The sequence below is a fragment of the Sminthopsis crassicaudata genome, chromosome 1 (assembly GCF_048593235.1).
Source record: "Sminthopsis crassicaudata isolate SCR6 chromosome 1, ASM4859323v1, whole genome shotgun sequence".
Lineage (NCBI taxonomy): Eukaryota > Metazoa > Chordata > Mammalia > Dasyuromorphia > Dasyuridae > Sminthopsis > Sminthopsis crassicaudata.
In genome coordinates, this window is record NC_133617.1 from 270,036,898 (window position 1) to 270,108,986 (window position 72,089).

Below are 72,089 nucleotides of genomic sequence, written 5' to 3' on the forward strand. Positions count from 1 at the left end.
AAGGATATGAACAGACAATTCTCAGATGATGAAATTGAAAGAGTGTTCCAAATCACTATTGATTAGAGAAATGCAAATTAAGACAACTCTGAGATACCACTACACACCTGTCAGATTGTCTAAGATGACAGGAACAAATAATGATGAATGTTGGAGGGGCTGTGGGAAAACTGGGACACTGATGCATTGTTGGTGGAATTGTGAAAGAATCTAACCATTCTGGAGAGCAATCTGGAACTATGCCCAAAAAGTTATCAAACTGTGCATTCCTTTGATCCAGCAGTGCTGCTATTGGGCTTATATCCCAAAGAAATACTAAAGAAGGGAAAGGGACTTGTATGTGCCAAAATGTTTCTGGCAGCCCTTTTTGTAGTGGCTAGAAACTGGAAGATGAATGGATGTCCATCAATTGGAGAATGGTTGGGTAAATTATGGTATATGAATGTTATGGAATATTATTGCTCTGCAAGAAATGACCAGCAGGATAAATTCAGAAAGATTTGGAGAGACTTGCATGAACTGATACTGAGTGAAATGAGCAGAACCAGAAGATCACTATACACTTCAACAACAATACTGTATGAAGATGTATTCTGATGGAAGTGGATATCTTCAACATAAAGAAGATCCAACTCACTTCCAGTTGATCAATGATGGACAGAAACAACTACACCCAGAGAATTGAATGTAAATTGTTAGCACTACTGTCTATCTACCCAGGTTACTTATACCTTTGGAATCTAATACTTAATGTGCAACAAGAAAATTGGATTTACACACATATATTGTATCTAGGTTATACTGTAACACATGTAAAATGTATGGGATTGCCTGTCATCTAAGGAAGGGAGTGGAATGAGGGAGGGGAAAATTTGGAAAAATGAATACAAGGGATAATGTTATAAAAAAATTATGCATATATACTGTCAAAAATTTATAATTATAAAATTAAAAAAATTTTAAATTAAATTAAATTAAAAAAAAAATAATAATAATTGGCTCAGGTTGAAAACAAAGCAGGCCAGAACTTCTGTACTGATCAGTGGTGGAGTAGGCTGGTTAATGACTGCTGTACTTCCAGCCTGGGTAAGATAGGAAGGGAAGGAAGAGAGAAAGGCAGGAAGGAAGAAAGGGGATGGGAGTGGGGGAAGGAAAATGTAGGTTAGAAAAAATTATGTCAAATCACGAAATGAGGAGAGGCTGAAGGAGGATAACACTTGAGCATTACTCTTCTCTAAACTGCTCAAAATATGCATAATATACACACAGACACACTTAAAACACAGGCAGAATTGGGTATAGAAATACATTGTATTCAACGGAGAAATAGGAAGGAAAGAGAGAGGAAGAAAGAATTAAAGGAAGGGCAGATTAAGCAAAATAAACTCTAGCAATGTACATACATATTTATGGTTGTTTTAAAGAAGCAAAGAATGAGAACCTGAGAAAGTGCCCCTAAATCAGGGAACAGATGAACAAGTTATAGTATTTAAATGTGATGGAATGCTATTGTATCACATTATTGTCACAGTAAATGACCATCAATCAGGCCAGAGAACTAATGATAAAACATGCCATCCATCTCCTGATAGAAGGTAAAGAACTCAAAATGTAGAATGAAACATTTTTTGGACACAGCCAAAGTAGAAATTTGTTTTTGATTGACAACATGTTTATAATGGATCTTGTTTTTCCTGTGTTATCAAATTTGGGGACAGAGGGAGAGGAGCTTGGGATAGAAGGGTGATGAGGCAAATCTTAGCTGATTAAAACATTTTTTTTCCAAGGAGATGAATGAACAAAGAATGATGTAACAGAAAGGATAATTTTCTACTTTTGTATTTTACATAAGCATTAGTAGCACTTTTATATGGGAGTATATAAATCCATGTCACAGCTCTATCAGCACCCTTGATGTTAGCTAACATCAAATATTTCACTTATGGGGTATGCTGCCTGAGGTGGTTGCAAGATTTAAGGAAGTTATATTAAATGTCAGCAGAGGAGTGTCTTTGTATATATGAAGGTTGAAGCTATGTGGTTGATGGGAACGGAGAGAAGATAGAATGATGATAATCAGGACAAGGTCAGACTTCTAGCTACTTAATTTTCCCAAATGTTATTTCTGTTGTCTTCATCCTTGAAACTGGAACAGCCAGTGCCTAGTTTCCCTCTTGAGGAGAAAGACAATCCCAGAACAATAAATCCAAGACAAACCATGAGGGCAGACAAGTTTTGGTGAAGTTTGTTAACCCTTAGGTCTTAGCTATGTGATGCCTGACTAAGCGATGTACAAGAATGGCAAAACTAGCTATGTAAGTGAAGCTGAAGGCCATTCAAATAAATAACTTTAACACCCAACTTTAATTAGGCAAAGTACACAATACATGCTATTGCAACAGCTTTCTAAATGGACTGACTTCCTGAAAATCCATCCTCCACATAATTGCCAAATTAAATTCTTCTAAAGTACACTTTGATCCTATTCTTTTTATTTATTTCAAACTAAATACAAAATGAGGGGGAAAAATAGAAAAAGATAGAAAAGAAAAATTAAAAAAAACAAAAACAAAAAAACAAGAACAAAACACTGTTATGTGCCCAGCAGAATATCATGGAGGATTCAAAATATATAAATAACAAGTTTCCATTTCAAGAAAGCATATATAATAATAGAAGAGATTTTATATATATATAAGAATAGAAAAGACTATCATTTTCTTTGATCCTTTATAGGTTTTTTTTTGTTCTCTGCTGTGCACTTTTTATTTTATTCTTTTTTTCCCCTTTCATCTCCCCTACCTCCCCCAACTAGGCTAAAATTAAGCATGAATTGCATGCACACACACACACACACACACACACACACACATATTATATATATATATATATATATTCACACTCAGACAGTACATATATCTATATATATAATATATAGGTATGTTTATACATATGTAAACATGCATCTGAAACTTTTAATATGATTAACATATAATATAGATTTATCTTTTGATTGAATCTTTAAGTCTCATTTTGTCTGAAATTAGTGATTACTAGCCCTAGCTTTTTTTTTTCCTCTAATAAATTCTACTAGTGATTTTTGTTATAGTTATTTACTATCTCAACTGACCTTACTTTAATTCTGCTCCTTACCTTGCCTAGCTATTGCTTAACCTCTCCCCACCCATGGATCCCTCCCTTCTCTAATCCTCCCACCTTTACCCTTCCTCTTTAACCCATTCCTATTAATCTAGGAATTATCTAGATTTAAATTACTAAATCTACAGATCTAATCCGTGCCCCACCTCATTCCATGCTACATAAGATAATTAGAATCAAGTGATTTGCTCTTATTCACACAGCTAGTGAGTGTTAAGTGGTCTGAGGTCACACTTGAACTCAGATCCTCCTGACTCCAGAGCTGGTGCTCTATCCAATTGCACCATCTAGACACCTCTTTTTAGCAATCTCTAGTTTCCTCAGGAGAAAATGCAATCTTCATTGAGGCATTTAAATCTCTTTACAACCTGATTTCCAGCTTACCTTTGAAGATTGTTCCACATATTAAATTTCTTCTTATGTAGTTCTATATTCCAATCAAACAGAACTACTTACTCTTAGTCACTTGTTTCATGATGCATGAATATAAATAGGATAATTATTGCCTTATCAGATATAAAATGCTTTGTGAAATCATCAGGAAAATATAATTCTGCATTTTATTATCCATGGAATAGGTTGCCTTAGGTGTTAGTGACCTGTCATTAGAAGTGTTTAAGCAGATGTAGTATGAACAGTAATGTTGAAATCAAGTTTCATGATTAAGCTAAGAAGTGTTAAGTGTTTGAGGCCAGATTTGAACTCAGGGCCTCCTGACTTCAGGGGTGGTGCTCTATCCACTGCACCACTTGCCTGCCCCCCCCCCCACAATTCTTTTAATACCTTTCCTGACCTCTATCTTTTAGAATTACCAATATCTATCACTGCTTAGCTCAGCTGCATCTTACATTTGGAGATTCCCTCTAAGTGTTAGTGCTGTCTCCCTTCTCAAGTCATGCAACAAGTTTTAGAATTATATTGATTACATTTAGTTTTGTACCAGTCATTTCCTGATCATAATATTGTGTCATGTATTACATCCTTAACCATTGTTCTCCGACTATTTGATAAAACCATTTATTCTCTGGGTCTAGGAAGTGAATCAGAATTTGTTTGCCCTTTATTATTGTTTTCCTTGAGTGTCATTACATTTTTTGTAGTTGTGTATATTGTTTTACTGATTCTATTAACTTCAATCTATGCCAATTTATAAAAGTTCTTCTGAGTCCCTCATTATTTTTATTATTATTGTAATTATTATTTTGATATTGCTAAAAAATACAATAGTCTTCTTTTAATTCACAATCCACAATGCTCAGCCATTCCACAATTAAGAGATAACCACTTGGTTCCTGAATTTTTTTCTTACCACAAATAGTGGTGCTACAAATATTCTGGCATATATTTGCTTTTTTTTATATATTTGACCTTCTTAGATTAAATGATAGTATGATCATGTCAAAGGAACAGAATATAAATCTTAAAAAAATAAAAACCTTAAAATATTAGGATTTTAGTATAATAAAAGGTCTAAAACAAGGTCAGGTCAAACTAAAAGGACAAAAAATAGATGTGTTTTGATATTTCTCTGGCTTTTTTTTTTTTTTTTTTTTGACACAGTGCTAATTTTGGCTTAATAATAAACACCAAGAAAACACAGGTTCTTCTACATCCAGTCCCATATTATCCATACATGGAAACACTGTTTATAGCAAATGGAGAAGTTTTGAATACTGTAGATAGGTTCACTTACCTTGGCATACTTTGCAGGGATGTGTACACTGATAAGGAGGTTGATGCATGCATTATCAGAGTTAGCTCTGTTTTTGGGTGCTCGAAGGAAAGTGTGGAAATGAGGGGGTATTAGAATGCTTACTAAACTGAAGGTCTACAAAGCTGTAGGCATATACTAAATGAGATCCACACAAGAGCTCTATATTTTCTGACAAGCGAATTGTACAAATTAATAAAAACAATTTAGTACTAGAATTTATTTAAAATAGGATCCTCAAACTTTTTAAATAGGGGGCCAGTTCACTGTCCCTCAGACTGTTGGAGAGCCAGACTACAGTAAAAACAAAAACTCATACTCTGTCTCTGCTACTCAGCCCAGTTGCCATAACCTGGTGGGCCGCATAACCGTCCTCATCTGGCCCATGGGCCATAATTTGAGAACCTCTGATTTAGAAGATTAGGAAAAGGTTGGTTTGAGGAGGAAAGAGACTAAGTTCTACTTTGTACATGTCAAATTTGAAATTCTAGGAATCTTAAGAAAAGATTGAAACTGGCACTGATTTGGGGAAGAGGGGACTTGAAGGAATTAATTAAGGAAATGAAAAGGATTATTTTACTTCCAAGAGAGCCCAATTGAGATTCTATAACATAAATTTTCTGTGGATCCATTAAATACAATTCGATATCATGTGATAGTAGGAAGATGGTGAAAGAAATCCAGGTTTGGGTTTAGCAAAGCATTAGCAGTAACAGAAAAAGATGAAAAGAAATTTGAGAGTAGAGAATTGACTTTGGAATGCATTAATTGAGGAGTATGATGGTAAAGAGAATTTCTTCCTTTCTTTATCAACAAGAATCATAGGTCTAGAACCACCCACTCCTCACCCACTCTAAAAAAATTCTGCTTAGTCTTATATGAAAAATATTTTATAATCTCTAAATATATACAAACTGAGGATGAGGAAAAGTGGAATTTTGCCTAGCAGTAAGAGAAAATTGATTACCTTGTGTAATGCTGGAGAAACTGAGGCAAGATAGACATTAGAGAGTTTTTAATATTTTATTTGAAAGGGAGAGATTTTCTGGGACCAAATGGATCCATGGTTTAGTCCCAGGACTGAATGAGACTATCTTCTCCAAGAATGATAACATAATAAGGGGAGGCACCTGGGATGGGGATGACATAATGAGGGGGGAGGCACCAGAGAGGGAGAGGCACCTGATATTCTAATTAATTGGTATATTGGGATGGGGAGAGGCACCTGATATTCTAATGATGTATAAGATATAAGATCTTTATCCTATCAAACATTCTGATGATTAAGAGGGAAGGGTGGTGTTGCAGGATTGAGCATTACAATTAGAAACTGAGGCAGAACAATTCAGGGAAACTGAGTCAGAACAATTAGGGAAACTGGATCTGGACAATAAAAGGGAACTGTGGCACAACACTTGGACCTAAAATTCTGCTAGGAATAATATATTTTTGCTTAGTCATGCTTCTTGATTTTGTAGATAGAAAAACTATTTCTTGCAAAAAAAAAAAAATGCCTTATACATACATTTAAAGAAAAAAATCCAGTATACCATACCTTACATGAAATATATTTATTTCGTCATGAACAATATCATTAAAACAAATAAAAAATTAACTTTTGTAAAGTTCAGTAACAGATTCAATATTTAACATGATTATCTTTTAAAGGCACTCTTTGCACAATCATAGAAAAATAACAGATAAGTAGACAATGTTTTTATTGCAGCCTGTCTACTCAACTTAAAAATTCTCTGTTCATTTCAAAGTGCTCTTTTATTCTTCAGGGTACTCTCATATTTTAGAACCAATTTCCCATCATAAAGAAAGCCCTTCACATAGATGTATTTTAATCTGAAGAAATACCCATTGAAGAATTATTATTTAACAACACTACCAAAGAACTAGATTAAAATGTTTCAGTCATACAGAAACAAACATCATTCACTTATTCTAAACATTCCAGCAAAGGACTATAAGAAAATAACTTGTACATTCCAGCAAATGACTATAAGAAAATAGCTTATATGTTCCTTGTATACTAAAAAGAAAATAGAAGAAATGGGATAGAGGGCAACTTCCTAATAATAAACAAAGTTAAATATATTTTTGAAAGCAATTAATTACATTCCTACTAAATAATAGGCTCTCCTACCACTCCCTGGGTTTGCTTAGTTCAATGAAATTATGAGCAATGTGCATAAACTATGTACAGGGTTACTCAAGACAAACAAGTCATAGTGGTGGTTGTTTATCCTTCAGCCTCAAATGGGATCATGACATCAGAAAGTTGATACTATGACATTCAAAGGAACTAGATTTAAGGAAAAAACAGCTGTGTGAGTCATGGCCTTACTTCCTCCTCTGGGTCCAGTGACAAAATCTAGAGCAGGAAGACTGCAGATAGCCCTGGATGTAATGAGAAACCTTGACCTTCTTAAGTTTTTTAACAGGTGTGTGATCAGTTTGAATCGGAAAGACCCTCGGTGTTTCTGGCCAAAAGAGTTCAGAGAAAAGATGACTGATTGGAGAAGAAAATGGCAAACCTCTCTAGTACCTTTGCCAAGAAAATTGTCTAGGCAGTTTTTAAAATGATAAAAGATAATGAAATTGGAAGATGAGACTCTCAGGGCAGAAGTATCCAACATGAGATTGAGGAAGAATTGAGGACAAGGACAAATACTCTATAAAGAATGAAGCAACTGGGCCAAAGTTTAAAGGAAGTTCAGCTTTGCATGTGTTTGGTGATGAAAGAAAAGTTTGATGCTACAAAGATTAATATTGCATTGGAACCTGCAATGTAAAGTCTATGAACCAAGGTAAGCTAGATATGGTCAGATAGGAGATGGAAAGATTAAACATCAATATCTTGGGGACATATGAATTTAAATGAACGGGAATGGGCAAATTTAATTCAAGTGATCATTACTTCTACATAATGTAAGCAAGAATCCCTTAGAAGAAATGGAGTGGTCTTCATAGTCAATAAAAGGATGAAAAAAGAAATACTGGGGTGAGGTATAATCTCAAAAATGATAGAAAGATATCTCTTCAAACCCAAGAAAACCACTGTACATCACAAGAATACAAATCTATGTTCCAACCACTGATCCTAAAGAGACCAAAGTTGTTCAGTTCTATGAAAACCCATAACATCTTCTAGAAATAACGCTAAAAAAAAACATTTCATTATAGGGGATTGGAATTGTAAAGTAGGAAATCAAAAGATAATTGAAATAATGGATTAGCTTAGCCCTGAAGCACAAAATGAAGCAGGGCAAAGATTAACACATTTTTGTCAAGATAACTCAATGGAGATAGCAAATAAATTTTTTTCAACAACGCAATAGGTTATTGTACACATGAACATTATCAGATAGTCAATAATGAAATTAGATTCACTATACTTTTCAACCAAAGGTGGAACAGGTCCATGTAGTCAGTTAAAACAAGACCTGGTGCTGACTGTGGTTCAGAACATAAGCTTCTTGTTGAAAAATTTAGACATACATTGAAAAAAAAAAGGGGGGAGGACCATCAGACTGTAAAGGTCTGATCGAAGTAATTTTTTTATAAATATGAACTGTAGGTGATAAATATATTTAAGGGATTTGATTTTGCTACTAAAGTGCCTAAAGAACTATGGATAGAGCTTCACAATATTGTATAAAAGGCAACAACAACAACAACAAAAATCCCTCCAAAAGAAAAGCAAAATCGATGTTTGATGAAGCTTTAGAAAAAGCTGAGCAAAGAAGGAAAACAAAAGAGAAAGAAGAAAGAAAAATATATACCCAACTGAGTGCAGAATTCCAGAGAATAGCAAAGAGTGATTTTCTTAAATGAGCAATGAAAGAAACAGAAGAAAGCAAAACAATGGGAAAAACAAGCAAGAGACCTCTTCAGCAAAATTAGAGATAACAATAGAACACTTCATTCAAAAATGATCATGGTAAAAGACAAAAATAGTAGGGATTTAACATAAGTAGAAGAAATTTTGAAGAGGTGGCAAGAATGAAGCAACTGGGCCATTCTAGTACCTTTGCCAAGAAAATCTCATAGGCAGTTTTAAAATTATAAAAGATAATGAAATCAGAAGACAATTTCTTCCAATTTTTGAAGTGCTGTAGAATTGAAGCTTTTCAATTCTGATGCTAGAAAAGACTTTTGAGAGTCCCTTGGACAGCAAGAAGATCAAATTTGTGAATACTAAAAGAAATTAACTCATATTATTCATTAAAATAGTTTTGAAGGTGAAACTTAAATACTTTGGCCACATAGTGAGAGGGCTGGACTCATTGGGAAAAATTCTGATGCTGGGAAAGATTGAAGACAAAAGGAGGAAGGGGACAGCAGAGAAGGAGATGGATTGATAGTGTCAAGGAAACACGAATATAAGCTTGTATGGACTTCAGTACTCTGATTCTATGAAAAGACATCTTCAAAACCCAAAGAAAGCTCCAAAATTTTCAAATTAAAGATACAAATAAGTAACAAAATACCAAATATAGAACTTTATATTATGGATTGAAAGTTATATTAAATAAGAAGGCTGAGTTGTTCTCTTCTTGTGAGGTATTCTTGCACAGCAGGAATGGTGGAAATAGTACATCTTAATTACCCAAAATTATTTTTCAGAAGTCTGATTAAAAAAATACTGAAATTTTTAAGTGGCATTTCTAAGATCACAAGATTTATAGCAAAACTGGAAAAAAAAAAAAGGCTTTGGAATTGTGTACTAACCTCTTAACTTTTACAAATAAAATTGCCAAAGTCACACAGCTGGTAAGAGTTCAGATCTGAACTTAGACCTTCTGATTCCAAATGCATTATGCTTATGCCCCCTGCTATGCCAAACTGCTCCCCAATTATAATAAAACAATGTGAGCATTTCCTCTATTCTTTAATATTACTTTTCTAATAATATCGTGCTTTTGTTAAGACTACTTTATAAAAGAGAAATGGACACTATTTCCAAATTCTTGTGCCTATGTATTAACTAAAAATATTAACTCATCCAAAAGTCAAAATTAAAAGCCTGCTGCAGGTAGGTACACACACACACCACACACACACACACACACACACACACATGCATACATACACACATACATACACACACGATGAACACATACATACAATTAGCTATACATGAAACATTTCCACATTTTTTTTCTTTGTCATTAGTGATATGAGCAGCTCCACACAAGTTCATAAATGATGTGAATGAGTATATAACATTCTGTCATGCTTCAGCTGAAGTGTTTCAATGTGCAACATATCTGAAATACCATTTCCCTGAGATGAATTCCTCTTTTCATTTCCTTATCTTTCTGGTCTGAGGAAATAACTTCACACATCAAAAGTCAGATTCCAAACTTAGTTGGATTTCTATAACCAAACTATTTGGACTATACTATATAGATATATATTTCATTACTTTCTTCTACTGTTGAACTACTTTATAAATTCTGTGGAATTGGGATTTGATTTTATGTTGTTTCAATAACTACAGGAATATTTCTTTGGAGTATATTCCAAAGACATATAATTTGCCTACAACAGAGATGAGCCTTGTCACATCTAACTTTGACATAACTTACTCAAGAATAATGTGCAATAATTTCTCTTAATACTTCCTGAGGTCTAATAACAATGTAATTTTCTAAAAATTAGTAGAAAATTCAGTTTAAAAAACTTTAAATGGACATTAATATCTGTCTTCACTAAAAAACTTTCACGTTCTAAATTTCACATTTTCAAAAATTGCATTTGGTAGAAATTATTATTCCATATAATTACCATGGAGAGTAAAGCCTCTCCTATAATTTCTCGTAAGATTCGGTATTACTGAACATCTTGAGAAATGCTATGAAGATAACCTTCAGAGTTCATTATAAAATCTCTCCACTCTTGGCAAAGGTCCTCCATGGAACATGTTTCACCACCATACTCTAGGGGTAGAATATCTGGAAAATGCTGGGATAAGCTTTGTTTATAATTGCTTCCATGCATATGAATCTGAAAGAAACAGTAGTTTTAGAAAATGTCTTTCTCCTTCTTTTTCAACATATAAGAAATACATAAAAGCCTATTTCCAACTTCAAGTCTACAATGTAGGACAAGAATGGTCTAACATTGAAATACATGAAATTCAGTCTGGATATCATATTATATTAAAGAATACATCTTTACTTGTTTTGGGTTACACATATATATATATATATATATATATATATATATATATATATATATATATATCTCAGTATCAATATAGAATATTACAACACTCAATTTTGAACCTACTTTGACTTTGAGATCAATCTTTACTGAAGCTAAGTTTGAAACACATGAATATTCATTACTAATACCACCTCTTGACCAGGAGATCATTATATACCTCAACAACGATATTGTATGAGGATATATATTCTGATGGACATGGCCATCTTCAACAATGAGATGAACCAAATCAGTTCCAATAGAGCAGTAATGAACTGAACCAGCTACACCCGGCAAAAGAACTCTGGGAGATGACTATGAACCACTACATACAATTCCCAATCTCTCTATTTTTGTCTGGTTGTATTTTTGATTTCCTTCACAAGCTAATTATACACTATTTCAAAGTCCGATTCTTTTTGTACAACAAAATAATTGTTTGGACATGTATACATATATTGTATTTAATTTATACTTTAACATATTTAGCACGTATTGGTCAACCTGCTAGCAGGGGGAGGGGGTGGAGAGAAGGAGGGGAAAAATTGGAATAAAAGGTTTGGCAATTGTCAATGCTGTAAAATTACCCATACATATATCTGGCAAATAAAAAGCTATATATATATAAAAAAAAACAGTTAATGATAACACACAAATTCAAAAGAATGAAGATGAAACTAATCTCTTGACAGAGGTGGTAAACTTAAAATAAAGAGGTACATATTTTCATATTAAAAAAAAAAAAAAGTAATACCAACTCTCTGGAATTCCTACAACCATTTTCAAGGTTATAATTTGGGGGAAAGGGAATAGGTAGGTTAAGGAGGAACCTTTTCCTCTCTAAAAGAAAAAAAAAAAACACGATATTCTAAAATTCAACATTTTCTGAATTTCACTTTCTGATATACAACTGATTCTTAGCAAAGTAACTATTGAAGGATGATCATAAATAATTGTAATCATGCAAGTTCATGCAAATAGTATGCACACATCTTAGGTATATTGTGCTGAGAATAATGTTTTTGTACCTCTAATCCTTAGGGTCAATTAGAAATGAAGAGAAAAATATCATCAGTGGTTAAAAATCTGAAATCCCTCAATTTTATAAATCTTTAAAATTCATCTTGAGTATTAAAAATATTATTATGAAAGAACTGAAAATATAATTCCAGGTTCATTTAATTGTAAGAATAATTTTCTCCTCAAATCTCAAACATATTGACCAAGTGTTTTTAAATATTAAATATTAAAAATCAGATTGATTGGTAGAAGTTGGCTCAGGAATGCCTAAGAAAACTAATAGGGATATTGTTGAATGACTCAGAGACAGAAAACTAGTTGTTATTTTTCCTTCCTAAGTTTTTACCCACTGGGATATTTTCTTTGATTAACCATCTTTTGGGGGCTTTCATTCTGCTCAGTTTTAGATCAATAAGAAAATAAGACTAGATAATGATCTTCAGGTATATAAAAAATTACAAATATAATGGTAAATAATTATTTCCCAGTCCCAAGAAATATTTTAAAAAAATAGTTCTATCTTCAGAAAGAAGGATTTTAGGAAGTTACAATGAATATTTTTAAACATTGAAATGCTGAGTAACCTATAACACTGCCAATGTTATGGCAGTTAAATTCCAGTTTAACATCTGAACATAGGACATCATAATATTAAGTATATTACTATACATCTTTCTGGTGCAATGGAAAGAACGGAACTGAATTCTTTCAGAAAGAAAGAATAGGACCTGGCTTGGAATTCAGCTTTGCTATTACTTGCCAGTAACTAATAACAAATTACTTAATTATGCTGCACCTCATTTTCCTCATCAGTAAAAAGAGGAAGTAGTACTAAATAATTTCTGGTTTTAGTTCCAAAACATTGTAATTATGATTGCAAAGGAAGATTGTAAAAAACTCCATATTTTAGAGGTTTTTAAAAAGCAGAGTTATGACCACTAGGAATTTTTTGGATATTGAACTGCCTAATCATGTAGGAATTCAGGTTTTCCTATCACTAACCACTTTGACTATATTTTGGCCTTCTTTGACCTCCTCACCTTTGAACTCTGCCCTTGAGACAATGGACTTTGATAAGGTGAAATTTCACCTTACCTTCCCTGGAATCAGATCTCTTCATCACTTCTAAAAGTTTTTAAACCAGATCACTGACTTTTTTTAGTGACCAGATAACTATTTTTCTAAGTTTATGACGAAGATTTTTCTCAATTTTTTTCTTTCAATTTTCTACAATCAGTATATTTAATTCTATTTTGTCACCTGTGACTTCTGTTTGTTGAACTGCTAAGATTTTTCACCTTTTCTGCAAATGAGATAGATATAACTCATCACTGCTTTCTAATGTTTATGAAAAATCAACATTAGTTGACTTCAATATATTTATTAATGATAAAAATGATAGCTATATAAAATTTCAATGTTTACAATGTTTACAAAGCACTTTCTATATATCATCTCATTCTGCAATTTACAGCAAATCTGATGTTTACAGCAAAGGTGCTATTAGTACCCTCATTTTATGGACCAAATCACCAAACACCAAATCTGAGAATTGTTAAGTGACTTGAGTCACGACTTGATAATCTAAGACAGGATTCATGTTCACTTCAGTTTTAACACAGTATAATCTAGGTGCCTAAAATCCTTACAGAAACTATGAAAAACCTTAACTTGCATATCACCAAAAAAAAGATTTTAAAATATTACTCACCCGTTGCTTAATTTTTTCAGTCAGAAAAGGTTTAATCAGAGAAAAGACAGTATGGAAAATTATAGGCTCATTTATCAAATGGATACCACGAACTTTTAAGGGAAAAGAGTCCTTTAAAAAAAAAAATTTAAATGTGTCAGCAAAAAAGCAAAAAATAAATATTAACACAATTTTATTACAAATAAGTTGCAAATGAAGTATGGTTTTAGTAAATACATTATATCCAAGGCCAAATCAGAGCTACAATTTAAAAAAAAAAGTTCATTGATTATAAAAGGTTGTCTGATTTACAGATTAAAATTAAGCAAATACACAGGCAAGGAATTTAGAGTATACAGTTCAACTTGGAGGGGGGGGGATCACAAAATCTACATGGATAAGTAATAAAATTTCCCCTCACGTCAATTATATACACAGCTTATAATTAGTTTGGACAAAGTTTGTCATTACTCATTTTGGACACTGGCATGAGCAGGGGCAGGCAGGTGATGCTGTAGAAAGAGCCCAGGGCCTAGAGTCAGGAAAAACTGAGTTCAAATTTGGTCTCAGACACTTACTAGCTATGTGATCCTGAACTAGTCATTTATTCTTTTTTTTTTGTCTTCATTATTTTGTCTTAATCCACAAGAGAAGGAAATGGTAAACCACTCTAATTACCAAGAAATCCCCAGAGACAGAAGTTTATGTAGTTATATAGAATTAGACCAATTGAAAGACTGAATAACAATAATAAAATAAATTATTAGCACCAGATTTTCAAATTTGACATATATATGCACACACTTTACAATATGTATCCCTCAAATCAGCTTTTGACTTTTTTTCTTTCTTTTTTTTTTTTTTTTGGAGAGGCAATTGGGTTAAGTGATTTGTCTAGGGTCACACATATAGTAAGTGTTAAGTGGCTGAGGCTGGATTTGAACTCAAGTCCTCTTGATTTCAGGCATGGTACTTCATCCACTGCATCATCTAATTGCCCCAATATACTAATTCCACAAATATTCAGTGCCTCTTGTGTAACAAAGCAATGTGCTAAGTTCCAAATATGAAAGAAATGATCCTGTCCATAGCCTACTAAACAGTTTTTCTTAAAGTTATGATGTTTGAGTTATTATGTACATCTTTGCATATGTTGATTTCTTCTGATTTTACAGAGATGTCTATTCATTTATATGGCACAAAATTTACAAACCTTAATGAAGTAAGTATAAAAATATTTTAAAGATCCAATGTGATCTTTTTTTTCACCAGAAGGTGAAAGCTCATAGTTTGGGTTTTGTGCTACACATAAGCTTCAGTTAAGGTTAAAACCAAATGACTTGATTCAATATATTACACCAATGGTCAAAGCTTCCCAATTCACTTTATTTTACTTCATTATATATGAAATAATCACTAGATAGAGTAAGCAGATTGGGAAAAAAAGGCCATTTAAAAATTTAAGTTTGGACTAATATAGCATAGTAACTAGAGTAAACCTAATCTCTTTAAGTCTTGGTTTTCCTATCTATAAAATAGAGATAACAGTAACTGTAGTATTCATTTACTTTTCTTGGAAAGAGGCCATTTTTAAACTTGCCTTCTACTAAATTCAATGTCACTAAATGTGAGTGCTACTTGTCAATATTAAATCCTATACCTAAAATTAAAAATTTGGATTAAACTTACTGTTAGCACAGCAGCAATCTTCTTGGAAACAGATGGACTGATTTGAAAGGCATGAGAAAATTGCCATCCTTCCAGATCAAAGATAGCTTTGATTCCATTCCGTTGTGTATCTACTTCCTTAACAATGAGCTCTGATGTGATAAGACTTACACGAAATACATCATAAGCTGTGAAAACTTTTGGGTCCCAATGTGCTGAAAATAAAACATATATGATAGAACTAAAGAGGTCTTAAGTCACATGCCAAAAAAATGTTGAACAAGTTTTTTAAAGACAACTATCAAGAAAAGATACAGGCAGAAAGATAAGCTAAAATAAGCCCAAAGATGAGAAGCCTATGCAAGGTATTTTTGTTCCTCCTTTTGTTCCTCACACAAAACATTCCATCTCCTAGCTCCTGGCATTTGCCCTGGCTATTCCAAATCCTTGGAATGTTTTCCTCTCCTTTTTTGCCTCCATGCTTCTTTCAAATCCTGGAAAAAAATCTCACCTTCTGAGATAAGCATTTCCCAGTCTTCCTTATTGCTAGTGCCTTTTTTCCGCTGATGATTCTCACCAATTTATTCTGGCCAGATCTTGTTATATAGCTGTTTTCCTGTTGTCCTCCCTCTTTAAACTTTAAGCTCCTTGAGAATAGAGACTTTTTAAATTTCTTTGTCTCTTCAGTATTTAGCACAATGCTGCACATAGCAGGCACTTAAATATTTGCTGACAGACTAATTTGTGAATAGCTTAGCAGGATTCATGGTTAAAGTTCCATAGAGTAGTGGAGCATATTGCATCAACAGTGAATCATAGGGATACTACCTTTATTTCAATCCTGAAGACATTTCATAAATGTCAGCTTGAGCCCACAGGCCCTTGCACTTAAAAGAAAGCTGTTATTAGCAAGTAAAATTTTCAATAATAATAGAAAAACCAATTTACCTTCTAATACTAATTATTCTTCAGATTGTAAGGAACATATTTGCTGCAATAATGGCAAGGGTGAAAAGGACTGGATTAATAAAAGCTAGCATATTGTGCCTGGGTAATGTTTTAGATGAGATCCATGATTTGAATCTCCAGATTCCCTGGTGACCTCAGGAAAACATTACACACACACACACACACACACACATACACACACACACACACACACACACACACACACCCCTAGTACATACAGAGCTGGTAATGAAGTTAAGAATAACAAGGTAAAATCAAAATACTCAACCTTGAGGGCTGTAGGCATAGAGTCAGTAGTCTGTAGGAGAATTTTGGTACATCATTTAAAAAAATTATCCTTTCACATTTGGCCCATTAAAATGTTCTGAAACAGATTTTAGTGCTTTCACCTAGGGATTATCTCTTATCTACTCTGTATCATATATATATATATATATATATATATATATATATATATATATATATATATATATGTACCCATTGCCTCTCCTATTAGAATGTGAGCTCCCTGAAGAGAGTGTTTATTTTCCTTTTTCTTTGCATTCCCAGCACTTAGCACAGTGCTTGGCTCATAATGAACACTTAATTTGTATGTTTTAATTACTTTTCTTCTGATTCTTCCTTCAATCAAAAAAAAATTTTTTTTGGTGGAAGCTACCGTTCCCCATTTGTTTTCTATGTCTCTGATAGAATAAGACAAAGAAAATTTTTCTTTCACTCACTCTTCTGTTAGAATTTGCTTCAACATTTCGAAGATCAGTAATTTTGTGAGAAAAGTTATAAAACTTAGTAGATGGTCTTCAGAGGCTACAGTGGCCATCTTTCTGTGATAAACATCTCTAAACATAAATATTCAGGTCTGTCCCTGAAGCATTTCTAGCTGGCTAGACCCTGTTCAACTGTCTTCCATGGACAGATCCTTCAAGAACCTAGGTTCCTTCCACACTATGTTGAAGTATAATTTTCTAGATATATATTCCATCTACAGAATTTCAGATTTGGAAAAGTCCTTAAAAGCCACAAATGCTCACTCTGCCATGAACAAAAGCCCCTTTACAGGAAAAGTATTCACATACATGCATGGTCAGGGGACACATGTGAAGTACAAACTCATGCCTCATAATACAGCTCATGCTGAAAAAAAATTAAAAAAAACCCACTACAACATACCCACCTGTGCTTGAAGACCTTCAATGAGGGGGGACACATTCTTTCCTGAGGTAGCATCTGCCACTTCTGGATAGTTCTAATTTTAGGAATTTTTCTTTTTATAATAAACTTTAGTTTGTTTCTTTACAATTTCCACTCATTGATCCTATTTCTGCCCTGTAGTGCCAAACAAAACAAACATAATCCTTCCACAGGATAGCCTTTCAAATGTATTTCATAAATAGCTATCATGTTTTCCTCCCTCCCCCATTCCCAAATTTTCTTTTCCCAGGCTAATGCTCAGCTCCTCTGACCAATCTTCATATGACATAACTTGGAACTCTTTAATATTCTGAATTTTAGCTAGTTTGTCAATGTTCTTCCTAAAATTTGATACCCAGAATTAAATCCCAAACTCTAGATGTGCTTCTAAGTCAGAATACAGTGGGTCTATCTTCTCCTTATTCTTGGAATCTAAACCTCTCTAAATGGCACAGTAGATAGAGTGCTAGGCACTCAGAACCTTCCTGTGTTCAAATTTGGCCTTAAGTACTTACTAGCTGTGTGACCCTGGGCAAATCACCTAACCTCAGTTTTCTTATATGTAAAATGAGCTGGAAAAGAAAATGGTAAACCTCTCTAGTATCTCTGCCAAGAAAATGAAGAATCAGACACAACTGAACAATATATCTCTCAATGGATCCCAAGATCACACATAGCCCATTTTTAATTCCTACAGAATTAAGTCTCCTAGATCTCCAGGTGAATCAGTGTCTAGCCATATTTTCCTCATACTGAAAATGTAAATCTAATTTGTCAAACCCAGATATAAAATTTTACATTTATGGCAATTAATTTCCATTTTAATCAGAGTAGAGTAATATAGATTGAGATCTGGAAGGGTTCTGAGAAGCCATCTGGGTAAACTTCATTTTACAGATGAGGAAACTGAGGGGCAGGTAGATGGCACAGTAGACAGAACACTGACCTTGAAGTCAGGACCTGAGTTCAAATCCAGCCTCAGACACTTAACCCTAGGCAAGTCATTTAACCCCAAATGCTTTGCCCCCCCAAAAAAGAAAGAAAGAAAAGACATCATAAGTGAGGCAACTAAGATCAGGGAGATTAAGCAACTTGCTTATGACAGATTCAGTCACATAATGATTGAACCCAGAACTTGATTCCAGTCAGTACCTTTTCCATTATTCCATTCTGCCTCAAGATTCAGTCTAACATTCAAGGTTGTTCAAATTTTATCAGACCTTAATTCTGTCATCAAATATTAGATATCCCTTTCAGATTTCTGTTATCACATTTGATAAACATAATATCTTTATTGCATATGTTTGTATTATGTAATAATTTATTTAAGACATTGAAAAAAAGTTTAAAAGCACAAATCCCTTGGGCATTCCATTGGAGATCTCTTGCAAGTCAAAGTAAAAGCAGTGATGATTATTTTTTGAGTTCAGGCAATATGGTGACTGTGAGGCAGTTAGATGGGCCTGGAGTCAAGAAGACCTAAGTTCAAATTTGGCCTCAGACATTATTAGCTATGTGACCCTGAGCAAGTAACCAAATCTCTATTTTCCTTATTTCCCTGGAGAAGGAAATGGCAAACCACTCTAGTTATCTTTGTCAAGAAAATCCCACATAAACCTATTAGTGTGCTATGGTCCATGGGATCATAAAGAGCCAGACATGACTAAACAACAAATTTGCTGATTGAACTATCATTTAGTTCACTTCCTAAAATTCTTTCATAAAAAGATTATGAGAAAACTTCATAAAATATTTTAGTAAAATCAATATATGGAAAATAAAAATCCATACACGATATTCCTCTAATGTCAGTTCTGTCAAAAAAAAGAAATAAGGTGAATATTGCATGATCTGTTCTTTTTTTTTTTTTTATTATATATATATATATATATATATTTTATAATATTATCCCTTGTATTCATTTTTCCAATTTACCCCCCCTCCCTCTATTCCCTCCCCCCGACGACAGGCAATACCATACATTTTACATGTGTTACAATATAGTCTAGGTACAATACATGTGTGCGAATATCACTTTCTTGTTGCACAATAAACATTAGAATCCGAAGGTACATGCAACCTGGGCAGACAGATATTAGTGCTAACAATTTTCATTCCCCTCCCAGTGTTTCTTCTCTGGGTGCAGCTACCTCTGTCCATCATTGATCAACTGGAAGTGAGTTGGATCTTCTTTATGTTGAAGATTTCCACTTCCAGCATGATCTGTTCTTGATGAGGACATGCTACCTCTTTATTTTTACTATTTAACTTTGTAGACATTAATTAACCATCTCCACATGAACACATTTTCTAGAATTTTATGAAGAATCAAAGTAAAACACCTTGGCTAATAGTTTTTGGCTTCTGGTCTTTTGGAGAGAGACAGACAGACACACAGACAGAGACAAAGAGAAAGAGAAGAGAGAGAGAGAGAGAGAGAGAGAGAGAGAGAGAGAGAGAGAGAGAGAGAGAGAGAGAGAGAGAGAGAGAGAGAAGAAAAGAAAGAAAGAAAGAAAGAAAGAAAGAAAGAAAGAAAGAAAGAAAGAAAGAAAGAAAGAAAGAAAAGAGAGAGAGAAAAGAAAGGAAGAAAGAAAAGAGAGAGAGAGATAAGAAAGAAAAGAGAGAGAAAAGAAAGAAAGAAAGAAAGAAAAGAGAGGGAAAAAAAAGAAAGAGAGAGAGAAAAGAAAAAAAGTCATTAAAATAGTATTTGAACTTTTCTAGTCCTTCAAGTGCCTCTCTATTTTTCAGTAACTTTAGTACCTGAAGATGTAGTTCATCTGGGCCAGCTGATATGAACTCATCAAGGTCAAGTAGGTGCTCTCTTATGATCTCCTTATTCATCTTGGACATCACCTCCCTATCAGCCCCCACAATGCTTTTTTTCCCTTCCTTTCTAGTCCCAAGGTCCTTTTCCTTGTCAGAGAAAACAGAAGTAATTATAAGAACCGGGCAGGCCTGCTTTTTCTCTATTGTTAAGTCAATGACATATCATCTGCCCCAGGAAGAAGCCCAGTCCTTTCTCTGAACTTCTTTTCTCCAATATATCTTTAACACCTGAGAAGAATTCCCCCTTCCAAACTCAGGGGGCGCCACCAGGCAATGGCTATCAATTTCAAGATATTCCTCACATCTGCATCCTTCAAAAATTGCTTGGGAGCCCACATTAATGTGTTTACACATAATAGCCATAAGACAAACTTAGTTCAAGAAGATATTGAACAAAATGTCCTGGTTTAAAAAAAAAAAAAAAAAAAAAAAAAAAAAAAAAAAAAAGGAGCAATACTTTTATAAACCTGGGGTGCATTTTCCCGTAAATAAAAGCAATTTCAGAGGGAAGAGAATACCCAAGTGTAACTAACATGCCTTGTCAGGGTATGCATATGGAGGAACAATCTCCATTTTTCTAGTGACTTCCTCGTGCTTTGAGATGCTGGCAAGGAGCTGCCTGCTTGGATGCCGCTGTGCTGGATGTTAGACCGAGTCTCATCTCTCCCGGCCCTACCCCCAACTCTTCCATTTCTTTCAGCCTCTCCATTTAAGGAAAGAATATGCCCCGATGTAACATCTTAGCTTAAAGTCTATAGGATCCCCCTCCCCCTGTTCTTCTAGAAAGGGCAGAAACCCTTGTCTGGAAACCTGTGCAACATTTCTCTAGCCTTCTCCCCCCAGAGCTTTGGTGACTGAAACTTCTCATTGGCCCAGTAAAAGACTGCCAGCCCCAAGCTCCAAGTTCTTAGGACCAAGAACGAGGTTCTAGAAGGTAGTTAATGTTATTCTTTTATTTAGACTTGGCGAAGGCTTGGAGTCTTTTTTCAGACATCTCCCTTGTTAACAGTGAGCAATCTATTGTGTCTCCTGATTTGAATTTCTAAAAGCTGAACTATATGTAAAGTATGGGCAGCTAGGGGGCGCAATACTGCAGCGTGCAGAACGAAACCAGGAAGACTGGACTTTCAGAATTCACGTGCGACCCTCGGACACTTCCTCCCCATGTAACGCTTTCCTCAGTTTCCTCATCTGAAATAAGAGCTGGGGAAGAAAAGGACAAATACCTGCAGTAGCTTTGCCAAACATGGCTGAACAACCACAAAAACTACCACCAAAAACAACCACTAGGAAGGGTTTCCTCCATCCCACCAGCCGGCTCCGGGATTAGGGGCTCCCTAGTTGTTATCTCTGAGTCTCTTTTTTCCTTCCACGGAGTTGAGGGGTCAGAAAAAAAAAGGGGGGGGCCAATAGTAGCTAAGCCATAGGGCACGGTCCCTATGAACACATGGCGGGCTCCTTTAGCTTTGCACATCCCTCACAGGCTTCTGAGCCAATTCCCTTCTGCTTTGCTCATAAAGTACTGATCTCATCTGAGAGGGCGCAAGATGGTGTCCTATGTCTCCATGCCATAGTCAGTTCTAAAGCTGAGACCGGAGAGTGTCCTTGTGCTGCTTTTCCTGACTACCTTGTGAGCGCCTCCCTGGGAGTTCTCCACAAATAATCTTTTGGGCAAGCGTACCTTTGGCCAGCATAACGGAGCTGTGCACTCTTTGGCAGAGCGGGAATGCTTTTTGATTGAGTTCAGGATGGTTTCTTATCCTGCCAGGGGAGTTTCAGCATCTTTCTAAGACAATTCCAATGTAAGTGATTCTGTTTCCTGACATGACGCCAAGTGGGGCATGATGGCAGCCGAGGTTACATCCAGAGAATTGTAAGACATGATCAATCAGCCAAAAGGCAATCAGATGGAAGAAAGGGATTAAAATTAGGAAAAATAGAGTTGTGTGCAGTAGAGACTACCGAGATACTCCCTGGAGAAGTGAAATCTCTTCCTGTTGAGCCTATGGATCCTTTGCCTCCAGGCACAGTAGGCTTGACCATTTTGCCTTCTGAGAGTGCCTACAAAACAGTGTCCATCCATACACTGATGTGGGAAACTGGAGAACGTGTATCTAATATCCCAGTCACTAACACAGGTAGACAATGTGTGATTTATCAACCAGGAGAAGTAGTAGCATCAGGCTTATTGTTACTTACCCCTAATAAGCAACCTGGTGATAGTCGTCCAGATTCTGACTCCAATGAAAATAATCCAGGAATATATTGGACAGCAGCTGTGACAGCTGACCGACCTATGCTTACTATTTATATAAACGGAATACCATTTGAAGGATTGGTAGACACGGGTGCAGATCATACAGTTATTAGAGGTGCCGATTAGCCCGGTCACTGGCCAAAGATTAAGGCAGACACCTACATGTCTGGGGTGGGAGGATCAATAGCAGCAGAAGTTAGTGCTAGGCCTTTGAGATGGATATTTGAAGGAGAAACAGGAGTTTTTACTCCTTTTGTGGTTGAAAAAAATCCCCATCAATCTGTGGGGAAGAGACATTTTACAGCAGATAGGATTACAAATAAGCCTTTTGGCTTTTTAGGCAGGGCTGCTGTTGAAGGCCTACCTGCACTTTCACTGGATTCAGTGGAAGACTGATTCACCAGTGTGGGTAGAACAGTGGCCCTTAAGAAGTGAAAAAATTCAGGCCTTATTAGACATAGTGAACGAACAACTTGACCAAGGACACTTGCGGCCTTCTCTAAGTCCTTGGAATTCCCCAGTATTTGTGGTGAAAAAGAAATCTGGGAAATGGAGGATGTTAACTGATCTAAGAAGAATAAATGAACAGATGGAAACTATGGGAACTCTTCAGCCTGGACTTCCATCTCCTACTCAGTTGCCAAGAGAATGGCCTCTATGGGTTATAGACATTAAGGATTGTTTCTATTCTATCCCTCTAGATAAGGAGGATATGAAAAGATTTGCTTTTTCAGTGCCTAGTGTTAATTTGGCTGAGCCTTATAAAATATATGAATGGACAGTTTTGCCACAGGGAATGAAAAACAGCCCTATTATGTGCCAAATGTATGTTGCTGCTGCTCTTGCTCCAGTAAGAAAAGCATTTCCAAAAGTAATATTGTTACATTTTATGGATGATATTTTGGGATGTGCACCTGAGGAACAAATGTTAGAGGCATGTCTACAAAGGACCATGGAAACACTAAAGTACTACAAATTGCATATACCTACAGAAAAAATTCAGAGACATGCTCCTTTTCAATATTTAGTATATGAAGTATATCCTAAAATACTTACATATCTTTTATGTAACAAGATTTATATAACTTTCTTTAAGTTATTTCTTAAGTTCTTTAAGAACAGAGAAGTTGAACACCTTAAATGACTTTCAGAAAACGATATGAGATATCCAACGGGTACATCCAGTGTTAGGCTTAACTACCAATCAACTGCCACCTCTATATGACATTTTAAGGGGAGACAGTGCTTTAAATTCACCACGCCAGCTTACAAAAGAAGCTCAAGAGGCTTTGAGAGAAGTTGAACTGGCTTTATCCAATGTGGTTGAAAGAGTCACTCAAAAACCCTTGGAAATATCAGTTTTTGCTACAAAAGAAGCACCCACAGCAAGGAGACAGTGTGATTGAGTGGGTGAACCTCCCAGCACAACCAGAACAAAGCCTTACTCCTTACCCAGTGCTTGTGGCTAGAATTTTATTAAAAGTTATGTAATACAATTATCTGGGATAAGTCCTGAAAAAATATACACATTCTATACTAATGCACAAATTAATGTATGCTGTGAAACCATCCCAGAATGGCAAATTTTATTGGCCACCGCTCCAAATTTTGCACATGGATCTCCATTAAAGATAACCCAGCTACTACATTATTGGCAATGGATTTTTGAAGAAAAGGTTTCTAAGGTTACTCTTAAAGGACCAACAATCTTTACAGAAGCCTCCAAAGAAAATATTTGCACTGTATACTCTCATGATTTAACCATACAGAGAGTAGTCAGGACTCCTTTTCAGTCCACTCAACAGAATGAATTATTTGCTATCATGCTAGCTCTTACTTATTACCCAGGAGACGTAAATATAATTACTGATTCAGCCTATTCAGTAGGTGTAGTACAAAGAATTGCCACAGCCCAAATAAAAATTGCAACCTCTAATATTTATCAGCTCTTTAAGGAACTTCAAGAGCAATTGAGAAAGCATCCAGGTAAGATTTATATCTTGCATGTCCACTCACATAGTGGACTTCCAGGTCCTATGTTTGATGGAAATTCAAAGGCAGATAGCCTTTTAACTATATTAGCCAGTACTCCTTTATTTCAGGAAGCACAAGAATCTCATTCCAAATATCATCAGGCTGCTCGAGCTTTATGTTTACAATTTGGAATAACAAGAGAGGAAGCTAGAAGCATAACAAAAAGCTATACAGCTTGTCTTCCTTTCCATGCTCCTACACTCCCTCCAGGGAAGAATCCTTGTGGTTTGAGACCCAATGAAATCTGGCAAATGGATGTGACCTATTATAAATCTTTTGCCATGTGATAGTAGATACTTTTTCAGGATTCACTTTTGGAGTGCCAACAGCAAAAGAGACAGTCCGAGTGGTCACTGAATTCCTTATCCAAGCATTTGCAATTATGGGTGTGCCACAAGAAATAAAAACAGATAATGGACCTACATACAGTTCTAAACATTATGTGCACTTTTGTGCACAGTAAAAGATTTTATACACCACTGGAATACCTTTTAATCCGCAGGTCAGGCAATAGTAGAGAGAAGAAACAGAGACATTAAGACACTCCTCCAAAAACAAAAGAAAGGGGGAGCCACAGGTAACCCTAGAAAATAACCCTAGAGAACTTCTAAATTTAGTTCTCTATACCATTAATTTTCTAATTTTTGACAAAGATGCACTGGCTCCGGCAGACAGGTTTTATAACCCACAAGAAGGGCAGTGCCCAGTGCGAGCAGCTCTACTGTCCTTAGATAATCGCCAAGTGATGTGGAGAGACTGAAGGGACCAGATAGGTTAACTGCCTGGGGGAGAGGATTTGCTTGTATTTCTTCAGATGGAGAAGGAATCAGATGGGTGCCAACGAGTCGTATTTGCCTTGTCCATCAGAGAGAGACAGAAAAAGAGAAAGACCTCAAAACAAAGGAGAAAAATCTAAGAAACATCTGACACTGAAAGAGCATGGCTAATAAGAAGACTGTTAAAGAACTTTAAAACCAGCAGGAATCATTGGATTTCCTAACACAAGATGAGACTAATGGACAATGGACTTATGGACATTAATAAATTCTCAATTTATGATTATTTGATCATGTTATTTGTTACGTAGTTCTAGTATGTACTATGTTACTGTGTTACTATATGTTTATGCAATCTATGTAATTATGTGTAATGCCTCCCATATTGATGGATTTATGTTTCAAGGTCATGACCACCCTATGTTCTAAATCAAAAGAAAGGGGGAGATGTTAGGTTCTTACTAAATGCTAAGTCGGTATTTAACAATTCTCTAGTTTAGTCCTTTAGGGGAATTTTACCCCTGTGAACTCCGGGGGAGGAGCTTGCATGATAAGGAGAAAAAGTTCATTAGTTGATGTATTTTTTTCCCAGAAACCCTTGGGTTATCCCATGCCCATTATCTGGGAGGATAAAAGAGGGCGGCACTCAAGAGATTGGGAAAGAGTCTCTACAAGAGGTCAGAGTTGGTGGCAGTTGAGACAGCAGATCTTCTCCCAGATAGTGATTGGCAGTCTCTGGAGACAACAGGACTTTACACTATTTACTTTAAGTAAGATATACTCATCCAGAACCAAATTGTAATCATGGGTTTCATCCCACCAAATCTCATGATGTTTATGAAGTCAAATACAATTGCTTGTGTTCAGACCTCAAGGTCACTCTTATTTGCATGCATATCTTTAAGGCCATGAATTTTGCTACTCACTATTTCTTGGTCTTTTATTTGCTCTTGTGAAATTCTGGGTGCTTCAATATCTTTTTTCCCTTCCTTGTATCTACTCTTTATAGAATCTAGCTTGGCAGAGATGAAACAAAGGCAGTTTAGTCCTTCCCCTTATCCATTTTAGCTTAAAGCTCCTTTGATGAAATTTACAAAATACCAGACAAATATGTTCCTTTATTTTTCACAATAATACTTAAAGCCTTTATTCTTAATAACAAACATTAGAGAATAGATGTCAGTAACATAAACTTGATAATGCTCTGTTCAATGTAGTATTATAATTCATTGGAATAGGAATTTTTCTGAAGGGTATTATATACATTTAACATGTTATAAATAATGAATAGTTGAGCCAGTAATGACAGAGCTATAGGGAAATAGATCAACATTCTTTAGCATGGGTCTTTGTGTACATATGTTACTGTGTTCAGAAAATAAAAACTGTGCAAATAGTTCAAAAGTCAGAGAACTATGATTCCAAAGTTGATTCATGTTAAGAATAGAATGGGTAAAAGAAAGTGTTTTGCTTTAAAAAAAAAATTAGTAACAGACATTGTATATACAAAGCAATAAATATGTTCTAATAAAGGTAACCCTGAAAAGTAGTGGAAAAGTGAAGGGGAATGTAAAAGTCTCCTACATAGATGCAAGCATAATATATTTTTAGTAGCTTTTGTCAGGTATACACCATCCCTAGCTAGGAGTCTGTTAGTCCAAATTTTATGTCTTATCCTGAAATCAAATCCATTCCCAGACACCAACTTCTTAATGTTGACAGTATCTGTGAGTTTACCTTACCAGTTTCCTCCTCTTTAAGAAGAGACTCAATTTGGTTTTTTTTTCCTTTTTTCAAATATATTCTTTCCTTCTTCCTCTTCCATTTTGTGGCAGGTTACAATTTTTCTGCCTCTCTTGATACCTTTACTTATTTCTTTTCATAACAAAGCTCCACTTTCAAAGTTTTTTTTTTTTTCCTTTTAGAAACTCTTCACTGTCACTGATTATTTGGAAGATGTAGACATTCCTTGATCCAAAAAAGTCCTTTGAGTCACTTCGTAGAAGAAAGGGATGGTTTAAAGGTATAGAATAGGGGCAAAGTGTCTGGATTGTATTGCATGTGTAGATGATATTTAATTATCAACTCATGTGAATTAATCATATAATGTGATTACCTAAAAAACTAATGGAATCTTACATTGCCTTAAAAGTCTCACTGTATACCATAAAAGTCAGATATCTGAAATATTGTACTCAGTTCTGGATGCCAACAAGAAAGGAGTCAATAAGCTGCAATGCTTTAGAAGATAATGGCCATGATGTTGAGGCAATCTGAAGCCTTGTCATATGAAAATGGGTTAAACAAATTAGAGGCATTTAATCTAGGGAACAAACTATTCAGAGACACATGATAGGTCCCTTTCAAGTATTTGAAGTACTTTTACCAGGCAAAAAGGGGAGAATCGAGTTGTTTCTCACTGACTCAAAAGGGAAAACTAGGGCCAATGAGTAGACAGAAACTGCAACAATGAACATTTTAATTCAATATAAGAAAGGATTTCTTAACAATTAATTTTGAAAATGGGATGTGCTATTTCATAAAATAGTTAGTTCCCTGTTACTGGTGGTACTGAAGTAGATGTTAGTGATTACTTTTGGGGGCTGTTGTAAAAATGATTTTTCATTGCCCCAGAATAAAATGTGGACTATAAAGGTGATTGGTAAACTCTTTTCCAATTCTAAGATTTTCCCAGTTAGACCTTCAGAGGGAGCCTCAAGCAAAGTGAAGGTAAATTTTATGTCTTCCCAGTTTGGTTTCAACTATACACAACTATTAGGAAAAAGAAAGCCAGTTATAAGGTACCAACCTACACATCACAGGAAGTGATAAAGGTTTTTCCCATAAATTCCTTTGGCCTTTGAACTATCAGAAGGGCAAAGAGGATAGAAGAGAAAAATGGGAGAAGAGGAGAAAGAAAAGGAGGGGAAAGAAGGGGGAAGGAGAGGGGATGAGGGGACATGAAGAGAAAATGGAAGGGAGGGAGTGAGAGAAGGAGAGAAACAAGACAGATAGCAAAGACAAGCAGTAAAAAGAAAAATGGAATAGAGAATAGGAAAAAGAAGATGAAGTAAAGCTAAAAAGAGTATAAGACCATAGATTTAGAGCTGGCAAGAGTTATAGAAGCCATCTATCCCAATCCTTCATTTTACAGATGCAGAAACTGAGCCCCAGAGAAGTGAAACATGTTGCTTGAGATCAAAGATATAGTAAGTAGTACTTCAAGGATTTGAACACAGGTCCAATTTGAGGGATTTAGCCAAGGTGTATATTGTGAGAACTCTAAGAGTGCCACTTGAAAACGCTGTGGGTTTAACCCACATGGGTTACCTCCATACCAATGAATTATGCACTTCCCAAAGCTGTCCTCTACTATGTGCTTTGTCTCTAAAAATTATATTCTAAATATTTTGTTATTTTATTTCTTATGAACTACTTGTGAATTTCTAGATGTCTGCTTCTACCTTTTCTTTCCTCTTCTTTCTTAGGACCTTTTAAATCTCCTCCTCTTTCATTTTTCCTTCTTTCCTCTATCTATGTCTTAAAATTAATGCTGTTTGTGGTGGGTAGCACTGAAAGTTGAAATCACAGGTTCTTGACCTACTGACATAATGATGAAAGCCTATATAAATCTTGGTGTTGTATTCTCAATTTTCAGAATCACAGTGAATTTCTGAATCCCTGTTAATATTTTAAGACTAAAGGCAAAAAGCTCTTTTATGTTTTCAGCAAAAAGTTAATGTTGATGATGTGCTATTTTATTACTTACCAATTCTATAAATAAGAACTCTACTTCCAGTTGGATCCCTGGATCTCAGGACCCCATGGTAACCAGAATTCAAAAGGCCAAGGATAGTTGTAGGACGGAGATCTGCAGTTATTTCAGGACATTCCTCTCTCCATTTGTGATAGTTTTTCATTAACTGAAAAGAAAGTGTACCTTCAGATGACCTTTAGTAAATAGAAAATAATTAAGAAATTTTGAAAAAGGTAAGAATTATGCAATAATTTATCTGTTTCTATTGTGCAATAGCTAGCACGTAAGCCTTTGAATCAAGTTATTTCTTGTTCCCTTTTGTTTTTTGGATATTATGCCAGCAGAGGGCAAGCTTCAATAGGTTCTGTTGAGTTGGAAAAGTGTATACAAGCCTGACATTTCCTTTTTTTGCCTATTGCTTGAATAGAAACATCACCTGAAAGTGACAAAAAAAACCCAATCTGCTAAAGCATGAAGGGATTAGGAAAGACAATGGGACAGGGTTTATCCATACCTTTAAAATCACAAATCTTTTGAAATAGTAATAAGGTATTATTCCAAGATTATTTTCTCCTTGGCAGAATATAAGAAATAAAAGCAAAATGAATTTTTAAAAGCCTTCAAAAGTTTCATAAATTTTGTCAAAAGGATACTGTGATATATATATATATATATATATATATATATATATATATATATATATTACTTTTTTTCTTACCAATACCATATTTTGTTAAATAAATTAAAACATATATATAAAGATTTCATTGCTGAGGAACAAAATGTCCTATATTTTAAACTGCTGTGAATTAGGTATTTGATTTGTTTAATCTCCTAATAACTAACCTAAGCTTGTCTGAGAGCCAAATAAGAGCTGATTTTATTTTCATTCTTATAGAGGGAAAAATGAACCTTCCAAGGTAGTAATAAAAACATCAAAGAATGGCTCCATTTCCTTTTTTTACTCCGTTCCCTAAACATATGCACAACATTCTTAATTCCAATCTCAGAAATACAAAATAAAACCCAAACCCAAACCCAAAGCACGCTTCCCCACCTCAGTCCAATTAAGTCCCATGAAAAACTTTAAGTATGATATCCTTGGATGGAGACTTTTGAAATTAAGAGTTTAGAAAAATATTTCTATAGCAGTTATCTAATTTTCCTCATTAACTGCCTCCCTCTAATAAATTCAACAGTATGATAAATAACCTCTAGCTAATCCAAATGAGTAAGTAATCAACAAAATTTTCTTTGTAAAGGGATAAATCTGTTATCTGAGCTTACAAAGACTAGTCTTGATAAACTTTAAGGGATTCAAAACTACTGCTGATAAAGAATGCTTACCAAAATCTTTTATTTCCTCCTCAAACTCTGATAAGAAACAATACATGAGTAAACATGACACTGTGATGTTTGGCAAAAGGAAAAAAAAAAAAAGTTCAAGCACAGCTGGACAAGAGACTCAGAAGTGTAGCAGAAAAAGTAATCCTGAGAGTATAAAACTTTAAAAAAAACCTTTCAATCAATTGTGTAATAATAAAGAGATGACTTTTCTTGGAATATGATTTAAATTTGCTAATTCCTTTCTGATATCCTCATTACGGATGCCCTTTATGTTCATATAGATTATTCTGATAAACAACAACAAAAATTCCTCAACAACTTTATGTAGATAATATAACAGAATTGTTTGAGTCAGTTAATTAGGTACTGCTGTCAATGACTGATCAATCAGTAAACATTTATTAAAAGTCTGCTGTCTATCAGTCACTGTGCTAAGTGCTGGGGCACAAAAAGAGATTAGACAATCCCTGCTCTTAAGAAGCTCACAAACTAATTTAAATCATATCCTATGTAAAGTCACAGCTTTATCATTACACTGTTATGCCACAGTTTCCTTTAATTGTTTTGCTTCAGTTCCCTGAATTGTTCTGCCTCAATCCCCCTGGTGGCAACTCTCTTCCTTACCATTAGGACTGACATAAATTAGGGCTGGGAGCCCTGTCCATTAGCATTCCATAGAGCCATAAAATGCAAATGGTTTATTTAGAGATAGGTAGGGATATCTCCTATCTCAGACTCAGTGGCTCCTAGGTCCTCCCAACTTATCAGAATTTATGATCCTTCCTTACCCCCAACCTGTCAGAACTGAATTTATGGTCCATTCCTGGAAGTTCCCACTCACCAGTGCTCTCCCCCACCCTGCTTTGTTTCCCTTATTGCTGGAGCCCTAAAAAATCCCTGGAATCCATCACTTGCTGCTGAATGCTTTGAGACATGAGTCCAATTCAGTTGCTGAGGGTAACATGGATCCTGTTTTGACCCTAGCCCAATCTCTGCCTCTAAATAAAATATAAAATCTCTATCTTGCCTCAGTTTCTCCAGCATTACAACACAAATGACTGAAAGATGTAGAGAATATAAGATCTCAATTGAATTTACTATTTGTTTACTATGAAAAGATGTTTAGTTCAGTAAAGTAAAATAAGAGCTAAGGTAGCTCACTTCCTCTTTGGAAGCAAATTAAAAAACAAAACAAAACAAAACACAACACAACAAAACACAACAAAACAAAAAAAACCTTTTTAGTTCAACTAAAATTAAGGTGTAAGATTTTCTTCATCCAAAAACCTTTTCCAAACTTTTCCCTTTATGAAAGTAGGTAGAACAAAAACTAAGATTTTAAGGCTTTTAAAAAAATGTTCATAATACTTTTCAACAGGGCTACCAATGACATTAATGCACTTATTAAACCAAGTCACTTTTCTCTAAATGAATGCTTTGGAAGAAGCAGCAGAAAGCATGAAAACAAAAACAACAAATTGCTGACTCAAAGTTAATCCACAATTTGAAAGTTTCTTATTCTAAGAGACAAATATGTGGAATAACTTTAAATTTTTGGTGTGTTTTGTTCTTTTAAAAAATATAAATAATTTTGAACTTAAATGCAAAAAGACCAAAAAATAACATTTCCATATATACAGCACAACATAAAAAGAGGATTCGACATAAAACCATGAATTTCCATTTCACACTAATTTTTTTTAAACTGTGATAAATATTTTGCTTCGTTTTGAAAGTTACCTGTTTTTGTGTGTTTTCAAATTTTCTTTTGTTCACTTTTTTTCTACCCTATTGTAATGATGATTACCTAAATTTGATTTTAATGGATTAAAGGTGATTATCAAACTTAACTCTGGCTAAGAACAAAGCCTCAACCTGTTTAAATGAGAAGGCTATTGTCCCATTTAAATGATGCTTTTTCTTTCCCCATCTCCTAAAGCCAGGATGCTATGATTTACCTTTCTCCATTCAGAAATTATCATATTGATTTTAACTATATCAGTTGCTAGGAAGAGACCCTTGAAATCCTAGAGGAATAATTGGGGAAGGAAAGGAGCAGTGACTATGGTTCTGAAATGTTAACCCCAAATTGTACCTTCTTCTTGTTCAAGAGTCTTAGAGACATTACTTTCATTTTGTCCTAGAGTTTAGAGGGACATATCCATAGGGGAGAAAGAGTAATAGAAAGGAGAAGAAACACAAGTGGTCACTGCTATCTAAGACAGAAAATGCTTGGATATAGAAAAATGTTGAATTAAATAAGATAGCTTCTGGTAGATTTGTCCCTAAAGCATAAAGCATATCATTAATAGCTTTTCCTTAGACTTAAATCTATGTTAAAATTAATATTACCTCACCCCCACCCAAGTGTTAGATTTCTATTCTCTTTGAATAGGCTGTTGCTCATATTTGAAATGTACATACTCCTCACCTCTGCCTCTTAGAAACCCTATTTTTCAATTCAAAAGCACTTCCAATATGAAGTTTTTCTATATCCTTCTAGCTGCTACTACTCCCCCCTCCAAATGGCTTTGTATTAACTAAATATATACATAATTGGTATTCTTATATGGCTATATCTTCTCTCCTTCATAGAAAGCAGTTCCTTGAGGGCAAGAAAGATTTTGTTTTTGTCTTTGTATTCCATATAATAAAGATGTTTTTAAAGAAAAATAAGAAAAAAATCAAGAAAATATAAAAAATAAATCTGATGATATGCAATGTTCCAAATTTGTGGACCCCGACTTCTATAAAGGGGTGGGAAGAAGTGTCTTCTCATTTTTTTCTTTGCAGTCTAGCTTGTTCTTTGTCATAGCATTTTATTTTGATTGTTTTGTGGTTGTGTTTCTTTTCATTTACATTGCTGCACTGACTGTATATTCATATAATTTCTAACTTTAAGCTAACCTAATAAGCATTGCTATTTATCTGAGTATCTCCCCTCCCATCCAACTCACTGGGGCCTTTGTCCTTTGAAGAACAAAGATAATTAAATAATTTAACTTATAACATGAGAGACAACATAAATAAAGAAATAAATTAATGAATTAGCAAACAAATAGTAAGATAGTTAAAGAAAGACACATTTAGAGTCTTTGGGGGCAGAGGATGCAACAGAGGAATAGCAAATTCTATTTACAAATTACAAAAGTAATTATTAAATTTCCATCAAACATGCTGCCCCTTTCTGTTTTCCTTATTTCTATGAGTAATACATTTCATTTTGCTTCCCAGGTTCATAACTTTAGGGTTATCTTTGATTTTTCTTTCTATTTTTCCTTTCCTATAAGTTAACAGGCTGTGCTAACTTAATCTCTATATTCCACCTGAATGGCATCTTTCACCTCCTTCTGCTCCTTTCTATTCCTGTCTCTAATAAGTATCCTCAATACCACATGCTTATATTATTGCAGTAGCTCCATAAATAATTTTCTTGCCCCAGTACTTTTCCATAATTATCAAATAAATATTACTCAGGGATAGATTTGATTCTACTATTTGAGTCACATTCCTTAATTTAGTATTCAAATCTCTCCACAAATCTAACATTACCTTTCTAGCTTTATCTTACCTTATTTCCTTCCATAAACTCCATCCTCTAGCTAAAATGCACTACTTGCAGATACATAATTCCTATGTTTAAAATGTTCCATAAGAGTGAAAAGTTTCCCATTGCAAATCTTTGTCTATTGGAAATACATTCTCCATCAGGCTGTACTGTTCTAGATTTCTCCTTCTTTGGGGCAGGTGCGTGCCTAAAGCAGAAAAAAAAAACATTTTTATTCATTTTTCTTTGACATAAATCCATGTTAAAATTAGATGTAACCTGTGTTTCATCACACTCTTTATCCTGGAATTTCATACCAACCCTGGAATTCAGACCTTGTCAGTATACTCTGCTCCTGCTATCCCTTCCTCTTATTGGAAAATGAAAGATTCTTCCAAGAACCTCCATTGTAGAAGGGTTGCCTAAGAGAGTCTCTTCATTTCCTACAAAGCTGCAATCCTCTGGCCTTCTCCATCATGTCATACTACATACATATAGTAAACATTTAATAAGTGATTGTGGATTGATTGATGGAACCAAGGAAAATGAAGATGATTTTTAAAATGTCATGGTACTCTACAAGTATAAATCTTGAAATGAGTTAAGGCTTGGATAAAAGCTAAGGATAATCACCTATAGAAGAAAAAGATTTTTTAAATGACTTGCCCAAGATCCTAAAGATAATTATAGGCAAAGCCAGGATTTGACCTCCAGTTAAATTACTTCAGCTCCTGTTTTATTTTGTTCTCTCCACTAATGTTCTTTCTAAAATATGAGACTCGAACATTAAAGTATTTTATAAAATTAAGTTCTAAATAATTAATAAAAAATGCAGATTAAAAGAATCCTAAAGTGTCATCTCATCCCCAGAAAATGAGCAAAAATGTCAAAAACGGCAGAAAATTTCATTTCTTTGTAGAAATGCAAGGGACTAAGAGAAAAGAATGTTGCATACATCAGCTATAGACACTGAAATCAGTTGTAGTTAAACTTTTTTTTGGTATGAAAGGTTTAATGGGGAAAAGGAGAGGAACAGAGTAGTTAACATGTAGAAATGACTAAACCTATAGCATGCAAACATGTGTAAACATAAAAGCATCAATAATATTTATGTTTAAAAAACAGGGATGGGAAGGATTCTGGGAAGATGGTGGAATAGATCAGCTTTCTAGATTTGTGGGGGAAATCTGAACAAATTTGCCCCTCAGGGCAAACACAAACTGGTGAAAAAACAAGAAGATTTGGGACAGAACATGGATCTTCCAGGAAAACCAGAGAAGATGCAAAGAAAGCCCTCAGGCCAAACCTGTAAGAAGTGCAAACACTTTTAGGCTAGCTCCCCAGAAACACCAAGAGGGGACCTCTGGGGATAGCTGGGTTTGGGGAAAGCCTCAGCAGGAACCACAGAAACTTTTACTTCTTGGACTGCTTGAAAAAACAAGAGTCTGAATCTGGGAAAACTGAAGGAACCTTAGCTGATGAAGAATGCGGGGCCCAGCTGTGCTACTGAGATGCAGCCTGGGGCAAGAAGGAGCCAGCACACCTGACAAGTGCAGAGGCAGTGGGGCAAGGATGGGCTTGGCTATGGCACCTGCAGGGGGTGAGGGAGTCTTGGTTTGGCGTCTCAGGTCAGAGGGGAGAGCTGAAGGAAGAACTAAAACTAGAAGGACCATCTTCTCACCCCACGATTAGAGGTACTTACACTAAAGATTCTCATTAAAAAAAAGAAAGAGAGAGAACCCAGCAAATAAGAAAGAATCCCACCACAGAAGCTTACTATGGGAGTAGAAAAGACCTGTGTTCATCTTCAGAGGAGGACACTGAAGTTGAAAAAAAATAAAAAGCTTCTTTAAATAAGATATTAGCAAAAAGACTTCAGAAAATCATCCCCAGGATAATACACTATGATCAAGTAGGATTTATTCCAGGAATGCAGGGCTGGTTTAATATTAGGAAAACTATTAATATAATTGACCATATTAATAATCAAATTAATAAGAACCATATGATCATCTCAATAGATGCAGAAAAAGCATTTGACAAAATCCAACATCCATTCCTACTAAAAACTCTTGAAGAGTATAGGAATAAATGGATTATTCCTTAGAATAATCAGGAGCATATATTTAAGACCTTCAGTAAGCATAATATGCAATAGAAATAAACTACAACCTTTCCCAGTAAGATCAGGAGTGAAACAAGGTTGCCCACTATCACCATTACTATTCAATATAGTACTAGAAACGCTAGCCTCGGCAATAAGAGCCGAGAAAGAGATTCAAGGAATTAGAGTAGGAAATGAGGAAATCAAACTATCACTCTTTGCAGATGACATGATGGTATACTTAGAGAACCCCAAAGACTCTGCTAAAAAGCTATTAGAAATAATTCAGAATTTTAGCAAAGTGGCAGGATACAAAATAAATCCACATAAATCCTCAGCGTTTTTATACATTACCAAACACAATCCAACAGCAAGAGATACAAAGAGAAATTCCATTCCAAACAAATGTTGAGAGTATAAAGTATTTGGGAATCCATCTACCAAAGAATAGTCAGGAATTATATGAGAAAAATTACAAAACACTTGCCACAAAAATAAAGTCAGATTTAAATAATTGGAAAGACATTCAGTGCTCTTGGATAGGCCGAGCGAATATAATAAAGATGACAATACTCCCCAAACTAATCTATTTATTTAGTGCTATACCAATCAGACCCCCAAGAAACTATTTTAATGACCTAGAAAAAACAACAACAAAATTCATATGGAAGAATAAAAGGTCGAGAATTGCAAGGGAACTAATGAAAAAAAACTCAGAGGAAGGTGGCCTAAGTGTACCTGATCTAAAGCTATATTATATAGCAGCAGTCACCAAAACCATTTGGTACTGGCTAAGAAATAGAACGGTAGATCAGTGGAACAGATTAGATACAAAGGACAAAAAAGGGTACATCTATAGCAATCTAATCTTTGACAAACCCAAAGATACCAAAATTAGGGAAAAAAATTCATTATTTGGAAGAAACTGTTGGGAAAACTGGAAATTAGTATGGTAGAAATTAGATATGGACCCACACTTAACACCATATACCAAGATAAGATCAAAATGGGTCCATGATTTAGGCATAAAGAGGGAGATAATAAATAGATTAGAGGAACAGAGGATAGTCTACCTCTCAGACCTGTGGAGGAGGAAGGAATTTATGACCAGAGGAGAATTAGAGATCATTATTGATCACAAAATAGAAGATTTTGATTACATCAAACTAAAAAGTTTCTGTACAAACAATACTAATGCAAACAAGATTAGAAGGGAAGTAACCAATTGGGAAAATATTTTTAAAAGGAAAGGTTCTGACAAAGGTCTCATTTCCAAAATATATAGAGAACTGACCCTGATTTATAGGAAACCGAACCATTCTCCAATTGATAAATGGTCAAGGGATATGAACAGACAATTCTCAGATGATGAAATTGAAACTATTTCCACTCATATGAAAGAGTGTTCCAAATCATTACTGATCAGAGAAATGCAAATTAAGACAACTCTGAGATACCACTACACACCTGTCAGATTGGCTAAGATGACAGGAACAAATAATGATGAATGTTGGAGGGGATGTGGGAAAACTGGGACACTGATACATTGTTGGTGGAGTTGTGAAAGAATCCAGCCATTCTGGAGAGCAATTTGGAACTATGCCCAAAAAGTTGTCAAACTGTACATACCCTTTGACCCAGCATTGCTGTTATTGGGATTATATCCCAAAGAAATACTAAAGAGTGGAAAGGGACCTGTATGTGCCAAAATGTTTGTGGCAGCTCTTTTTGTTGTAGCTAGAAACTGGAAGTTGAATGGATGTCCATCAATTGGAGAATGGTTGGGTAAATTGTGGTATATGAAGGTTATGGAATATTATTGCTCTGTAAGAAATGACCAGCAGGAGGAATACAGAGAGGCTTGGAGAGACTTAAATCAACTGTTGCTGAGTGAAATGAGCAGAACCAGAAGATCACTGTACACTTCAACAACAATACTGTATGAGGATGTATTCTGATGGAAGTAGAAATCTTCAACATAAAGAAGATCCAACTCACTTCCAGTTGATCAATGATGGACAGAGGTAGCTACACCCAAAGAAGAAACACTGGGAAGCGAATGTAAATTGTTAGCACTACTGTCTATCTACCCAGGTTACTTATACCTTCGGGAGCTAATAATTAATGTGCAACAAGAAAATGGTATTTACACACATATATTGTATCTAGGTTATATTGTAACACATGTAAAATGTATGGGATTACCTGCCATCGGGGGGGAGGGAGTGGAGGGAGGGAGGGGATAATTTGGAAAAATGAATAAAAAAAAAAAAAGCTTCTTCTACCTGAAAAAATTGTTAAAAGGCTCCCTGACCAAAAAGAATTTATAGATCATCTCTCAAATCAAAAGTAAATATAACAAAATTATAAAGATCAAATAGGACTAAAAATGAAACAATATGAGAAGATATCCCCCAATTCACCTCCTTTGTGGAAGTGGGAGGGCTACAGAGATTTTACATTGCACATGTTTTCAGACATTTTCAGTGTTTGCTTTTTTTCACCCATCTCCAAAATATATTAATTATCATATGGATATGATGGCTCCCTGGGGGAAAGGGGAGGAAAGGAAGGAGGAGGTATTTATGGGATGCTACAATGATGTAAGAACCAAAATAACAATAAAGCTTACTTTAAAATATTAGAGGAGAGAGGGAGGAGAAACCTATCACAGATATGGTTATGAGAAAAAAAAAATTTATTTAATTTTAATCAGTCCAAATTCACCTTCCTGCCCTCCCATGGGAATCCTTTTCTTCTCAACTAAAAACATTCTACATTCAAACTCCTACCGCTCTCATAAAAGGTAAGCAGCACACTATCACTAGTCCTCTGCAATTGTGATTGGTCATTGCAGTAAGAGTTCAGTATAATAATATTCCATCATGTCCACATGCCAATCCCTATTCATCCCTTTTCCAGTTACAGGCACTCCCTCAGATTCTATTTTTTTTTTTTTTTTTTTTTTTTGCCATCTCCTCCCTGTTTCTTCCCATCCCCTACTGAATGAAATGTATCCTGTGAGATGCAAGTGTTGGTTACTCCACCCCACCTGCTCTTCCTTATTTGTATAGATGTCTACTTGTATAACTAGATTAAAATTTTCTCTAACTTTCCTTTCCCTTCTCTCATAGTGTATTCCTCTATTTCTCTCTTTTTATTCTTGACTTAAGATCATCTAAACATAACAGAATCAAGAACATGCATTATCTAATTGGATTCCCTCTAAGACTTCTAATAATGATAGAGTCCAAGGGAACATATATAGCACCTCTCCATATTTAAATATAACCAATCTATCCTTGTTCAGTTTATCATTTTGCATTCAAGTATGTTTCTTTTCATTCCTGCGTTTATTCTCCAAAGCTTCATGTCAGGAATGTATAGAAGTACTCTTTTTCATTAAAGATCAAATTTCTTTCCAGTAACATTATACTTAATTTTGTTAGGTTAGTTATTCTGGGCTGTAAACCCATATCCTTTGAAGAATGAAATATCATATTCCAAGTTTTCTGCTCTTTATCATGATGGTTGCTAAGTCATGTGCAATACTCCTTGGAGCTCCTTCCTCTTGAATTCTTCCTGGAAGAAACTTTCTGAAGTTTTTTTTTTTTTGTTTTGTTTTGTTTTGTTTTTTTTTCCTTGTTTGACCTGAAGCTTTGCATTTTGGCTATGATGTTCCTGGGAGTTTTTATTTCAGGAGTCCTTCCTTCCTTCCTTTTTTCTTTCTTTTTCTCCCTTCCTTCCTTCCTTCTTTCCTTCCTTTCTTTTTCTGTCTTTCTTCTTTCCTTTTTTTTTTTAGGGTCATAAATTGGCATTTGTTATTTAAGTCCAAGAACAGATTAGAAGTTTTGGAAGGTGGGGGACACATTCAAAACAAAGAGTGAAAGATGGAAGAAGACAAGGGTGGAGACAGGGAACCAGAGCCTCTCATTTACATAAGCTCCAGGCAAAGTTGATCCTAATTTCTAAGCCTTGGTCTAGGACACACAATGAATCAGCACATGATAAGGTGGAATTCTAGGGGCACAGTTTTAAGAAAACATCAAGGGATGCCCAAAGTTACATATCCTACCCAAGGTGGACCTGCGATTCTCCTTGGATTAACAGCACTGCTGCCTTTTATGGAAGTGAAGCATAGAAGTTTACTAAATTCCATCCAACACATTTCAGCTCTTATGAAACATTCTTGTAAAGTCTTTGTGAGAAAGAATTCTTTCATTGCCTCTCTAAGTCTTGTACTTTGCTTCCAAATTCTTTGAATATACATTCAACCCGAAGACTATCTAGCTGCTACTTGCTCCTCAGTTAAAGTGATCTCATCCAGATTACACTTTCATGCTTAGCACAATGTCTGGCATATATTAAGTTTTTCACTAATATTTGATTGTCTGAAAATGATGATGTTTCCAGGGGAGGGGAAGTTTTAAGGGATAGGAAATAGGGAAGGCAATTGCCATGATTTTTCCAGAAGCAATGATAGTAATAATTTGATTAGTATATCTAGAGCAAGAAGTATAAAGGGTAAAAGGTATCTGGTTTTAGGAAAGATGGTCTTTGTGGATAGTTACTGTGAAATAAGATTTAACTTGAAATCCTGCTAGATAAATTTTCATTTAATCAGTCATCATTCAAGATGATACAGATCCTAAGTGGAAGGGCCAAAGATGAGTAGATTAACAGTCAGGGAGTGAGACTATAAATTTTAGAAATTTGTTTCCTGGTATTACTTCAATTTGGGAGGAGTAAAACAGGTCATAAGATGACCTAGAAAAATGTCTGCAAGACCTGGACAGGAAGATATAACAGACTAGATAATTTCAAAGCCTTAAAGTTATTTCTAGCTCTAAACTGTGATCCTATAGCATGGATGCATCAAAATAACTCCAGTTATTACCAGAGGAAAATAAAATGAATACTAATCAATTAACATCAATTGATTAACACTGATTAAGCATCTACTATGTGCCAGACACAGTATTTGGGATTAAAAAATAAAATAAAATAAAACAGATGCTACTCTCAAGTTTCTAAATCACAGTATTCCATTTAATGAGAAATCATCCTGCAAATTAAATGAGTTAATATATTCTATAATGATGCTGTGAAACTCTAAGTAATGAGGAGGAATAGTGACATCTTTTAAGACATTATGTGTCTGGAAGCTTCTGTTGGAGCACCATAGCATGAAGTGCTTTGTATAAAAAATTATTCCCTTAGTCAGCACAAATGTTACATATATATATTTCTTACTGTGTTCAGTTTTGTCCAACTCTTTCTGATCCCATTTGGGGCTTTCTTGACAAAGATATTAGAGTGGTTCGCTATTTCCTTTTCCTGCTCATTTTACAGATAAGGAAACAGCGGTTAAGTGACTGACCCAGGGCCAAATAACTAGTAAGGTTGAATTTGAAGTCAGGAAGATGAGTCTTTTTAATTGCAGCCCTCAAGTGTTATCCAGTGTGCCACCTAGCTGTCCTCCTTATGGTGCAGAAATAAAATAGGTTCCCAAATCTTGTCTGGAGATGTAAGATATAGCCAGAGGTATTCAGGGAAGATTACCACCTCTGGTATGAGGGCTTGCCAAGTCTTTTTCAGAACTGTTTATCCATTTTTGGTATCTATTTGGCACTCAACTCAACTCAACTTCCAAGAAAGTGTAGCAGGTTCAGAAGCCAGCACAGCAAACAGGCTAAACCAGATTGAGGGAGACAGGCCGGCCTCAGACTCCTTGGTGATATGGGGGGTTGTCTATCCCAAGTAGGTGAAGACTCCTCCTGGTAGAATGGGAGGATGGGGACACTCTGTTCCAGCGACCCCTAAAGGCAGCTGAAGTGGGTACTGTGGAATTTTTAGAGTTCAGTCAGACACTGAAGATGCCAAGTTCATCCACTGCATCCAGGGCCACTGCCAGCTGTCCTGACTTTTATCCTGCCGCTGAACTTTAATGGCTCAGGAAGAGGGAGCAAGATTGATGATTTTGTGCAACTCTGCCTCAATTCACACATAAGTCATCACTAGTCCTTATCAAAAACGGAGGATAAACAACCAGGAATAGCCTACTTGAATAGATGGATCAACAACATTTGTCTTAAACTTTGAGGTTTCAAAAGAGAGATGTCAAGTTAAGAAGAATGGAGGAGGGAAGATAAAGGAGCTCCTGTCAAATAGCCTTAATCTTCTCAATTGTCTTAGCTTGAAATAGAATCCTTTTTCAAGGATATACTCTCCAATTATTACATTTGTTTTTAGGTAGAAATTCAGTCTGCTTTGTTATAAGGCAAATCCATTTTATCATATAATTGCCTTTAATTTTTCAAAGTGAAAAGTGGAGATTGGACAAAAGAGTGACCAAGAACAAAAGATTTAATACAGAATTAGAGAGAAAGTCAGAGTACTTCCATCAGCCTTTCCCCAAACTATTAAGTTCATAGAACATGTCATTGCTGGTACTTTCTACACATGGAAAAGCCTAGTTTGGAATATGTTTTCTTTTCTAGTAATGATAGATATAAAGTTCTAGTTCAAGCAACTAAATTATTAACCACTACTGAGTAACTTTCAAATAATTCAGTGAACAGGCACAAAGAGGGAGAAATATTGGCATTGCATGAATGTCCTTTATTGTGAAGCCTCTTTGCTGCAATGAAAAATGAGTGAAATTACCTAAAATGTCATTTTTTAAAAGTTATTTATCCTTTGAAAAGAAGGATATTCCCATACTTTCTTGTAAAATCACTCAAATATAACAAAAAGTCTAATTTATTAAATGGAAAATTTCTAGCTAAGGAGAAATAATTAAGTTCTATGGGAAAACATTGAAGAAACTAGAGTTGTTTGCTGGGGAAAAAAAAGTAGGGCAGGGGTATTACTTAATCATCAAGTTTGGGAGGGGCTATGTAAATAATGGTTAGCAGATGCTTTCTAAGTATCCTGTATAAAATTTGTTTCAAATTGTGGTGAAGAATACTTAATTATAGTAAAACTTTATCATTTCAATAAGTGATATTTTAATTTAACTAATAAAAAATCTTCAAGTAATCAATATGTTATTACTTACTAAGAGGTATAGGAAAATGAAAAGAAAAGAAAAACAAAATTGTTTTCAAACTTTCACCCTTTCCCTTTTCCTCTCCTTCACAGGAAAGGAAAGAAAGCCATTCAAAAGCCTTGATTCACTTCCAATTTTATTTGCAACAGTATTTGTTTCAAATTAACCAATTGCTTCCTGGAAGATATGGGAGAATAACAAATGTATTCTCATGTCCCATTTTTATCCATTTCTTTATATTCATGAAATAAATCATGCAGAAAGTGTAACTTGGAGTTTTTTGTTGTTGAGGCATTTTAGTTGTGTCGGATGCTTTGTGACTTCATTTGGAGTTTTCTGGGCAAGGATATCGGAATGGTTTGATATTTCTTCAGCTCATTTTACAGATGAGGAAACTGAAGCAAAAAGAATTATGTGACTTGTGCAGGATCACAGAGCTAGTAAGTGAACTGACAAAGTTTGGAACTCACAAAGACAAGTCTTCCTGACTCCAGGCTTGGTGTTCCAGTTATTTGGAGTCAGAACCTGGATTTAAAATTCCAGGTTCACTTTTGCTATCAATAAATATAATCTTGATCAACTCATTTAATTATTCTGGGCTTTGCTTTTCTTCTTTTGTAAAATGGAAGGGGCTGAAAGGGAAGGTGTCAACTAGATGTCCTTTAAATCTATTCCTCACCTTGTATTTGCATGGAAACAAGTGACACAATCTTTTTTGTTGTTGAAGTTGTAGGCAAGGAAAGTCTTCCTTCATTTCCTTTCCTATAATTTTTCTTTATGACCACCTAGAAATGTAGATCAATGAGCTTGTAATATATATTTAAATGCATGCTGAAAGAACATGGAATGATCCCACACATTTAAATCCTGGTACTGTCATTTACTACTTATATGATCTTAGACAAGTTATTATTTATCTGTTCTGAGCCCCAGTTTCTTCATAACAGTTATTTAAAAGACCTTTAGGGATCCTCCCACTTCAAAGTCTATGATCATTTGATACATGCCCATACTTTGATGTCCTCTTCTGCTGATATGTGGGTTCCAAAAGCCATCTTTTCTCTTTCATACATCTTTAATCAATCTCTCTCAATTGGCTCCTTCTTTTGCTTGGATATCCCTAATCCTAAAATTTTTTTAAGCCTTCAATTACCTCTTCTGTCTCATCTAACTATTATCTCATCTCTCTCCTCCTCTTCACAAATAAATATCTTCATAAAGTTACCTATATTATGTCCTTCAATATCTTCACAATCAACATATTGCTTATCCTTACTCAACCAGGCTTTAATCCTTTCTATTCCATTCCATTAAATTTGCTTTTTCAAAAGTCATTAATGAACAGTTAACTCACCAGTTGTTAAGCCGTTATCACCAATTCCCTCCCCCTCATCCTCTTTGGCCTTTCTAGAACACTTAATATTGTTGGATTTTTATGTTTTTGTTTTTGATTTTTTTTTTTTGTCAGCCAGTGATTTAATAGTGCATAGAGTGCCTGGAGGCAGGAAGATCTGAGTTCAAATATCTACTTAGACACGTATTAGTTGTGTATAATGCTAAGAAAGTCCTTGATCTCTGTCTGCCTTGATTTCCAAAACTGTAAAGTGGGGATAAGAATAACACCTACCTTGCAAGGTTGATTTGAGAATAATATGAGATATTTAGGAAAAGTGCCTAGCATAGTGCCATGATAGGTACTATATACATGCTTATTCCCATCCCTTGAGAACTATTTCCTCATGCATACTCTTTTTCTCCCCTGACTTTAGAGACAATATATTCTCCTGTTCTCCTAATTTTCTCAGTCTTCTGTATTAAGTTACTTTTTCACTACACTATACACTATTTCGTCCTGTTTGCCAAAAATGTTTTACTAGTCTTTTGTTCTCTTTTTCTTCTCTCTTCAGACTTTCTTCTATAACAATCTAATTTCTTAGACGTGGCCTATCAGCAATTTGGGATTTCCCTGGATCACCCCTATTATACATATACACATAGATAGATACAAACATATAAATAAATGAGTGACCTTTTCTAAAGGTACAGATTCACATTTACAATTACCCATAGGACAATTCAACCTTGATATCTGACAAGTATCTCAAATTCAAAATGTTCAAATTCCAAATTTATTTGTATTTCTCAGAAACCTGCTTTTTCTTTAGGTTTCCTATTTCCTTCAATGGCACAAGAATCCACATAATTTAATTTAATTAAAACATCATTAATTAAATGCATACCCATAGCAGACATTAGAAGCTAAGTGTTTCAAATGAAAAGATTAAGTAATCCCTGGACTCAAAAAATTTACATTCATCCCAGTGGGTGGATGCAATGTAGGATATAATATTACATAAAGAGCAAATACAAGATATTTTGAAAAGGGAGAGTGTAATGTTCTCTTCTAAAATGCAATGTTCTCTGAGAGCAGGTTTCTTGAGGAGCTTCTGGAAACAGCCTTCGTTTCAGTTCAGTTCAATAATCATCCCAAAAGCAGCCAGGAGTTAAAGACGAGATCCTTTATTGTCTCCTTCAAAATCTTGAATCTTTTCCTGGGGCCCAGTTAGCTTTAGTAGAGGCCCATTTCTCTCCTTGGTTCCAAAAGCTCTTGCTGCTAGTTCTTTGTCTCTTCCAGCTTCAGCCTCCATCCAGCACAAAGGTGGAAGATGGAATGAATCTTGACTCCTCCTCCCAGAGAATGGGCTTGTGGGTTTCTGACTTGTGAATCTCCCAGATGTCCAAGAGTGGGTTTGTCCTTTAGTGGGCTTGTGAACTCCTCCTTATATATGCTCTCTAAAGGTGTGAAGTCTAATGTGTGAGCTAATATGTGATGTCCTTTAAAGATGTGAACTAAGTACATATACATTAGCACCTTATTTCAAGTTCTGGCCCATAACATCTCCTGCTTTCTTTTGATTTAGAACATGAGGTGTTCATGACCTCCCTGACTTCTCAAGGAGGTGAGAACCTCCAAAAAGAAGGTGATCACACCACCTCTGACTGCTCAAAAAAGGAGTGAAAACATCATAAAAAGAAGGTGGTCACGCTCTCCTTGACTTCTCAGGAAGGGAGATGAAAACACCAAAGGAAATGGGAAATCAAATCAAATTAGCGGGCTTCTGAAGGAGCTCACTCTTAAAACAGGTATACATAAATCTATCAATATGGGAGGTATTACACATAATTACATAGGCACATAGTGCTAGAAGTGATGTAACAAATAATATGAATCAACATGAGGAATTATATATGTCCATAAGTCCCAGAAATAGTCCAAAAGGAATCTATTGTCCATTTGTTCATGTGCCAGGAATCCAATAATTCCTGCAAGCTTTGAAGTCCTGCAATAGTCTCAACAATTTTTCATCTCAAGGAATCCAATGATTCCTGCTGATTTTCAAGTCCTTCAAGTCTTATCTTGTGTTAGGAAATCCAATGATTCCTGCTGGTTTTCAAGTCCTGCAACAGTCTTTATCAACAATTTTTCATCTCAAGGAATCCAATGATTCCTGCTGGTTTTCAAGTCCTGCAAATCTTATCTTGTGTTAAGAAATCCAATGATTCCTGCTGGTTTTCAAAAAAGTATGTCTGTGTTCTTTGGGGAAAAAAGTAAGGGAACCTCTGCCAACAAGGATTTCCAGATCTAGCTGTGATGCTGAGATGTGGTCCTGGGGTAAGTGCAGAAGCAGTGGCACAGGACACTGATGGTTATGGACACTTATAGGAGAAGGGAATTCTTGGTTTCAGTTCCAGGTCAGAGGGGAGAATTGAAGGAGGGCCTGAGGCCAGAGGCACCCTAGAACTAGAGGTGATTGCAAGCACAAATTGATATAAATAAAAAAATTTAAATGAGCAGGAAAAGGAGAAAGAACCAACAATAGAAAGTTATTATGGGAATGGAGAAGACTGGAGTTTGTCTTCAGAGGAGGACACTGAAGCAGAAAAAGCCTATCCAAAGAGCATGTCAAATGATTACCTGCCCCAAAAGAATTCATAAAAGAACTCAAAAAAAGACTTTTAAAAAATGAGAAAAATTGAGGGAATTTTTTTTTTAAACCAAGAACAATCCAAAAAAAAATGATTAGAAAAGAAAGTCTATCAACAAAAAGGAAATTCAGAATCTTAAGAAAGAAAATGATTCCTTGAAAATTAGAATTAGGCAAGGGAAAGCCAGAAAAGTTATGAGAACAAGAAATAATAAAATAATATAAAATGAATGAAAAAATAGAAGCTAGTGTGAGATTCTCATAAGAAAAGCAACTGATCTGGATAACATATCAAAAAGTGAAAATATAAAAAGTCAGATTACTTGAAAGCTACAATCAAAAAAAGAATCAATACAATAATACAAGAAATAATTAAGAAAATTGTCCTGAAGTGTTAAAACAAGAGGGGAAAGTCAAAACAGGAAAACACAAACAAACAAACAAAAACACTAATCACAACCTGAAACCCTATAAGGAAAACTTATGGAAACATTGTAGCTAAATTCCAAAATCCCCAGATCAAGGAGAAAATATTACAAGCATCAAGAAAAAACAATTCAAATATACCAGGGCCACAATTAGATTCACACATTAAAAGACTGTAGGTCTTGGAACACTATATATCAAAGAGCAAAAAAATTGGGGTTGTAGCCAAAAATATCATACCCAGCAAAGTTAAACATAATCCTGAAAGGGGGAAAACATATTCAGTGAATTTTCAGACTATATATAAATATATAAAGAAATATGAGGGTGAAGAAATGTGATAAAGTCAGAATAGGGAGGATAGAAGGATATGTAGATTAATGAGAATGGAGTAAAGAGGGAACAATATATATAGTTTAGAAGGCTATGAAAGTCCTCTAAAATCAGATAGAAACAAGAGGGCAAGGAGAAAGGGTGGCAGGGAGGATAAAGGATGGTAGCTTAAAAATTAAGAGCGCAAGTTAGAAGTAAAGCAGAGGAGTCATCAGGATTAGGAAATAAGAGACACAAAGATAAAGATCAGAATAAAATTTATTATGTAAAAAAGCAGGGGTCATAATCATGTCAAAGTTAAAGCTAAAATAGATTCAAACAAAAGAGAAAAAAATATACACCCTATTTGCCAGGCATAAAACAATAATGCTTAAGATTACTTAAAATAACCAGCCAGCCTACTGTAGTAGTTGAAATATTGCTGTGGTGTAAGCTGGTGAAGTTAGAAAAATATGTGATGACTTGAACTTATGAAGGAGGATGCAAACAGAATACAAACATGTTAGTATAGTCTTATGTAAATGCATATGAATATATATGTGTATATATGGATATGATTATGGATATCTCTCTCTATATGTGTGTGTAGATCTAGATGTGTATGTGCATGTACATACGTTTGCATGTATAAGTTCATATGTATTTGTATATACACTTAATTGTATATAATTATATTCAATTGTATACTTAATTGTATATAATTATATATACAATTGTAAGCTTAATTTTATATAAGGCATAATTGTAGTCTTCTTGGAGAAGAGGGAGGAAGGGAAAAAAGAATAAAGTATAAAGTACACAGCAGAGAACAAACCTACAAGGAAGCAAAGAAAAAACAGACAGTTCTGAACATGATGTGTGATATTTATTATATAAGCTTTCTTAAAATGAAAATTTATTGCTTTCTATTTTGAATCCTCTCTGCTGTGCACACGGCAATGTTTTGTTTTGTTTTTTTCTCCCTTTTCCTACTTTGTGCGTAAGACTAAAATAAATAAATGAATGAATGAATAAATAAAGCTTTCCCCAAAATTTCCTGTAGACACACCTCTTTCTAGGAAGTCCCAGCCTAGGTACTTTACCGGTTTCAAGAGTCAATATCATTGCTGTTAGGCAAAAAAAAAAAAAAAAAAAAAAAAAATTAAATTCTTAAGTTAGCATTATCTGGAACCACTGGAAGAGTCCTCTCTTTGAGTAAGGGTTCTTAATCGGGGATTCTTGTTAAAATTGTGGATAAATTTAGGAGGGTATTTGAGCAAGAAAAAAAAATAGTCTTTGTGTTCAATAATCTCTAACTGAATATAGCATTTTCTTCAGTTAAAAACATTCTGAGAAGAGATTTTACCAGTTTGTCAAAGTTTGTGGCGCGCGCGCGCACGCACGCACACCCACCCACACAAGAGCCAATTAATAATACCATCAGGGACTGCTAGAGAGAACTACTCTTTCCTCACAAATGCCCTCGGAGAAAACTCTCTTCTTCCAAAATCTATCTCGCACCCACATCAAATTCCGCCTCCTCCCCAGGCCAAGGCATTCAAAGGATTCAGATCCCGCCTTCCGCCGCTGCGAGCACCTGGGAGGAAGTTTGTCTCTAGGACCAAGTCACTTTCCTCTAGTCCCTGCCGGTCTCCTTAGTGTCTTACCTTCCAGGCCAGGTCCACGTCAAAATCCCTGGCGCGGAGAAACCTCAGCAAGAAGGCATCCGTTAGGGGCAATGGCCAGTTCTGGCCGTGGTCCGCTTCAGCTCGCTGGCGGAGCTCGCTGATGCCGGATTGCAGGAGCGGAGAGGAATCTGGGAGGTCGTTAAGAAACTTCCCGCTGAGACCCTGCTGGGGCTGTTCCAGAGCCATGCTTGCTGCGTCTACTTGGTGCTGCTCAGCTCTTGGCTCCGAGGGGCAGGGCGTAGAGCAAAGAATGCCCAGTCACTGGAAACTGCGGCTGCAAATTTAGGGACGAGAAGGGCGGCGGGTGCCGCTGCCTTTGCGGCCAATCCATCACCTGCTCCTCCTTCAGTAGCCACTGCCAATCCGGACAACCCACCCTCAGAGCTTCTGGCGGGGCCCGCGTTGCCCTTGCATAACTGGGTCGCTTGGAGGGAGCTTGAATTTTCTTTACCCTTCCGGTGCCAGACGGGGAGTGCCCCAGCTCCAGGGTCTTTGTCCAGCCTCTCACTGGAAATCACTGGCTGGTTGTTGCGCCGGTTTCCACCCACTTGAATTCTCTGAGAAACTTGATTTCTATGGGAACATTATCTTTTATATATTGTTTTTGCTAAAGAAATTGCAAGGATTCCGAGTCTAAGTGCATGCATTGATAGTTCCTTCACTAATCCAAAAGAAAATGGTTAAAAAGTTTTTAATAGCTTTGCTGGTCTGGACTCCAATAAAAGGAAATAAGTAATTTTAAAACATCAATTGTAAGGCTACAGGATTATAGGATTTAGAATTGGAAGAGATAATCTGTCCAACCCTTTCTTTTACAAATTAGGGAACTGAGACTCAGACTGAAGAGAATGGGATTTGTCCAAGGTCACACAGTCATTAAGAAAACTTTGCCAAGGCTAGAAACTGCTATTGTCAGGTTCCTCTAAAATGGAATTCTGACTCCATCAGTTCGACTTTTGAAAAAGAAAAAAAAAATGTAGACTATTGCCTTGAGATCATTTTAAGGATCTGTTTTTAAATGTTAATCAATGTAGTTTGGATTTGTAAGTTTATTTACAGAAAAAAAAATTGTGCCAAAATAAAGTTTAAATTCCAGGGTCTCTTATGCAATGCTTGTTTATGTATTTTTCTCAATTGTGCTATTTTTGTTTTCATCCTGGTGAATCGTTGGAATGACCCCATTTGAGGTTTTCTTAGCAAAGAACATTTCTTTCTCTTTTATAGATGAGGAAACTAAGGCAAAAATTAGTCAAATTAGACTTGCTCAGAATCACACAGCTAATGTTTGAAGCCAGATTTGAACTGAGAAGATGAGTCTTCTTGAGTCCTGGCCCAGCATCCTATCCAAGACACCACTGAACAAATAAATAAATAATAGATATATCGAAGTTACCTGAAAGGGTGGGGAATGTGGATGGAAGGAAAGAAGGAAGGCGAGTGACTTCAGAACCCCGTAATAAAAATCTAGAATGATATTTCTGGAACTGGTGGACTTAGGAAATGAGTTTACAAAAAGAAAACAAAGTAAATATTCAAAAGGTAGTTTATGATTTGTTTTTAGAGCTACTTTGCATCTTAAACTTTAACAATAATTTAACTTTGGTTATTTGATTAATGTAGAACAGTGATCAGTTTATCACCCCAATTTCAACTTAATAAAAAAAAACAACCCCCCCCTCAACAATTCAGATGTCATCTCTCTTTGGCAGGTTAGTAAAAAAAAAAAAAAAAAGTTTCTTTTGCTCAAATTTGAGTCTTAGTCAATAGTTCATTACCCAAATTCATAATCAGATAGAACAGTACACTTTTCCCAAATGTTCCCATAAGAAAAAAATTTTAATTTATATTTATGTTTAATAATGTTTATTGTTATTTGTTTTTTATGGTTTTTGTTTATGTTTAAGAATGCTTATTGTCCATATTATGATGAAATTGCATGGAGAACCTAAAGAGCTCAACCATCAATATATTCATCTTGGACAGCCAGTAAAAACTGAATAACAAAGTGAATTCAAAATGGAGAAGGAAAGTAGACTGGAAATCACTTCTCAAACAAACAAACAAAAAGTGTTATGACATTAAAATGCTCCTTTTAGAAAATGCTTTCAAACTTTCACTGGAGACAGAAAACTCATCTTTATAGTACTGATATTTTATCACTGTTGTTATAAGTCATAGAATATTATTACACATCCTGAAGTTCATCTCCAACATGTTGAGTGTACTCCTTATGAATTTATGGAAATACACGGGCAAGAATTGCACAAGATGAGCAGTCATAGGTGTTTTATAATCTGCCTCACTAAAGAGAAATTCCAAATGATGGGATTCATTTGAGCACATATTTTATTTTAAAGTATAGGTTGATAAGGGTGGTTAAGTGGTGCAGAGGGTGTCTTAGCCCTGAAGTCAGGAAGACCTGAGTTCACATCTGATCTCACACACTTAACACTTCCTAGCTGTGTGACCCTGGGCAAGTCACTTAACCCTAGTTGACTCAGCAAAAAGTAATCCTAATAAAATAACCTATTCTGGGGCTTCTTAAACTTCTTCCACTCACTATCCTTATCACCTGAGAAATTTTTAAGCAATTGTGTTCTGAATCTGAGCAGAGATGTATTTGGCAGTATATTGCATGCTCAGTGTAAAATGTTCAAGTTGTGTGTTCAGAACCAACTCTTGAATGAAGCCTTGAGATACAACATGGGCAAGTGCTGCCAGAAAGCGCTACCTTAGATTCACGACCTGTTTGATTTTGACTTAATTTTTAGTTATTGCATTCAAAAACCTTTCACTGTTGTCAAGTCCCATATTCACGGGATGTGATCCTTAGTTTAAGAAACTTATTCTATCTGTGGCTGCCAAGAATGCTCTTTAGAAATCCCCTCCATTCTCCCAAGGGTTACCCACTTTAGCCTAAACATACAAAACTTCCTGTAATGGGAAACTCAGTGCAAGGAAACAATTTATGCATACTTATTTTGTATTCCTGTTTCTATCAAATTGAAGTCTACCATTCTACATTTTCTGCCTCATTGTCCCTATTTTTGCTATTCAGGACCCTTCACAAAAAACAAACAAACAAAAAAACATTATCTAATCCCTCTTCCAATAGCAACCTTCAAATATTTGAAGATAGTTATCATAACCCTCAGTCTTCTTTTTGCCAGACTAAATATTTTAGATGTTTACATCTAAGGCTTTACATTTAAATATTAAATTAAATTTTATTAAATTATATGTTCATCTCTGTTAAGAGCAATAATGATGTTTATTCAACACATTAACTATTTCTGCTGCTTGCAAAGTTGATGAAGATGAGGATAAATCTAAAATCTAAGCTTTTATCCATACTTTAGGTACTGCACAGAAGACTTCCTTCTATGTAAAATTAAACCATGAATAACTATTTAGATCCAGCCAGCTGATTCCAAACTCACCCAGTTATACTATTGTCTAGCACTCTTCTCATTTTTTAAGCCTCACAAACTTTGTCAACTATTTGCTTAAGATCTAGTGGGTTTATTATCTTTAAAACTAGAAGCTGTCAATACATTAATTTCTTCCACCAATAAAGATAAATGAGCCATCTATAACTTGATAGGTAAGACTAAGAAGTTGGCTAAAGTATATAGAGTTTAAGTGATTTGCCCTGGATGATATAGCTAATAAGTTTCAAGGATGTAAATAAACCTACATTTTTCAGACCCCAAGTCCAGCAATTTATCAATAGTCCAGAATATTTTAACATCAATTTAGTAAATCTGCCCAAAAAAGGGAAATATGGTTAGTTTTGGTACTACCTTTTCTTGAGGAAGTCATTCTGATTAATATTTTATTATTTTTTGTTAGAGTATTAATGATATTGAAAAACTCAGAAAAAAATCTTGGATTTTCAGGCCTAATCTGTCCTGTTACCAGTTGTCTCTGCTGTAAATAATTTCCTTCTACTTGATACTTCATCCCTTTCCTGAAGTCTGTAAGAAAACTTTCATTCTGAGATTTCCTTTTAATCTTTATTCTTACCAACTGGAACATCTTTATCTTTGACAAGAAGGCTGAGAGACAAATTGGTTCTACTAGTTCATTGCCTACTGCCTATAACTTTGTAACATAGTCTTCATTCTTAAAAACAAAAACAAAAAAACAACAAAAACTTAACTAGACCTACTTTCTCCTTAAGAATCATCCATATAATATAGTTAATACTTTCTCAACCAAACTCTTAGAAGAAGCTACCACTCATTGTCTCTACTTCATTTCTCATTCCTCAGCCCTATGCAATCTGTCTTCTGACCCCATCACTCAGTTTAGACTGCTCTCTCCAAAGTTACCAATGATCTCTTAATTATAAAATCTGACAATCTTTTCTTAGACCTCATTCTTCTCAATTTATACTTCATACTGCTGACCATCTTATTCTCTTAAACTGGGGTCAATGAACTTCTTGTTGTAGTTTTAATATTGGTGACTATATTTCCATACAATTGGTTTCCTTTGTAATACATTTTTCTTTTGTTAATTTAAAAATATTATTTTTTAGAAGAGTTCTGTAGGCTTCCTTAGATTTCATTAAAAGGTTTCATTAAAAGAATTCTCTCTGTTCCATCATTGTCATAATACTTCTATCTCCTGGTTCTCCAGTCACTTGCCTGGTCCCCTTTTCTCATTCACATTATGCCTACTACTCTCTGCACCCTAACTCTCTGTCCTGGTCCTTCCTCTCTCTATTCTTATATTTGTTAATTTCATCATCTACCAAAGGCTTAATTGTCACTTTCATGCAGATGGCTTACACTTCTACAAATTCAAAGTCTCTTTTCTGTGTTCATCAAATGCTTAGAAATTGAAAACTGAATGTTTCAGAGACATCTTGAATTTAATATATCTAAAACAGTACTCATTATTTCCCCCCATTAGCCCTCCCCTTTACTAAACTTCTCTATTATTATCAAAGGCACCACCCCTCTTCTAGGCTCCCAGGATTGTAACTTCAGCATCATCCTCACTTCTTCACTCTCCCCCAATGTCCACCAGTTGCAAAGTTCTGTTGATTGTACCTATACATCATTTCATATCTGAACCCTTCTACTCACCCAGCTACCTACCTACCTTACTTCAGAATCTCACCTGGATTATTTCATAATTGGTTTCCCTGGCTCAAATCTTTTCTCATTCCAAACAATATTCTATATGGCTGTAAAAGTGATTTCCCTTAGTCATAATTCTGACTACTTGTCTACTCAACTAATTACAGTTACTTTTTACAGTAAAATATGAACCATTTTGTTTGGCTTTTTAAAACCTTCAAAATTTAATCTTAACATCTTTCCAATCTCATTAAACTATTCTTCCATTTTTGCTACACAGTCTGGCTAAAATATATACCCATACCTACATGCATTGTGCATGTATAATGCATGTATGTATATTTATACTGTGTGGCTATACATGCTTAAGTATAAATGTGTGTATATATATACACATACACATTGTATGTACATATGTATGTATAAACAAATATAGACATGTGTAAGTATGACTACATACCTATTGTCTCCCTTGATAGAATGGAAAAGGTTCTAAGATAACAAGGATTAAAATTATACCAAATGGTACTACTAGAAGTAATAACTGATAGGTAGATTTAGACCTGATTAAAAAAAAAAACCACAAAAAACCACTAAATTAACATTTTTTAAATATACAACTACTTAACAATTAGTTCTGTCCCAAAATGGAATGAGCTATTGGGACTCATTCTTTTCTATCATTATCTGGGAGCACGTTCTTCTTCATCAACTAAAGGTCTTAAGATATGAAGATATGGATATGACAAAGTTCAAGGAGGTAGGAAGGCAGTTTAACTTTTTTTTTTTTTTTTTTTTTTTGTGTCATGGACTCTTAGGCAGTCTGGTGAAGAGGGATCCCCTTCAAAAAATTTTTAAAAGGTATACATTAATGTAGAGGGCTGGAACTCTGGAGAAGTATACTTGAAACAAGGTGTTAACTCAGTGGAATTAATGAGGCAATGGTTATCTAGTTTACTTATACTTAGTACATAGAATGGTGATGTACTAGTTCTCTAGTTCACACATATCCAGTATGCTGTAATAATGTAATTGTAATAGGGTATATAAAAGCTAAGAAGGACTAGAAGGGAGATATTCTATTTTTGACCAGCTTCATGGTTGCTGGGCCAGAATAAAGAATCTAGACTCTATTCTTGACCATTCTTGTAGTATCCTGCTGAGACCAAGACCCGTCTGAAGAACCTCCAGAAAGCTAGCCTGAACATTACACATTAATTTACATAGATTTAAAAATGAAAGCAATTATGCTGAAACATAGTTTGGGGGTCATTTTTAGAAGAATTCACTTATCACAGGTTAAAAATTTCTGATATAGCCTTGATATATCTGGTCAGATATAGATTGGACTAAATAGCTACTGACTCCCCTTACTACTCTGTGATTTTGTGCTTCTGCGGCCTTTTACTGCCTAGTTCTTACACATATTCTTCTATGAATGATTGACCTTTTTACAGTTATTCTTTTCCTTAGGTCATATTTGCTCCACTTTTCCATACTGTTCCAAAAAACCAATCACAACAATGACTATTAAGTATTTATTATATGCCAGGCACTGTACCAAGTGCTAGGGCCACAAAGCTTAAAATATATCAGTATTTGTTCCCTTGGGCTTCTAATTAAACAACTTATGCGTGTACATAGAAAAATAATCTGTTATTGTTTAAATATATGTGATTCTTCATGATCCCATTTGGGTTTTCATGGCAAAAATACTGGAGTAGTTTGCCACTGTGGCAAACAGAATTAAGTGACTTGCCTAAGACCACACAACTAGTGTCTGAGGTTGAATCTGAACTCACAAAGATGAGTCTTCCTGATTCCAGATTTGGCACACTATCCACCACACTACCCAGCTGCCCTGCACAGGAAAAATAAATACCTAACATTATCTGATTTACTACATTGATGTATGGATGTATGTATGCATACATGTATATACCCAGCTTTCTCCACTCACTTCTATTTTCATTTTAAAGTTTTTTGGGTAAGAAATGCCTATTCCAGACTCCAGTGTAGTAGTGTATTGTAACTATGTCCCAAGAATTGTTTTAACTGTGTCTGAAATCTCTTATTGATATTCAAATCTGAAACATTCTTCTTAAATAACTTTTCACTCTTAACAACAATAATTAACATTTTATTTTCTACAATATAATTTGTATGTCTTCTTTTTATTGACTAAAAAGCCCCATTTTTATTAATACAAATAAAAGTAAAATATGATGTCTCCTCTACCAGTTTTGTAATTGTAAGAGATACAATGCATTAGACTATTTGTGCTAAAGAAGCAGGAATAGATTATGTAGAAAATATATTTGAAATTGGGATATTTTTAACTTCATATTTACATCTTTATTGCCATGTTAATTTACATAGTTTACATTTCTAATACTGCTGGAACTCTGTCTTCCCAGAAATCAGCTGTAGTCAGGATCACTAAACATCTTTATTCTTGATCTTTTACGGTCAAGGTCAGGGGGTTAGGTCTAGCAATCTCATACACACCTTCCTCCCTCAAATGCCAGGAGAGACTGAGTCAGTCTGTGTCTCAATTCCTCTTCCTCCTCCTACTCCTCAAACACATGTCACTTCCCCCTCTTTGTCCCACCAATCAAGTCAGCACAGAACAGCTGGGGAGGGTCAACCTTCAAACAAGTTAATAGGGAACTGTCCAATTGGCAATTAGTCTCACGTGCTTCATTATCCAAGTGCATTGCTCAGTTCTAGCCCTTTACATAATACTATGTTAAAATTAAATTATTCTTACTCCTAAGTATTTTTGAGAGATGACCTAGAAGTATGAGTTAATAAAATCAATACTTAACTATAATTAGAAGTCATTCCTAGAACAAAACTATCACATGCTAACAAAAAAGTGAGCATTTCACACGAAAATAGAATTGATATAGGTCTTGAAAATACATTATTTTTAGTGCTACTACACTTTCCAACACTGTACAAAATCACAATAAATGTTTACATTTACCAAATATACTCCCTAATAGGCCTAAATGAAATCAGTAAGCTGTATTATATTCTTAGCAATTTGTCAAACATATTCTAAAATATGGCTAAGTTAAAGGCTATTCATTGAAAGAAATATGGTTGATCAATTGTTCACAGTATCATAGTTATATTTTTAAAGAATTTTTATTTATGTCTTCTGTTTTTACTGTGGAAGTCTGGATATATTTTCCCCACCAACTCCCAGTGAGCCCTCCCTAATACAGTTAGGTAAAACATAGAAACCTAGTCTAATAAAGTAGAAAACACTCCACATCTATAGTTTTCCATCCTGTTTACCAAAATAACCATAAGAAACATTTCATCTATTCTCTAGGAACAATATCTGTCATTATGGATCACAGAATTAGAGTTAGTGGTGACCTTAGGATCAACTGGTCCAAAGCTTTTTAAACTGTAGGTTGTGATACTGTATGGGTCATATAACTGAATGTGAGGGAGTCACAGAAATTTGGCAATGATAAAAGTTATCCAATATTCCTCCAAGATTTAATTCTTTATATAAAAATAAACATATCCATCTCATTAGTATGCAAACTTGTGTTCATCTTTAACATTAAAATTTATATATATAAGATTTTTTTCAAAATAAATTTATTTATGATTTATTATCAGTAAGTGTTTTATTTGTATACTTATTTTATATATTTATTTGTCTGGGTTAAGCAAAAATTTTCTCCGGTGAAAAAAGGTCATGAGTACAAAAAGTTTAAGAAGTTGTGATTTGGTCTTCTCCCCTATTATAAAGATGAGAAAACTGAAGGCCAAATAGTTAGTGATTGTAGAAGGCCACAGATAGTGGGGGAACTCTGGGTGAGATATATAAGACCCTTTAGCCCAGAGGGAACATGCTGACAACATCTGGTTCAGCTCCCCATCTCCCCTAAGGACCCTGGGCCTTCATGAGAAGTCAGGAGGCAGTGACAGCTGTGTTGTGATTGAAGCAGAGTGATATTGATGTGGATAAACTCTGTACCAAAAACTGTCCCTTTTTGATTTGTAAAATTATTATTATTATTATCATTTTTATTTGTAAAATTAAATCTCTGAAATTCTGTCCCCTTTGATTCTTGACCTCCCAGACTCCAGAGAGTGTATGATAGAGAGCATATCTTCCTGGTTGGCCTTTTTCTAAGGCAAATCACCTCCCCCCAATTAGTAGCCAGATCCTCATTCAGGAAGCCTTAAAAGTGATTTCCATTCAATTGGAGATCTGAACCTGATACTGATAAACATCTAGGCCTGGGATATTGGCTTTCTTTTCTTTTCTTTTTCTTATAGCTTTATATTAACAAGATATATGCATAGGTAATTTTTCAGCATTGACAATTGCAAAACCTTTTGTTCCAACTTTTCCCCTCCTTCCCCCCCACCCTTCTCCCAGATGGCAGGTTGACCAATACATGCTAAAGTATAAGTTAAATACAATATGTATACGTGTCCATACAGTTATGTAAGGGCCCTTTAAATGGGCTGCGCCACAGCGCATCATTGAAGCCCGGAAGTAATTTCTGTGGATATTAGGACTGCCTTGTAGGTGGGATCCTGTCCATTTTGAGATAGCTTCGTAATGGGTGACTCTCTCGCTGATTGGCTGTGTGTGTGACCTCACAGGCCCTATGTAAGCCCACTGCAGGCAGCAGTCGCTCTCTTTAACCTGGCGTTCTTCACCCTGGCTTCCCAGCCTGGGCGGCCAAGCCGAGATGGATAGCCAAAAGAGGTAAGGATTTTGGTAGTGAACACGTGGGTCTTCTGACCAGGTGTTCACTCGGGAACCAACAAGTCAGGGCATCAGTTAGGGAATTATGTGAGTAGGTATAATAAAGGCTTTTAAGATTCCATGTGGCTGTTCTTGAGTGCGCTACCGGTTATTAAGCTATAGATTCAAGAGATTGTGGCCAGAGACCTTTGAAGGCCTCAGAGGAGGCGAGCCGGGTAGAGTTCACACTGCTAAGGACAGTGGTCAAAGGTACTCTGGTGGGTCTAGGACAGACTAGTAATTGTAACTACCAGGAGAGCACATTACACAGTTATTTTGCTGTACAAAAAAAAAAAAAAAAAAACAGACTTTGAAATAGTGTATAATTAACCTGTGAAGAAAATAAAAAATGCAGGTGGACAAAAATGGAGGGATTGGGAATTCTATGTCATAGTCATCTCCAGAGTTCTTTCGCTGGGTGTAGCTGGTTCAGTTCATTACTGCTCTATTGGAACTGATTTGGTTCATCTCATTGTTGAAGAGGGCCTCGTCCATCAGAATGGATCATCATATAGTATTGTTGTTGAAGTATATAATAATCTTCTGATGAAGTCTTTTTTTTTTTTTTTTTTTTTTTTTTTTTTTGTATTTTGTTGATTTATATTGTTTGTTGATGTTCTAGGAGTTTTGAGGGGCATGGAGAGTTGGGTGGGAGGGGAGATAAGTATTGCATGAGAAGTTTAAGGGGCATGGAGCTTCTCTGTTTCCCAGTCAACCTTCACTTCTGCCTAAGCCTGTGCATGCGCCCTTGGTGTATCTCCTCTGCTTCCAGATCCTCCTCTCTCAACTCCACCTTCATGGGCAAGAGAGGGAGGACCAGGAGGGACCCTGACACCTTCAGCCCCTCCAGCACAGTTTTGTCCTCCTATGTCCCCAGGCCAGTCGAAAAAGAAGAGAATTTTTATGGCAGTTGGGATTACTATTGAGCACTTTGGTTTTTTAGGCAGGGTTGCTGTTGAAGTCGTGCCAGCCCTTACACCTATGCTGATCCAGTGGAAAATTGATACACAGTGTGGGTGGAACAGTGGCCCTTAACCAGTGATAAAATTCAGGCCTTATTAGATATAATAAGCAACTTGGCCAAGGGCACCTAGAAACTTCTCTAAGTCTTTGGAATTCCCCTGTATTTTCTGTTAAAAAGAAATCTGGAAAATGGAGGATGTTGACTGATTTAAGAAAAGTAAATGAACAGATGGAAACTACATGCTGTTGTGATACAGGAACTACCTGTCAGTGGTGCTGAAGGTCTAACTCAGATCTGTAGAATGGATCTCTTCATGTGAGAAGATGATGATGATACAAGAAGACTGAGAGGCAGTTATGTTGTCTGACCTCTTTCCTCTTCCCTCTTGCGTACAATTTATTTCATTCCCAACCCACAAGGAACATCTGCATTAGTAAAGGCTGCTTTGCAACTCCTTCAAGTATGTTATGATAACTTAGGAGACTTATAAAAGCTATGAATGGACAGTTTTGCCACAGCAAATGAAAAACAGCCCTCCTATGTGTCAAATGTATGTGACGGCTGTTCTTACTCCAGTAAGAAAAGCATTTCCAAAATAATGTTATTATATTACACGGATGATATATTGGAATGTGCACCTGGAACAAATGTTAGAAGCATGTCTACAAAAGACCATAGAAATACTAAGGATCTCCCAATTGTATATAGCTCCAGAAAAAATTCAAAGACATTCTCCTTTTCAATATTTAGTATATGAAGTATATCCCAAAATACTTACATATCTTGTTATATAACAAGATTTATATAACTTTCTTTAAGTTATTGCTTAAGTTCTTTAAGAACAGAGAAGTTGAACACCTTAAATGACTTTCAGAAACCGATATGAGATATCCAACGGATACATCCAGTGTCAGGCTCAACTACCTATCAATTACAACCATTATATGACATTTTAAGGGGAGACAGTGCTTTAAACTCACCATGCCAGCTTACAAAAGAAGCCCAAGAGGCTCTGAGAGAAGTTGAACTGGATTTATTCAATGTGGTTGAAAGAGTCACTCAAAAACCTTTGGAAATATCAGTTTTTGTTATAAAAGAAGCACCCACAGCAGTCCTTCATCAAGGAGACAGAGTGATAGAGTGGGTGAACCTCCCAGCATAACCAGGATAAAGCCTTACTCCTTACCCAGTGCTTATGGCTAGAATCTTATTAAAGGCTATTAAAGGGGTAATACAATTATCTGGGATAGGACCTAACAGGATATACACCTTCTATACAATGCACAAATTAATGTATGCTGTGAAACCATCCCAGAGTGGCAGTAGTCAAAACTTCTTTTTGGTCCACTCAGCAGAATGAGTTTTATCTGATTCGGCCTATTCAGTAGGTATGGTACAAAGAATTGCCACAGCCCAAATAAAATTTGTGGCCTCTAATATATATCAGCTTTTTAAGGCATTTCAGGAACAAGTGAGAAAACATCCAAGTAAGTATTACCTATTATGTGTCAATTCTCATACTGGTATTCTAGCAACTGTTTTTTATGGAAACTCAAAGGCAGATTGCCTTCTCACCATGTTAGTTAACACTCCTCTATTTCAGGCAGCCCAAAAATCTCATTCTAAATATCATCAGGCTGCTTGAGCTTTATGTTTACAATTTGGGATAACAAGAGAGGAAGCTGGGAGCATAGTAAAAGCCTGTACAGGTTGCCTTCCTTTCCATGATCCTACACTTCCTCCAGGGAAGAACCCTTGTGGTTTGAGACCCAATAAAACTTGGCAAATGGATGTGACCCATTATAAATCTTTTGGTCGTCTGTCTTTTATCCATGTTGTGGTAGACACCTTTTCAGGATTTACTTTTGCAATACCAGCAGCAAAAGAGACAGCCTGAGTGTTTACTGAATTCCTTATACAAACATTTACAATTATGTGTGTGCCATAAGCAATAAAAACAGACAATGGACTTGTATATACTTCTAAACATTTTGTACACTTTTGTGCACAGTATAAGATTTTACACACCACTGGCATACCTTTTAATCCTCAAGGGCAGGCAATAGTAGAGAGGAGAAACACAGACATTAAGACACTCTTCCAAAAACAAAAGAAAGGGGGAGCCACAGGTTACTCTAGAGAATTTTTATATTTAACTCCTTATACTATTAATTTTTTTGGTTTTTTAAGAAGATGCACTGGCTCTGACAGACAGGTTTCATAACACACCAGAAGGGCAGTGTGCAGTGTGAGTAGCTTTGGTATGTTTGGATAATCATCAGGTGAGGTGGAGAGATCCACAAAGTGATGAATAGAAGGGACTAGATAGGTTAACTTCTTGGGGGAGAGGGTTTGCTTATATATCTACAGATGGAGAAGGAACCCAATGGGTGTCAACGAGCTGTATCCACCTTGTCCATTGGAGAGAGACAGAAAAAGAGAAGATCCTCAAAATGAAAAACACCCAAGAAACATTGGGTGGTTCCATCTCTGACTATATCTACCACTGAAAGAGCATGGCAGTTAACCCTATGTGTATGACAATTGACTCATGATCATTATCATGACCATAAAAATAATTATTAATGCGACTGATGCAGGAATTCAAAACCTGCAGCAATCATTGGATTCCCTGTTACATGAAGGGATGGACAATAAATTGGCTTTGGACTATCTCTTGACTGCTGAAGGAGGTGTATGTGTGGTTGTGAATTGATAGTTATTTTCTATACCTTCCTTCTGGGACTCATGTAAGTCTTTTGTAGTATTTTGTTTATTCATATTATTTATTATATTGCTACTTGCTTGTGTGATTCCTCCCATGCTGATGGATTTAACCACTGATATATATCTGCTTCAATTAAAACAAAAGAAAAGGAAAGATGCAGAGGGCCACAGATAGTGGGGAAACTCTAGGTGAGGTATAAGACCCTTCAACCCAGAGGAAATTGCTGACAATGTCTAGTTTAGCTCCTTATCTCTCCTAAGGGCAATGACAACCTGTGTCGTAATTGAAACAGAGTGGTACCAAGGGGCAAAGAGTCATCTATATACAATAGCAAGCTTTTATTTGGTCCAGCAGGCATAGTATATAGTAAGCACATGTTCAGTGTACTATAATTATGTAAGGGTATTAGGGTATATAAGGCTGAGAGAATTTGGAATAAATGGACTCCATATTTGACCACCCATGGGTGTTCCTGTCCGAGCTGGTCATGAGATCCTCTAGAGAGCTAGTCTGGATACAACAAGTGACTTACTTCAAATCACATGGGTTATAAGTAGAAAAACTGGGAATTGGTTTCTATTTTAGGAATATTAATTTGGTAGCTTTGTTAAATGGATTGAAGAGGAAAGAGATTCTAAAACCAGGAAGCAATTAGAATGATATTGAAATAGGGTTAGAGATGATAAGGATCTAACCAGGATAGTGATTCTGTGCAAGGAGAAATAGGGGTGGATGTAATTGTGAATATAGAATCAATATAAGACCTAATGGGTAGAAGATTTAAATTATCCAGCAAAGAAGATTAAAAAGAATGGTCAGATAGATCTAAGAGAACCAAGCCAAATTAATGCCTCAGAGGTTAAGGAAGAAAAAATAACTAGGGAAAGTTCAAATTTTTATTAATTTAAGTATTTTTATAATTTACATTTACAACTTTGAAAGCTTAATTTCTATGTTTGTGGCAGCCCTCTTTGTGGTGGCCAGAAACTGGAAACTACGTGGATGCCCATCAATTGGAGATTGGCTGAATAAATTGTGGTATATGAATATTATGGAATATTATTGTTTCAGAAAGGATTGGAGAGACTTACATGAACTGATGCTGAGTGAAATGAGCAGCACTAGGAGATCATTATACACTTCAACAACAATACTATATGATGATCAATTCTGATGGATGTGGCCATTTTCAACAATGAGCTGAACCAAATAAGTCCCAATAGAACAGTAATGAACTGAACCAGCTACACCCAGCAAAAGAACTCTAGGAGATGATTATGAACCACTACATACAATTCCCAATCCCTCTAATTTTGTCTGCCTGCATTTTGGATTTCCTTCACAGGCTAATTGTACACTATTTCAAAGTCTGATTCTTTTTGTACAGCAAAACAACTGTTTGGACATGTATACATATATTGTATTTAATTTATACTCTAACATATTTAACATGTGTTGGTCAAACTGCCATCTGGGGTGGGGGAAGGAGGGGAAAATTTAGAACAAAAGGTTTGGTAAGTGTCAATGTTGTAAAATTACCCATGCATATATCTGGTAAATAAAAACTATTAAAATATTAAAAAAAAAAAAAGAAAACTTAATTTCTATTTCATTCTAAAGAGATATCACCACTGCAAGCTGAAATTAAATTCATCTGATGAAGAAATGCATTGCAATGGCCTTCCATGATCAAGGTTAGATTAAGAGGAGAAAAACAATAGAGATTAAACAAAAAGTGAAGGACTATTCAGTTAATTTTGGCCAAAACACAGCATGCTGAGTCAGAGATACAAAGATTCTAAATCAAAATCTCCAGATTATTCAGATAAAAATTTATAATTCTATAGATATAGCATTATCATTCCTTTGCTCTGATCATATTTATTCTGGATCAATTCTGCTTAGGTAATCTAACTTTCAGAATATAATTATTATTCAATTGGGGTGTTTGAACAGAATCGTTGAGCCACCCAGTTTTCTTGATCCTTAGAAATTTAGATTCCTTCCAAATGAGCATTTAAAGTTAAGATTCTTTCATTTTAAAAAATTAATTTTAAAGATAGTTTAACATTTGCTTTGATACCTTAACTGTAATTTGTTTTTATAATTAAATATATTCATAGAATGCAATTAAAAAAAAATATATATATAGACCAGCAGACAATAACAGACTTTGTCCTTGAACGTTTCCCAACAGTTATATAAAAATTGAAAGATGTGCTTTACAGAACTTGATATTTTTAAAAATAGCAGTATAAATTATTTCCATTCAAAAATAAAAATTACATGTCTGCCAAAAATATGAAGGAAGATATAAAAGTAAATTTCTGCCTTTTCTTCCCTTTCTTTAGTGAAGTATTTATCAAAAAAAAGAATAAAAATGTACAGTTTTTCTTTAAAAAAAAAAATGAGGATGTGACTTGGTATCATTTTTAGAAGATAATCTTATTAAATATCTTATCTGTTTAATGCTTTCTATTTCGTGGTCTAGATTTAATCACCTTTTTTTTTTTTCCCCCTGAGGCTGGAGTTAAGTGACTTGCCCAGGCTCACACAGCTAGGAAGTGTTAAGTGTCTGAGACCAGATTTGAACTAGGGGTCCTTCTGAATTCAGGGCTGGTGCTCTATCCACTGCGCCACCTAGCTGCCCCCTAATCATAATTTCAAATACCCTTTCCTCTCCCTCCCTCATTTTTAGTATTTTTAATAGATCAAGAAATGATCATCTTCAAAGATCTTCTACTTCTTCAAAAAATATCTTCTACGTGAAAGAAAATTAAAAATAATTAAAAAGAAAAAACACATAAATAATTATTAATCTGAATTCAAAATTAATGAGATACTCATAAGCTGGAAAACATCTCATAAATTTCCTTATAAATAAGATAATATAGAAATTTATGAAATGTCTAAATCTAGAAAAGGTGACAGTTAAAGAATTCATTACTGGAGACTTTTTAGGACTCATTTTTAAGATCTGAAGTCTGTTTTTTAAAACCAATCAACTAATAATGTGAATGTCAATGAATTGGGTAGTGATTGACTTCTGAGTATGAAGTATGAAGACTAGTAAGCAAGCTCTGTCTAATATTCTTGGAGTTCAGGATTCTCTGAGCCAAGACCCACTCAGGTTACTTGCTCTTTCCCAAATTAATGTCTTACATTAGTTTTGATACTTTGATGCAACTGTGATTTTACTAGAGTTATTACTCTATACCTAATTCATCCCTGTTCATTTCTTCCATGCTTTGCTAGTAAATACAAAATCTACTGCATGTCATTGCTGCTAAATTTTTGTGTCATCTCCTTTTATTTTATTTTATTTTTATAAAGTATCTTATCTATTATTATCTATTATCGATTGCATAGATAATTTTCAGCATTCATCCTTGCAAAACCTTGTGTAACAATTTTTTTCTCCCTTTCTTCCTCCTGCACCTTCTAGAAGGCAAATAATCCAATATATGTTAAACATGTGCAATTCTTCTATACATATTTCCACAATTATCATGCTGCACAGATCAAAAAGAAAAAAATGAGAAAGAAAAGAAAATGTAAGCAAGCAACAACAAAAAAAGTGAAAATACTATGTTGTGATCCATATTCAATGCCCACAGTCTTCTCTCTGGGTGCAGATGATTCTCTTCATCACAAGACCATTGGAACTGGCCTGACTCATTTCACTGTTGAAAAGTCATCTCCTTTTAGAATCATATTATTAAATACTTCAAGAGTGATGATTTTATTTGTGAGAGCATATTCTCCAGTAATATAGATTTATGTCTCAGGAAATAGTCTTTGAAAATTGGCATAGAAAAATAAGACCTTAACACCAAATTTGACCTCCTTGTAGCAAACTTTCTAGTGATGAGCTTCTCTAAGTAGATGTACAATCAATCAATTAATCAATAAATAAACTAACACATATCCTCTTATCCAGTCATATTTGAAATCTTTCCACTTTGATTAGACCTGCAAGAATTTGTAGTACACTGGCATATCTTTCCAGAAACTTGAGGTTATCCCCATATCATGATGAGACATATGAACAAGATTTGAATGGAAATTTCACTTACAAATCTTAAAGTCTTTTATATCACCGTCAACACATCTATCTGTCTGAAACCATAATTGGATTACTTTTTGAGTTATTTATAATTTTAATTCTTCTAAAAATGAAATATTCAATTATTATCATATTCAATTATTTACATTCCTATGGCATAATAAAATTACCATTAAAGACTCAAGCTTTTTTGGCAAAAACTGGCGTGAGGTTACTGAAAAAACTGCTCAGTTCCCGAAATGTGATTAAGAACAATCTCTTTTTAATTTCTGTTTTGGGTAACTATCTCCAACTCCTACAGAGAATGTACAAATTGATTGTTTGACCTTTATGTCAAAATCTAGACAGTATACATTTTTAATTTACTTTTTCTTTTCCCATTGAATTTCCCATGAATTCCCATGAATTCTCATGAATTGTGTTGCTGGAAAAAAATGTTTGAGAGTTCCTTGGGCAGCAAGGAATTCAAATCAATCTAAATTAAAAGAAATTAACTCTGATTAATCATTATAAGGTCAAATACAAAGGTGAATCTTAAATACTTTGGTCATACAATGAGAAGCTGGACTCACTAGGAAAGATGTTTGGAAAGAGTGAAGGCAAAAGGAAAAGGGGAGAGCAGAGGATGAGCTGGATAGACAATATCATGGAAGTAAGAGACATGAGCTGGGAGAGACTTAGGGAGATAGTGAAGGACAGAAAGCCCTGGTCCATGCTATGGTCCATAGGGTCATGAAGAGTTGGACACAATTATTGAACACAAAATTCTTCTAAATCATAACTGTCATTTATGTTATCTGCAAAATGTGATGAGCATGCCATTTATGCCTTTATTCCTAGTCTTTGATATATTAAAAAAAAAAAAAAAAAAGTTCAACATCCAGGCAAATATCTCATTTAAAAATTTTTTCCTTAATCCCTCTTAATTGATTTTGAAAGTCCTTCTTAAATTCTTCCAAGAACTCTTTTTTTGTAGTTGGGACCATTTGATATTTCTCATTGAAAAAGGAGTAGCATTTTTAGCTCCACTATCTTCCTCAATATGAACTCAGACCTTCTCTGTCTCCAGTTAAACTTTTTCTTCTTTGCTTACTCATTTTTATTTTTATTTAATCTTTAACTACTATTAATATAATCAAGTTCTAGTCCTAAGATGGGGGAAATGATCTTTTGGAAACCTCTTTCCATACTGATATGAACAATTTATAACTGTGATAGGGAACCATGAATATGATCATCCAATCAGTTCTGAAACCATCAGATTTTATTTTGTTTAGTCTACTTCTCTCTTCTTCACAAATGTACTAAGATATTTTATCAAAATCCTTGCTATAACCTAGAAAAACAATATTCACAGCATTCCTCTCATCTATTAATTTAGAAATCCTGTCAAAAAAGTTAGTCTGGCATGAAAATGTGTTACTTATATGTAAAAAATGTTTTCCCTTGTGGAGAAAAAAACCTCAAACTCAAGTGTTCTATATTCTAGCTAAATGGGAAACTAGATATATCTTGCTATCATTCTGCTGTTTCCTACCTTCTTGAATTTTATATTTCAGTCCTCCAGGGAGCAACAGTTTTTGCAGAACATCATGAGTGTTAGGGGAGAGGATTGTGGGAACTGAGTGTGGTTCATAATATAGCATTTTCAATGTTTTTGTGGTGGTTTGCTTACATTTTATTTTCTTTCTCATTTTTTTCCTGTTTGATTTGATTTTTCTTGTGCAGCAAGATAATTGTATAAAACATATACAATGCATATATTGGATTTAACATATATTTCTACCATATTTAACATATATTAGATTACTTGCCATCTGAAGGGGAAAAAGGGGGGAATTGAAACACAAGGTTTTGCAAGGGTTAATGTTGAAAAATTATCCATGTATACATTTTGAAAATAAAAAGCTTTAATTAAAAAAAATTGGAACCAGTGCTCTTTGCAGAAAAATCACTAATCTCAAAATCAGTGGTCCAAATGATACTAAAATGCTTCTTATTAAAAACAAAACAAACAAACAAACAAACAAGAACATCTTGGGTGTGTGGAGGCCCTAGATGAAGCTGGGCCTGGAGAATAACCTTCTGAGGAATAACCTCAGAAAATAATAGTAAGGAAGAACTGAGGGGTGGGGCATCATTCCCCCCATCTCAGGACTAGAACTTGATTGTATTAATAGCTGATAAAGATGAAATAAAAAATTAGTAATCAAAGGAGAAAAAGTCCAGCTGGAGACAGAGAAGATCAGGGTTAATATTCAGAGGAAGATAGTGAAGCTAAAGATGCCATTCCTTTCTCAATGAGAAATATCAAATGGTCTCAAACCCAAAAAGACTTCTTGGAAGAACTTTAAAAAGACTTTCAAAATTAATTAAGAAAAATCTAGGAAAAAACTTTTTAAATGAGAGCAATCCAAGAAAATAAAAAAAATTATTAAAAATTTGAAATAGAAAATAAAAACTTAGAGAAAGAAATAATTTCTTGAAAATTAGAATTGGGCAAGAGAGAGATGTAATAAGTTATGAAATAATAAAACAAAATCAAAATAATGAAAAATTAGGAAAGAATGTGAAACATCTCATCAGAAAAACAATTGATTTAGAGATCAGATGGAAGGGAAATAATACAAGAATAATCAAATGCTCTGAAAATTATGATTAAAAAAAAGAATCTTGATGCAATATTACAAGAAATTATCAAGGAAAATTCTCCTGGAGTTCTAGAACAAGAAGGCAAGGTAGAAATTTAAAAAAAAATCCACTGATCACCATCTGAAAAAGATCACAGAAAGAAAGCTTGCAGGAATATCATAGCCAAGTTTCAAAGTTTCCTGTTTAAGTATAAAATATTGCAATCAACAAGAAAAAAATAACTTAAATATCATGGAGCCACAATAGAGATTATACAAGCCTTAACACTATAATGAAGAATCATAAGTCTTGAAATACTATTTCATACAGCAAAAGTGCTGGGTTTATGACCAAGGTAGGCTTATCAGGCAAAGATAAATGCAATCCTGAATAAAAAAATAAAAAGGATATTTAACAAACTGAAAGACTTTCAGATATTTGTTACAAAAACAGCAGAATTTAACAGGAAATCAACTTATAAGACTCAGGGGAAATATATAGTAATCATTAAAGACAAATTATAAAAGACTTAATAAGGTCAAATTGTTTGCTTTTTATATGTGTAAATGTTCTCATTACTCTTATACTGTCATCATTATTTGGGTAGTTTGAAAGAAAGGCTTGAGATGAGTTGTGTATCACTGGGGTGATTCTAGTAAAAAAAATAAAACTGTGTAGAAAAGCATACATATATGAAAGTGTATAAAAGTCTTCCAAACTCAGAAAGAAATCAAAGGGCAAAGGGATGAGGAGGGGGAAAAGGACAAAGAAAATATTCTAAGAGGAATAAGTTAAAGAATAGGAAGGAAAGGTAGCAGGTTACAAGCAAATAAAAAGAGGGAAGGGATAAGTCAAATGAAGTGAATGTTGATAGTGAGGAAAAATAGGAAGGGGGAAAATTATAGCTAAAAATGTGAATAGGATGAATTTACCCATGAAATGAAAATAGAGATTAGATTAAAAGTTTGAATCCAACTTTTCAGTTGCTTTTAGTAAACACACATACATGCACACACACACCCACACACACACACACACAAACACAAAATGAGATACACACAAAGATAAAATAAAGGGCTGAAGTAAAAGTTATTTTTTAAAACGCAGGAGTGGTAATTGTGATCTCAAAGTTAAAGCTAAAATAAATTTAATCAAAAGAGAAAACTAGAGAAACTACACTATTTGTCACCAATATTATTCAATATTGTTTTAGACTATTTAAAATAACTAGACACTATAAAATACCTATGAATATAATTGCCAAAACAGACTCAGGAACTACATGAACATAAATATAAAACTTTTTTTATACAAACAAACCAGATTGAAATACTTGAAATATTTATTGTCCATGAGTATGACAAGCCAGCATAACAGAAAAGAACAATTTGATCTAACCAGTCTATTTTTTCAATGCCATTCCAGGTAAATTACTAAAATATTATCTTGAGTTAGGAAAAAAATGGCAAAGTTCATTTGGAAGAATAAAGTCAAAAATTTCAAGGAAAACAGGGAAAAAAGATCTAAAGGAAGGAGATCCAGCAGTATAAGTTCTTAAATTATATTATAAAGCAAGAGAATTGTTGAAATATGAAATGGATTAATGTGATTATTTTAAGTTAAAATTTTCTTGTAGATGGGCCCATGATTTAGGCATAAAGAATGAGATCATAAATAGATTAGAGGAACATAGTATAATTTACCTCTCAGACTTGTGGAAGAGGAAGGAATTTATGATCAAAGGAGAACTAGAGATCATTATTGACCACAAAATAGAGGATTTTGATTACATCAAATTAAAAAGCTTTTGTACAAACAAAACTAATGCAAACAAGATTAGAAAGGAAATAACAAATTGGGAAAATATTTTTACAGTTAAAGGTTCTGATAAAGGCCTCATTTCCAAAATATATAGAGAACTGACCCTGATTTATAGGAAACCGAACCATTCTCCAATTGATAAATGGTCAAAAGATATGAACAGACAATTTTCAGATGATGAAATTGAAACTATTTCCACTCATGTGAAAAAGTGTTCCAAATCACTACTGATCAGAGAAATGCAAATTAAGACAACTCTGAGACA

The 72,089-nt window shown here is 34.9% G+C and overlaps 1 protein-coding gene across 1 annotated transcript; it reads right to left on the reverse strand.

The window, feature by feature from the left end:
• Positions 1-6,429: 6,429 nt before the first annotated feature.
• TTPA (alpha tocopherol transfer protein) lies at positions 6,430-51,296 on the reverse strand. Its single transcript, XM_074278766.1, has 5 exons — positions 49,718-51,296; positions 29,290-29,443; positions 15,489-15,682; positions 13,821-13,931; positions 6,430-10,888 (listed from the first exon to the last, which is right to left on the reverse strand). The coding sequence occupies exons 1-5, from the start codon at positions 49,922-49,924 to the stop codon at positions 10,715-10,717; spliced, it is 840 nt and encodes a 279-aa protein (XP_074134867.1). The 5' UTR covers positions 49,925-51,296; the 3' UTR covers positions 6,430-10,714.
• Positions 51,297-72,089: the final 20,793 nt, after the last annotated feature.

Coding starts and splice junctions, on each gene's coding strand:
- TTPA (XM_074278766.1), bottom strand. CDS start 49,924: ATGGCTCTGGAACAGCCCCAGCAGGGTCTCAGCGGGAAGTTTCTTAAC. Junction 13,932..15,488: donor AGATTGCTGCTGTGCTAACA/GTAAGTTTAATC, acceptor TTTTTTTTAAAG/GACTCTTTTCCCTTAAAAGT. Junction 10,889..13,820: donor CTGAAAAAATTAAGCAACGG/GTGAGTAATATT, acceptor TGTTTCTTTCAG/ATTCATATGCATGGAAGCAA.